This window comes from Vombatus ursinus, unplaced genomic scaffold (assembly GCF_900497805.2).
Source record: "Vombatus ursinus unplaced genomic scaffold, bare-nosed wombat genome assembly UNPS02011572.1, whole genome shotgun sequence".
NCBI classification, from domain to species: Eukaryota; Metazoa; Chordata; class Mammalia; order Diprotodontia; family Vombatidae; genus Vombatus; species Vombatus ursinus.
In genome coordinates, this window is record NW_020951350.1 from 5075248 (window position 1) to 5146230 (window position 70983).

The 70983-nt window shown below is 44.3% G+C and overlaps 3 protein-coding genes across 6 annotated transcripts in view; 2 read left to right on the forward strand and 1 right to left on the reverse strand.

Moving 5' to 3' along the window:
* Positions 1-4860: 4860 nt before the first annotated feature.
* HBEGF (heparin binding EGF like growth factor) lies at positions 4861-23851 on the reverse strand. Of its 2 annotated transcripts, XM_027856500.1 has the most exons (8): positions 23763-23851; positions 23380-23454; positions 20219-20632; positions 19389-19565; positions 15896-16073; positions 9337-9492; positions 7822-7915; positions 4861-6282 (listed from the first exon to the last, which is right to left on the reverse strand). In XM_027856500.1, the coding sequence occupies exons 3-7, from the start codon at positions 20259-20261 to the stop codon at positions 7843-7845; spliced, it is 627 nt and encodes a 208-aa protein (XP_027712301.1). In that variant the 5' UTR covers positions 20262-20632; positions 23380-23454; positions 23763-23851; the 3' UTR covers positions 4861-6282; positions 7822-7842. The 2 variants fall into 2 exon arrangements, with proteins under 2 accessions (XP_027712301.1, XP_027712302.1); XM_027856501.1 differs by lacking the exon at positions 23380-23454 and having other exon boundaries at positions 23763-23825.
* An 11662-nt stretch (positions 23852-35513) lies between these two features.
* On the forward strand, positions 35514-50981 carry SLC4A9 (solute carrier family 4 member 9). Its single transcript, XM_027856568.1, has 22 exons — positions 35514-35719; positions 36082-36242; positions 36753-36890; positions 37575-37630; positions 37914-38071; positions 38500-38587; positions 38767-38921; positions 41220-41342; positions 41579-41753; positions 42177-42310; positions 42653-42933; positions 43376-43434; positions 43704-43892; positions 44064-44177; positions 45161-45322; positions 45699-45877; positions 46126-46198; positions 47052-47120; positions 47525-47698; positions 48546-48662; positions 49168-49272; positions 50912-50981. Exons 1-21 carry the CDS (start codon positions 35514-35516, stop codon positions 49219-49221), a joined length of 2865 nt encoding a protein of 954 aa, XP_027712369.1. The 3' UTR covers positions 49222-49272; positions 50912-50981.
* A 17680-nt stretch (positions 50982-68661) lies between these two features.
* The window catches only part of ANKHD1 (ankyrin repeat and KH domain containing 1), a 119779-nt gene continuing 117457 nt past the window's right edge, over positions 68662-70983 (forward strand). For all 3 annotated transcript variants that reach the window (XM_027856582.1, XM_027856581.1, XM_027856583.1), the window contains exon 1: positions 68662-69024. In XM_027856582.1, coding sequence (XP_027712383.1) covers positions 68662-69024 — 363 coding nt within the window. The remainder of the gene's footprint in view (positions 69025-70983) is intronic.

Sequence of the window (70983 nt, forward strand, 5' to 3'; positions counted from 1 at the left end):
CTCTCATTCCTCCCCCAACCACTGCCTTCCCCCCCTACCCAAGTGGACAGTGGCCCAGGCAAACTGTCACAGGGAGGAAGGAAACCCCTCCATGTTGGCACATGAGACAAAGCCCCAGCTGCCCTGATCTAGTTATAGTTTTGGGAGTCACCCAGCCAGGGATGGGATGAGGGAAAAATGTGAAGTCATTGAAGTTTATTCTTGCATATTTTTTTGCCATACTCTCCCACCCCCGGCAACCCCTCTAACTCTGCCTCCCAGGCACCCAATGACTTCATTCTATATTCTTGTTGACCAGACTATTCTGTGAATGAATGAATGAATGAATGAATGACAAAAGCACTTATCCAACTCTTGCTTTATTCCACATGTTGTGCTAAGTGCTGGGGATACAACTATAAAAGCAAGATGGTCTAACAAAGGAAAAGAACCACAGCGTGCTGGTAAACGTTTAACAATTAGCTCTATAGGGAAAAAAAAGAAATAAAAATATAAGTATAACACACTTTTATATTTAATCTCCATTGTTAACATTTTCTCCATCATTTTCTTAAGTTTAGACAATCAACAAAATAATAAATCAAACCCTAATTTGTAGCATTTGCTGATTTCCATGGTGCAAATGCTCACATTGAAAATTTAACAATGGTTTGAACTGGACAACCCTGGACAACACATCTAGGGAAGTAGTGACCAGGGAGGGATGTTTTACTTATGGAAGTCACAGGAATAGTGAATAGAGTAATAGGAAAGTTGACTGATATCCCCTTTCAGAAGAAATAATAGACAGCATTAGCTAGGGAATGAAAAAGTGAATTTGAAGATTCAAGCGGGTGGTAGTGATTTGACCTTGATCTTTTAAATACAAAAAGTCAGAGGGGATTCATAGCTGAGACAATTAAATAGGCAACCTTGCATATAAGAAGTCCAAGAAAGACTCTCTGAGTCCTAAAATCTCTCTCCCATAGACTTGAAATTATTCATAGAGTCATAGACTTAAGAGTTGGGAAGGGTCATGAGAGGATATCAAGTCCGATCATCATTTTCACGGATGAGGAGACTGAGGCCCAGAGAGGTTAAATGGTTTACTCAAGGTCACAAAAATGGTCAGTGGCAGAATTGGAATTTGATCCAAAGTCTTCTAATTGACCATTCTGACAGGTTCTCTCGTACCATTAGACTGAGAGTTGCTGGAGGGCAGGGCCTGTTGGCTTTTTGCCTTTCTTGGTATCCCCAAAAGCTTAGCACAGTGCCTGCCACATGTTAGACTCTAAATAAATACTAGCTGACTGACTGACTACACTATCTCACCTCCTCATTTTGTGAAGAGAATATGCCTGAGACACTATCAGTAGAGTTTCTTTCCTTGGGGTTAGCAAGTGTCCTATTTTAAAAGGCACAATTACTTCTGGGATGGTTAACATACTCAGTGCTTATCTTTATTCAGAGTGAATTAGTTTAATCAGATCTCTTCAGATCAGGTGGCAATGGGGAATTTTGATGGGGTTGAGAGGGACGGAAGGAAGGAAGAGGTATGGAGCTTTACTGAACAAGACAGGCCTGCTAATGGTGCCACAACCATTTTGGGATCTTTCTCCAGAGCCCATGTTGTCCTCATCGATGAATACTTCACATTGCCCATTGTATCTAGCCAGCCCCAAGCATGCTTTTCTTGCCATAGCATAGACCCATCCCCCAACACATACCCCCACCCACCCCATTTCCCTATTTGGAACTTGTTACGGTTCCGTCATGTCTGACTCTTCATGATCCTAATTTGGGGTTTTCTTGGCAAAGATACTAGAGTGGTTTGCTATTCCCTTCTCCAGCTCATTTGACAAATGAGGAAACTGAAGCAAACAGGATCAAGTGACTTGCCCAGGGTCACACAGATAGTAAGTATGTGAGGCCAAATTTGAACCCCGGTCTTCCTGACTACAAGCCTGATGCCCTATCTACTGAAATACCTAGCTGCTCTCTTTTGTCAGTAACACTTTTTTTCCTTGCACCAAACTTTCTTACGAATGTGCCATGCCCACTACTACCACCCCCATTAGATTGTAAACCTCTTGAGTATGAAGATTGTTACTTTCCATCTTTCAGTATGTGTCCTATGCTGAGCACATTATCTCTTTCACAAATCGAATTGAATCCACTTGAATCAACTGAGATTCAAGGCAGTATAGGAGGAGAAGGAAGGAAAGCTAGAATAAAAGACTTTTTTAGGGAAGAAAATGGTCAAAGGGGATGATTCAAAGACAACTGAAAAGAGACAGCTACCCACAGAAATAACCTATCACTTCTGGCAGGCCTCTCTTTGAGGAGTGAAACCCAGGATGACAACATTTCTTATTTGGGGTCTAGTCTCATGAAGTAACTCAAGGGTCATCGATCCCCCAGGGGCCACATATAATTACCCAGACATTGTGGAGAACTACTGGGGTTATGAGAAGAGAGCAGATACAGTGGAGGAAGCACAATACTAGCAGGAAACAGGGGTGTAAGGAAACTGAGTGGAACAGGAGAAAAAAAGCACAATACGAACAGCAGATGAGCTGGGGAGCCTTCGACCTACATTAGCTACCATCTGGGAAGCCAGCAAAGAGATGACCTATGTCCTGTTTGAAACTCCTCCTCCACTTCAGTCCTATGAATTTAAAAAGGAAAGGCCAGACCTCTCTGGCGTAAACTCGTGATTTCAGAAGGGGCCAGCTTTCTACCACAAGGGGATATGGCCCGCTCAGACCACCCCATGAGCTTTACCATAGAGGGGATGCGGCTCCTCTCACTCTTACTACCAGGGCAGTCTGTGCACCATAGGTATGAGCCAGAATCCAGCAAGTTCTGATGAAATAATCTGACTTGTGTAACTACATAACTCTGCCAGCATAGCGTTTAGGGGGTCACTACATTTTCAAGTATAACCCCAAAACATGTAAACTTTACTTTCAAAAAAACCAGAGATGTGCCTGAGTCTCTATGGCTACACCACAGAACCAAAGGCAGCAATGGAGTAGTTGACAGTGCCAGCCTCGGAGTCGGCAGCCCTGGGTTCCAGTTTTACCTCTGAAACTTCTTAGCTACGTGATCATGGAGAAATCACTTAGGTGCTCAGGACCCCCTAGGCAACTCCGTAAGACAGGAGTTATATGCCTGTCTGCATGGGCGGAAGGAATTTCCTAACTGGGAGTTCTCCACACCAATTAAATCATTGGTCTGAAACAGTAGAAATCACATTTCCAGAGCTTATTCATCTGGTGAAGTCACAGCCCTAAATATACCATCACTGTCATGGGGAAAAGTCCCTTGATGGAATTCACTGAAATAACAATTTAAAATTTAAAAATGAAAATTTAAAATCCTGTAAGTTACTCGAAAGACACCACTTCTTTGACATGGTGATATGCCCCTTTTCACTGAAAGTGATCACTTCCACCTCAAATGTTCTTAGAGCATTTGTTCTAGGTCTTCCTTTTGTCAGTAACACTTTTTCCCTTGTACCATACCTACCCTTCCTCCCTTTCCCTCCCTTCTTCTTCCTCCTCCCCCACACTGGCATCTTCCAAGGTTCAGTGGTTGCCCTCTGCTCTCCTCTCTATACTCATTTCCTCAGAGAATTCATCTCTTCTTTTGGCTTCAACTGCCAAGTTATTTCTATAAGGAAGACAAAATAGATCTTATTATCTGTTAACTAGGCCCCAATCCTTTATTTCTAGCTACATACTGGACATTTCCATTTGAATGTCCTGCCCATCACTTCTAAGTCAACATGTCTAAAACTAAACTCATCGTTTTTTCCAGCAGACTATTTCTCCTCAATTTCTCCATTTCTGCTTAATAGTAACAACATCCTCCCAGTCTCACAGACGTAATCTTAGAATCATTACTCTGTATAGCCAATCAGTAATCATTTCCTATTGATTCATCCTTTATAGTGTCTCTCAGTTCATCCCTTTCATTCCACTCCCACCCTTAACCACCCTAATAACAAGGCCTCCACCCCTCAGGCCTAGATTACTGCAATAACTTCCCAATTGGTCTCCATAAATCTACTCTGTCCCTCCTCAGGTTAATTCATCCTTTGTACCACTACCAGATTAATCTTGCTATAACACTGCTTTTGATTACGTTACTATTTGATTTAGAAAGCACAATGCCTCCCCATTGCTTATCCAGTTAATCTCAGAATCTTCACCAGAGCATACAATGTTCTCCATACTTCAGCCCCAATCAGCCTCATCTTAAGACAAACCCTCTTCTTCAGTCCGATTGCCATTACTGTATCCTACACCTGAAAAGTTCCTTCTTCCCTCCATGCTTTTGCCCAAGCTGCTTCTCCTTCCATCATCAGCTTCCCATCACCACCACCTAGAAGGTCCACCCTAGCTCTTTTTTTTTTTTGGCTAGGCAATGAAGTTAAGTGACTTGCCCAGGGTCACACAGCTAGTAAGTGTGATGTGTCTGAGGCTGGATTTGAACTCAGGCCCTCCTGAATCCGGGGCCGGTACTGTATCCACTGTGCCACCTAGCTGCCCCCACAGCTCTTGTTAATGGAAGTTTCAAGCCTTCCAGACTTCCTCCTTCATCAAGCCGCCCCACAATCTTTGTTTCTCAGTAAACTCAAAGCTGAGATTTGAACCCGGGGCCAGTGTTCTTTCCATTGCTATTGTTCTCTAGTTTTGTCCTGCTTTTTCTTTTTGCCCCGTGTAGCATTTTCCTGGTTAAAAGGTAATTAGTTTCAAGACAGGACCTGTCTTACCACTGTGCATAGCTATGTATTTACTCCTTCCCTGCTACCATAGGACAAGGAGCCTTCTTCAACTCCAGCCCCAAAGCCCACTCAACAAACAAAACACAGTGTTGTTGAATAAAGGTTATTTTTATTTGTGTTGTAGAGTGTAAATATGAACCAGATTTGGAAGTATAGAATGTAACAGTTCAGTAGAGTTGCTAGAAACCATTTGAGTCAACAATGGCAGAAATTTTTTGTTCTTGTTTTTGAATTTTGGTAAGCTTAAACAACATCTGCTTTAAACAACAGACCTATCAACTAACTTTTCCGTTAGTCTTCCACTCCACTTTGTGGCTGCCTAATTCTCTCTTTGCCCCTTCTTTTTGTTAACCCATTCAGCACCTAGTCCGTAGGGCCGCACCTCTGGATATATGGAGTAGCACCAGGTGAATTGTTGGAATAATAGAAATGTATTGACACAGGAAGTGATTTCCCACTCTCTTCGTCCCACGGGGCAAGCACTGAGTTGTGCTAATCAGGCCGGCCCGTGAGCCTGTGCCTTCATGAGATTTCAGAGGGAGAAAACAAGAGCAAGGCTGAAGTCTGTTACATTGCAACATCAGCACATCCAGTATTTGAAACAAATAGCAATATAAAAAGCAGTAGGCAAAACTGCCATCCAACTCATAGAGTGGATTGAGCATTTTTAGAGTCCCGAGATATAGATCCTGACAGTGCAGAATTCTGTCCCCTCTGTGGCATCTTGCCCATGTAATATCATCAGAAATGTTCACAGACAATAATACGTTATTATCACAGACAAGTTATACAGCTGTCTAAGAACAAGCACAGATATAGAAGGTTTTCCTTTCATCCAGATGGTGGGGTATGAAATTGCTGCTGAAGTAACAGTCTAGGCACTTGAAATATTATTGTTAGATTGTTAAAAACTAAATAAATTAACATATATAGAATAAAATAAATACATAATTTAAAAAGCTTTTTTTTTTACAAACAAAAATATCTGTTAAATTATTTTTCTATGTAGGCAAAGTCCCAAAGTTCAGTGTTCTGGGCCTTGTAATCTTTCACAGTTAGCTCATCAGACATACAGCTGGAGAGTCCAAAAAGCAGATTTCTCAGTGATTACTGGAGTACTTGGCTTTTCAGTCTTGTTTTTCCTTCATTCTAAAGCCCACAAATCTCTCCTTCTTCTTCAGTCAAAGACTTTTAGAGCATATGGAATTTTACTGGCATTTTAAATCCAAAAGATTAAATGCATAAACAAACTTCTGTTTGGGGGGAGGTGGAGGGAAGAACATCGTCTCTTTCTTTAGCCTTTTTTCCTTTCCAGATTCCCTTTGACATAATCTACTTGGCACTTGGAGGCTCTGGCATTTTGAGGAAACAGTTGTAGAGGCCCAATTGATACATCAGGTTGGGACTAAGGAGTTTTCATCTTCATGGACAATGGAAAAATGCCTCCAGTTGGCAAAGTTTGCAGCTGTGCTTTTGGGTCTTCTCAAGAGGTAGCACATCCCAGCTGATACCTGCAGCCCAACAAAAAGGATTAAGTTTCTAATGTTTCTTGGGTCCAGTATTATAATCTATTGTTTTTTTGCTGTTGTTTCATTGAGGGGGGGAAGGGATAGCTACACCAAATTTTCTATTATTGAGAGTGATGAGAGTAAGAAATGGGGTTTCAAATGTCAAAATAAAAAAGAAAGCTGAGGTCTATAGGTCATAGTATTCCTATTGCTGCATCTCTACCAAATTTCACCCTGAACTACTCCAAAGCACCTGCTCTTCTATAATGATAGATCAGTTCTATTCTGGGAAGTAATCCCATTTGGTAAAAATAGCCCTGATTAGTGCTCAAAATCACAGCTTTGATACTTACTAGCTACATGACGTTAGGTAAGTCTCTATAAGCCTCAGTTTTCTAATCTACAAAATGGGAATAATGCTTGTCCTATAGGATTATTGTGCAGGTAAAATGAGATAGTATATTTCTAAAAGTCCTTTGGAACTTCAAAGTGCCATTCAAATGTGAACAACTATTAGGAGAGACTGTGGTAGAGTGGAAAGAACCGGAGCCTAGGGTTCAGAGGACCTAGGTTTGAATTCCAACTCTGCCATTTAGTACATAGTAAGTTCTTAATAAATGGCCTACCTCCCAGTCCATATCTACCTGTGTGACCTTGGACAAGTCACTTAACCTGGCTCCATGCCTCTGTTTCTTTAACTGTAAAATGAGGCGGTTGGCCTAGATGGCTTCTAAGGTCCCTTCCTTCCAGTCCTAAGTCTATGACCTATTTTTTTTTAAAGGCAATTGGGGTCAAGTGACTTACCCAGGGTCACACAGCTAATAAGTGTCAAGTGTCTGGTCTGAGACCAGATTTGAACACAGGTCCTCCTGACTTCAGGGCCGGTGCCCTATGCACTGCACCACCTAGCTGCCCCTTATGACCTATTTCTGCACAGCAACTCTGCTACTCTATAGTTTACTTCCAAAAGGAAAGTTCCAGCTAGAGTGGGGAAGGGAAACAAGTAGGGAAGACAGATGTCAGAAAAGAGAAAAGGAACAGGAGTCAAATGAGAGGAATTAGAGAAAGGCCATAATTGAGGTTGGGAGCATTTTCCAGAGGCAAATGGAACATGAAGCAGCCAAAGTTAGAGAAGAAAGATCATTTCTGCCAGCTAGTAGACAGGCAAGACAGACATGCAGAAGACTTGAAACCTTCTAGAGCAGGAATCCCTAACCTGGAGTCTGCAGGAATTCACAGATAGATGTCAAGGGGCGGGGTGGGGGGGGCAGTCTCTGAACTTGGAAGGGAAATCAATTGAATCTTTATTTCTACTAAGCATTTCTTTCAAGTATGAATTTTTTAAACAGAACATGATTCTAAGATTGGGTCCATAATCTTCACCTGACTGCCAAAGAAGTCCAGGACATTAAAAAAGGTTAAGAACCTCTGTCCTAGAGCACCCAGAGATCTGAGAGCCAGCAGTTGTCTTAAAAAACACAAAAACAGCTAGATCATAAGTGGGCCTAATCCTGCTCCTAGGACATATGCCAGGATTATTACCGTAAACACTCAGGATTTCCATCAGTGGGCAGCAGGAACCCCCAGCTTCATTTTCTCTTCACTTTCTACATCATAAACTCCTCTCTTATGGTACCTAAGGAAGGAAAACAAACTTCATGAGCAATTACCCCTGGCACAGCAATCATCAGTCTCTAGGATGAAAAAAAGACGTGGGTCCTTCTTATCTCATTAGATTTCTTCCCAATGTTTTCATTCCCCTGGAGAGAGAGAAACTGAGGCTCAAAAATAGAAATAACTTCACCTAGAAACTGCATCGGATACTTCTTCAAGACAGTAGACTATTAATCAGAATCTGCTATTACTCTCTGCCGCTCAGAAAAGCATAAACATTCACAGGTTATCCAAAGGGCCACCAGTCAAAGACCTGACTTGACTTTTGAGGGAAGCTGGCTTTGACTAAATGCCTTTAACCAATGCCTTGACTATTCAGCAACAGTTCTGACATCAGCAAAATAAGGTCAAAACTTGGGAGGAAAGGGAGATAGGGAGAAGAGTGGATGGAATTTGCAAGGAAATGAAAATGGGTTGATAGGGTACATAAGGACAGAGGAAAATCCCTGGAGGAGATGGGTAGGTTCTAATCCAGAAGGTTTTGCCTTGGGTGCCAATGAGTTCATCTCACCCCAGGAGAAAAGAGGTTCAGATAACTTATAAAAGCAACAGAACAATAAACTAGGAACCCAGACTAGCTTATCAGTAGGGGGTGGGGAGGAGGGCTCAGATCAGCTAGGGTTTCTACCTACCCTCACCCCTTCAACACCACTCCTGGCTACACTTGCAGATGTTCATGGTAGGAGGGAGAGAGAAGACGGAGGAGAAGTACCCCCAAATGACCCACTTCCTACAACCTTCCAATGTCTCTCCGTGCCTTCCCATCCCTAGAGAGACTGTAAAGGATGTTTAACTGAGGGAAGAGAGGACACAAGGGAAATATGACAGTTATCTTCAAGTGTGGGAGAGAACCTAGATTTGTTTTGTTCAGCCCCAAAGGGCAGAGCCACACACAAGCAATGGAAGCTTCAGAGGCAAATTTAAGCTTTCTAAAACTAGAATGAGCTGCCTCTGGAAGCAAAGAGATTCCCCTTACTGGAAGGGCTAGGCGAGGGAGAGAATGAGCACTTATATAGTACCTATAATGTGCCAGATATTGCAGTAGGCACTTTTTACAAATGTTGTCTCTTTTGATCTTCACAACAACCCTAGAAGGCAGGTGCTATTATTAACCCCATTTTACAGATGAGGAAACTGAGGCAAAGAGATTAAGTAATTTGCCCAGGGTCATACAGCCAGATTTGAACTCAAGTCTTCCTAACTCCAGACCCAGGCCCACTATACCACCTAGCTGCAGAGGGCCTGGATGACCACTTACTGTGTTGTGTCCAGGATTCTTCTGGGTTTGTAACTTTCACTAGATGGCCAATGAGGCCATCTAGGGTGAGACCAAAGAGGGCCATCTAGGGTGCCACAAGTAGAATGCCACTGAAGACATCTTACCTGAACATGAGCAGCCCTGCAATGATGAGGAGACAGACTGAAGAGAGCACTACTGATACCACCGCCAAAATTGTTGTATGGTCATATCCATATAAGGGGTTTTCCACGGGGAGACTCAGTCCATGGCACCGTTCTCCGTGGTATCCTGTTTGGCAGCTGGAGGAAGAAGAGGACAAAAATTTGGCCTGGTTAGGTTCTTGGTCCTACTGCTTGAGTTTGGTTCTCTCTCCTTTTTGGTGCCCAGTGGGGGAGAGCTGGGTTCTGGAGACCAAAGTCTGAATGCCCCCAAGCTCTAGGATTCTCATCAACGACTCGGGTAATCACTGATAAATACATGCACTGGGACCATTAATTTTTCACATAGTCCAAGCCATTCAGACTTCTCTGGCTTTTTCTTTGGAAAAGCAACACAGCTTAGATAGGATCATAAAGCCAGAACTAGAAGGGAAGGGAGAGAAGGGAATCAGCATTTATATAGAACCTACTATGTGCCAGGTACTGGGTTAAGTGCCTTACAAATATTATCTCATGGGATCCTCACAACAATCACGCAAGGTTGGTGCTATGCTATTCCCATTTTACAACTGAGGAAACTGAGGCAGATAGCAGTTAAATGGCTTGTCCAGGGTCACCCAGCTAATAAGTGTCTGAGATCTCATTTGAACTCGGGTCTTCTCAACTCCAGGCCCAGTGCTCTATCTTTCTAGCTGCCTTCTTCCAGCTAGAAGAGACCATAGGGACCATATAGTTCAATCCCACCATTTTATAGATGAAAGAGTGTCTTACTCAAGGTCATAAGTGTCAAAGGTGGGATTTGAACCAAGGTATTCTAACTCTAGAGACAGGATTCCTTCCACTGTATCATACAGCCTTCATTTCAAGATTAATATTCAGAGACTTGTGTTTGAATCCCAGTGCAACTGCTATTTACCACTTGTGTGAATACCTCATCTGTAAAATGATGCAGTTAGGCTACACAAAGGGCCCTTCTAGTTCTAAATTTTATGGTCCTATGGACAACACTTCTGTTCCCGAGTTTAGAAGTATTTGGTGCTTCCTGGTCTCCATTTGCAGATTTCGTTGCCTGTCTTCAAGCCCCTGTCCTTATCAAGGATTGCTTCTTCAGAGCCAGGTAAGATTTGTAGAAGAAAAGACTCTGAGATGAGAAGTTTTGTACTCTGTCCCAGAGGCTGTTGGCTTTTCCCTCTAGCACCTGGTTTCCATTTACTGGGCAGTGTGAGGACAGAGATCCCTAGGTTTGTGAGAGATTAAGGTTCAGGAACACAGGGCTGACTGCTCCTTGGGCCCTCACAAGCTCTCTGTCCCCTGGCCAGTGTGTCTGCTGAGGTGGGTGTGTCTAGGCTGATGTGGGGAGCATGTGGATAGCTGACATCCTAAGCCAGATCCACAGAGCCGCCAGTGACAGGAAATGCCGACTATGTCAGAGTCCTGAGGCTGGCCCTAGACTTCTGCCTTCAAGGGGCAATGGAGGGTGGAGGAAGCAGCTCCCAAGAACCCCCAGGCCTGGCTGCAGATGTAGGAATTAGTAACAAAGGTTCTGCATCCCTGTGGCCAGAGGAATTCTGCCTGTGACCCAGCCAGGATTATAAGGATTCCTAGCTGTGTGATTAAGCTGTCCTGGGAGAGATGGGTTCTGGGTTTTTCTGGGGCTCGGTCTGACTTCTGTTAGTGATCCTCTTAACTGCAATTATCATGTAAATATGGAAGAGGGGGTGTTGTGACAGGTATCTGGGAGTGGCTGACCTCCTCCATGACTCTACATGGCTTCTTTCCCTCCAAGATATTGGTAGTGTCCAGTGAGGCCTGAGTTTGTGTTCTGAGGTGGTTTTTTACCTGTTCTATATCATGAATTCTGAAGTGAGAGAGCTCATCTCCCAAGATGATGGAAATCTCAGAGTTGCAAAAGGTTTCAGATGCCTGAATAGGAAATCACTTCAACAAAGCCCCTGACAAGTAGTCATTGGCCTTCTTTGTGAAGACCTCCTGTTCTGAGGAACTCACTACCCCCTGAGACAGTTTATTCCTATACAGATTGCTCTGAGCTTTAGGAAATTCCCTAAGTCTGCCCCCTCTGCAACTTCCGCTCATTACTTCTTGTTTGGTTGGCTTTGGCCCTGAAAAGAAAACTAGTCCACTCCCTCTTTTATGCAACAGCCCTTTAAATACTGAAAGCGATTATCCCATCCCTCCTGTAGGGAGTAATTAACCTTGCCTGATTTATCTGAACCCCACCTGTCTACCCTGCATCAGGCCCCTCCATACCCTCACCCAGAAATAAACTCAACCCTCTCCTCAGCTCATCTATACTTTCAACTTCCAACCCCTCCCCTTCCTCCTCCCCCACCACTCCCCAAGACTATTAATAGGTTTATTACTTTGCCAGAAGCAGTTTTGTTTGAGTTCTCCCAGTTTCCCCTTAGTATAGACTTGAGCCAAAGTGTTTCAGGCCTAGATGAAGACTTGGCCTTCAGCCTAGGGACATAAGGAAACAGAGCACCCTGCCTGGTTTCAAACATCAGATCATCTCCTGTGGCCAAATAGTCCTACAGAACAAAACAAACAGACCAAGATAACATTTTCCTTCCCTAGCCTGATCACACAGAAATGATAGAAACATCACCTAGTTCACCTGGACCAATGAAAATGAGACAAGAGGCACAAAGCTCATGCTAGATCTTCTTCCCCTCCTTTTTGAAAGCAAGTGCTAACCCTAAGTTCAATCAAATCCTAATTCCAATCAAATGAGGTAATATTTGTAAACTACATAGTAGGTACTATATAAATGCACATTTCTGGAACATAGTAGGCACTATATAAATGCATATTCCCTTCCACTCTCTCTCCTTCCCCATCACTTGAATGTCTCAGGTTGGAGGTTGGGCAGGGAGTTGAAACCAGCAGACAGAACTTGGGCTGCTAGATAACCCTAGTAGGCAGAGCCACAAGGACTGTGACAGGGTTTCTTTTCCTGCGCTGGCTGATTTTCTAGATCTAGACAGGGCTCCTACAACACTTGCTGACAACTGCTCTCTGGGAAGAAGGCCATTTCCTACTCATGTGCTGCAGAGATAGGGATTGCTCTCCTCTGCTCAGGGATTTCTCCAGGGTGGCATGAGGAAAAGTCACAAAGGTGACCACTCGTCACAGACATCTCTTCTGAGGCTGTTGTGAGGAAGCTTGGTTTCTGCCTCCCAGAACAGCTAGAGACACAGTCTGGTATCATACAGACAAGGTCCTCTCCCTCTCCTGTGTAAGAACTCTTGGATGCCTAAGGGATCCATCTCCCAATCAGAAAGTACCCAGCTATAGGGTTTTCAGGCTGAGGACTTCCTGGGAAAAGGGACAACAGGGTAGCTGACCATGCACACATCCAGCCTGCGTGTGTTTATGAAGTGGAGGTCAATGAGAGGGTGGGATAAGCATGGCATAAATTTCTGCCCTATTCCCCTTCTGGTGCCCTCTTGCCAACCTCCACAAAGCAGACTGGTGCTGTCTCCCATCATGAGAGAGAGAGACACTGGGCAGTGTTCCAGGGATTTATTCTCCCAGAAAAAAGTATGAGCAATGCAGGTTGCTCTCTGGTCCTTGGCACACGACCCCTTGTGTCCTGTGGGCAGTCTGATCTTGGTCTCTTGTGGCTTTCCACTATTGCCCTGTTCTGAAGGGCTCTCTTCCTGTGGGAGGAAAATGAGCTCTCTGGACTTCCCAGTCCTTCACCTAACCCTCTCAGGTAGCTTACTCAGACGATAGAAATAAAAATCTGCATCAGAGCCATGAGATTCAGTTACATAATCCTTCTCTGCCCCCATCCTGAGTCAAAAGGATAATAATGTAAACACCCTAATATACCCACTCTCCCTCCTTTATAGACACCTCCCCACCCGACTCCTGGCTCCCACATTGGAGGGAGATGAGCATATCTCCAAACATGTGGGTCCATTCTAAGCATCTGGGGGTGGGATCAAGTGTCCTACTCAGAGCCAGCCACTCAAACTCTGCACATTCCTCCTGTGCTGTGTCCCATTTCGGAGCTCATCTTACAGTAGAGGCAAGAGCCACTCAGGGTCTCAGAGATGCATCTTGCACCATCTCTCAGAGCATAAATCCAGGTCCTGTCAGGTACTACCACTACCAGGAAATTGGCAGAAAGAGGCCATCAAAACCAGGTTGAGCCATAGAGGGAGTCAGGTAAAGGCCAAGAGTCAGTCAGATACCTCCTATAGCACCAGTACCTACATGATAATTGTATTAAAGGATCACAAACAAAAGTCAGACTGAGCTCCAGAATAATCCAGAACCCATCTCTCCCAGGACTGTTAGGAATCCTCACCATCCTAGCTGGGATCACAAACTTTCTCAGGCTATGGGGATGAAAAAAGTCTTTGCTACTAATTCCTATGTGTCTAGTCATGTCTGTGGGTTCTTGGGAACTGTTACCTCCACCCTCCATTGCCCCTTGAAGGAAGAAGTCTAGGGCCAGCCTCAGGACTCTGACATACTCGGCATTTCCTGTCACTGGCGGCTCTGTGGATCTGGCTTAGGGTGTCAGCTATCCACATGCTCCCCACATCAACTGAGACATACCCTTCCCAGCAGCCGCACTGGCCAAGGGACAAAGGGCTTCTAAGGGCCCAAGGAGCAGTCAGCCATGTGTTCCTGGATACTGATCTCCCACCAGCCTAGGGCCCTCTGTTCCCAAATCATGTGCTAAGTAAATCAGAACAAGGAGCCAGAGGGAAAAGCCAATAACCCCTTGGGCAGTGTGCAAATTTTCTGTCTTCAGCTATCAAATCTTGCCTCCTCTCTCCTCCAAATCTCAGCTGTCTTGATAGGTAGGAGAGGAGAAAATGAGGGGTAAGACAATGATGTCAGATGAGGGGATTGTGGGAACAAAGACCCCCAGAAAAACCTGGAATTGTCAAATACTTCTGACCTAATGCTGCAGGTTACTTGCAGTGACCAGTCTGGGGTTGTGGGTGGAGTGAGAGTAAGGCAACCGGTCTGAGCCTCCAGCAGCAGAGCTGAGGGCCTGATATCCAGCCGGCCAAAGCATCAGACCAGTTTAGCTTGGGGAGAGGCACAGTCAAATTCCTGGCTGGAGGCCAATTTTTGTGCCCTCAGTGTTACTGCCTCCACCCTGGGAAATAATGCCAAATTTTGTTTTGTTTTGTTTAAAGATTCAAAACCTCACTCTGGTCTCCAGGTTTAAATTAGGTGAGAAAACAAGTATTTCCCTGGCTATTCCTGAGCCCCACAAATACTACACTGCTAGTAAAGACCTAGAAGGCATCTTAAAGGAAGTGTTCACAGCTACAACCAAGGAACTACTAACTGCAAAAGAAAGGCAGAGACCTAGAGTTTGTCTTGCTAGCTGCAAGGCATAGGAAATGTGCTGGCTTTAAAAAGCAAGTAGAATCACAGCAATGAGAGGTGGATGAACACCCTCTGTGGGGTTAGCAGGCAGATCACTCCCTGTAGCATTCTCTTGGCCTTGTTTTAAAGTCTTTCATGAAATGTGGCTTCTTCCAGTTCTTCCCCTGGCTCTCTGTGCTTGCCTCTGGGACACTAGAGACATTATTCTTGGGGGAGTATAAAGCAGTGTGATCCATCTCTGTGCTAGGCCTCCCTCAGCCCCATATTCCATCTCTGAACCCAAACCCCAGATTACCCCTTGAGACCGGCACAAGGAAGAATTCAAATGTTGCATGACTTAAGATGAGGTATCCTTAGAATTAGTTTTCTTTTTCCTATTAATCCCGTACACAGGAAATACTTTCCTACCCCATGTATTCCCAAAGACAAATGTTCCCTTGCCTTCCCAGTGGCTGCACCAAGTTCCTCTCTTTTCCTTTAACTCCCATCCTCAGTCTGAAGGAGAGGGCTCTATCCATCCCTGCAGAGTGTCCAGCCACCTAGGATTGTTGATTTAGATCTGAAAAGGACTTTCATGGTTATCTAGTCCAACTCCATCTTACAGGTGAAGACACTGAGGCCCAAAGAAGTAAAATGATTTGCCCAAAGTCTTACAGATAGTAAATGGCAAAGCCAGATTTTGAATCCTGGTCCTCTGATTTCAAATCTTTCATCTCTGTACCCAAGTACACTTACACCCATACATCTAAGTAGTATAGACATATATGTACTCTCAAAGACATATATATGAGGGCTAGGAAGTGAGGTGGGGCAGCATCTTCACATATTCCTTCTGGAGGAAAAGCGCTAGAACCTTTTCTATTCTGAAAGGAGTAAAGGGAGAAGAGGGGAAAGGGTTGTCCTGGAAAGGACAGCCAGATTTCAAGTGCCAGTTTCTTAAGCTAGACAGCTCATTTCTGGGGAAGAATGAAGCATCCAAAAAAACACAAGAATGTCACAAAAGCCTACGGTTCAGGAAATTGCATCCAAATAGGGGGCCCTTCCGTTGACTAAAAATACTCCCCTCCTCCCCATTTCCGTTCTGTGAGAAATTATGAATTCGAGGAACAGCACAGAGGAGAAACATGGATGACATGTTTCCCAAGAGTCTGGGGTTAACACTCACACGCACGATGGCATTCGAAGTTCTTTCAAATATTTGCATGATCCGTGGATGCAATAGTCCTTGTACTTCCGCAAACAGGGGTCTCTCTTCCGCCCCATTCCTTTGCCTTTTCTTTTCTTCTGCCCATTTTCTTCCTTGCTTGGAGTGACCAGAGCTTGTGGTTTGGAGGAGAATGCAACTAGAAGGACAAAAGAAAGGGACTCCTGTCAGGTGTCTGGTTCTCCAAAAGAAAGAACATTGGAAACATCTGAAAGAAATCCCTTCTCCCACCCAGGTTCCTAGACCCTTGGTTCATGGTTATTCTCTAAGAGTATCAGAAAAATTGATCTTAGTTTTTTGGGGCAAAAACTAAAGAGGAAATAGAGACAAGGAGACAGAAGCAAGGCATTTCACAAACCCTTGCAGGGGAAATCACACTTGAAGCATGCAGGCTTCCATCCGGTGATTCCATCCAACAGATTGGGCAACTCTGCCAACCTTGTTCTCCCCCACCCCCATCCCTAAGGAACTCAGAATTGCAATTGATTCTATTTTGTCCTATATTAGCCTCATTTCCCGAAGTGAATACGATGACCTACTTCCAGGGGAACAGCGTCAGAGAAGGAAGCTGCTTTTTCCTGGGAGGGCACTTGAGGAAGAGAATGAGGAGCTTTTTAAAAATAAATGGCCACTGTCTTCAAATTGCTCAGCCTCAGATGATAATCAGCTCTCCAGTACCATGAGTAGGCCTGTTTCCTCAGTGAGGGTGCACCAGCTTATATTGGTGCTAAAAAGCAAAGAAAGGACTTGGGCATTGTGGTCAAAGTCAGTAGACTAGCTGTCTAGATCAGACAACATAATGTAGGGTGTCCCAAAAGTCTTAGTGTAGTTCTAAGCTTCTAATGGCTTAAAAACACACTAAGTCTTTTGGGATACCCTGTATTTGCTCTTCTCTATCCCTTCCCTTCCAATCCCTTCTGCAGTTCATTAGCAAGGCTCAAAAGGTCATTCTCATTCCTCCTTAAATGCTCCTATTTATAGCTCTCTCAGGCCTAGGAGGAAAAAATATATACAAGGGGTAGAGAGATGGAAAATAGAGGAAATGACCAGAAGAGGCTGGGGGTGTTTTTAAGGTTGGAACAGTAGCAAAAGAAGTAGTGAGGAAAATCAGCCCTGCTCCATGCTTCCAGCTAGGGCTGGCAAGACATTCCCCTTCGATTAGGGCAGGAGTCTGACCTACATCCTTCATCCACTCCCAGGGTCTGGAAAGAGTGATCTGCTGCATGTGTCTCCCACCACACACATCTGCCACACACATGTTAAGTGGAAGAGTCAGTTCCACTAACTCTGGTCATAGAGGGGCTTAGGGTGGGGAAGGCAAAAGTCAAAGAGTTCCCAGAAAGGAGGAGTCCCAGCACAAAAACCAAAATTGAGAGCTGAGAAATGGAGATGGGTAGTGGTAGCAGCAGAGAGAAGAAACTACAGCTAATACCAAGCCCCAGGTCCTACATTTCCTCTGTCCCCTATTCTCTGCTTCCCTCTAGAGCAAGAATTCTTAACCTTTTGTGTGTGTGTGTGGCATAGACGCCTTGGGCAGTCTGATGAAGCCTATGAACTCCTCAGAAGGTTTTTAAGTGCATAAAATAAATACATAAGATTAAAAAGGAAACCAATTATTTTGAAGTTCAGCTATCAAAACATATGTTTTTAAAGTAGGTTCCCAGATTCCACATTAAGAACTCCTGATCTAGAGCCCAGTGAGAGACGGAGGGGCAATTCCTGCAAACGGAATAAAAATGGCCATTGGTGTGTAGAGAGACAGGCCAAAGAAAATCAAGCATAGAGGGAGAAAGTGACAAGGTGACAGAGTCCCTGCCCCAGGGGAGAGAGAAACGGTGACTCAAGCCTACGGAGGTATGAGGAGCAGCCTGTGTGGGTGGAGAGTGAGTCACAGCCCCAGCCCTACCCTAGTGGGGGCTACACCAGGAGAGCTCCACCTCCCCCTGTGTGAGGGGAGAGAGAAACTCTAGAGGAAGGGTGGGAGCACAGGCCAGGATACTGCAGCCTGACTCGGTTTATCCAAGAGATAGAGAAAACAAATTAAAGCAAGGCTCCCTGAGGCAGCATCACAAGGTAGAGGGAAGGAAGCCATAGACTGCTGATCTGCCAGGCCTTCTGGTTGCTGCTATACTCCAGGTTACTATTTTCCTAACCAAACAGATTACGAAGTGATTATGACAAGCCACACCCTGCCCCCTCCCCTTTCCCTAGGAATCCAGCACCGCTCCACCTACAAGAATTACAGTTGTGAAAGAGGGGGGCGGCAGTAATATAATGTCCTGGCTTCTGGACTCTGCACCAGGCACTAGCTATTAAAGATCAGCATCTAGGGCAGGGGTTCTGAACACTTTTTGTGTAAAAATACGTAAAATAGGATATATCAGATTTCAAAGGAGACCAATTATATAGAAATATGGTTGTCAAAGCATTTTTAAAAACAAGTTCACAGACCACAGGTTAAGAATTCCTGCCTCATCTAAGGGGAACAGGGCCATACTAGACCTAACCCTTGTCCCAGAAGGAAGGGTCCCAGACCACGGATACTCTGGGAAAGTGGAGTTGGGATGTCTGGACACCAACCCTGGCCTGCAGAGTTAATTTTAATTTGACCCTTCGGGCCTTGTGGTCAGGACGGACATATGGTATATCTCACGGAGCCCCAAGGTGTCCAGAGACCACAAAAGCTGCAAGAAATAGTCCTAGACACACAATTGATATTTTTAAGCTGCCTTCACCCTTGCCTCCTGGGAGCATTCAATTCAACAAACATTTATCAATGGCCTGCTATGTGCAAGGGACCATGTTAGACACTGGAATTACAAAAATGAAAAATGACTATTCTGGCCCTTGGGGAGCTTACAGAAAACACTGACGCTCACCTTCTATTTTTCTCTAGGGTCCTGACTTCCCCATGGGGGTGGGTGTCAAATGTTCTGCCTAGAACTCTCCATCATGCCCACGAGTTAGAAAAGTAACTTGAGGAGAACCTAACCAAAGGACTAACCCAACCACAAAGTCTCATCAGAAAGGAAAAAATCACTGACCTGTCCAGTCTCCAAGTAAACTGACTAATTCAGCTGTCCTCAGCTGCAAAAGGAGGTTGTAACTGGACTGACTCAAATATAAGAAGAAGAAAGAGACAGGTCCAGGAAGTGCCCTCTCACTCCTATGGATGGTACAGGACAGCTATTAGAAATTTCCCATGAAGCAGGACATTCAGGGCCTCTGCTCACCACCTATTAAGCACTCATCATTCTGCTATGCTAAGGCTGATAAATGTCTCTAGTCTCCTATTCTCTCCCCAGCCATTGAATAGGGAACCATTTAAGGATCTAGGCTCTCCTTAGACTGTCTGGACTTCAACCCAGATCAGATTCGCTCAGAAATTCCCATTGAGATGCATTTAACTTTGTGTTGGCTGCCTTGGTCAGACGCTTGGGGTTGACACACTTACCTCTAACAAGGTCACGTTCAGTGTCCTGTAGGTCAAGGACTTCTGTTTTGCTAACATGTGAATGAAGCAGCTGGTTCAAATATCCAGTAGATGAGTCAGGGTTCTCTGTCCCCCTGTTCTCTGATAGCTGGCTCTGAGCTCGCTCTAGGCTCTCTCCACTCACCACTGCAGAGAACACTGCAAGCCAGGGAAGGAAAGGCAGGGGAAAGAGAGAGCAGTCACTCATCTACCCCAGTGGAATCCAACCCATCTCGGACAAGTACAGCCTCCTTACACATGTACCCAATTCCTACCAGAAGGTGTGCCAAGAGATCATGGAAAAGGATATGACGGGACCATGTGTCCCAGGGAGAGAATGAATGAAAGGACAAGGCTTGTAGTCACAGGGATCACTTTAGACTCAGATTCTCTATCCCCCAGGACTGCTCTATCTCACCCTGTTTCCTGTGCATCCTTGGCCCCACCATCATCTCTTCAGTAGAAAGAGCACTGGCTCTCGAATCCCAGGATCTAGGCTCTAATCTTGCCTTTGACACTTACCTGTGTAACTTTGGACAAATCATTTAACCTCTCTGGGCCTTACATTTCTCATAAGCAAAAATGAGGGGTTGAGCTAGATGACTTCTGGGGTCCTTTCCATCTCTAAATCTCTGATCCTCATCACCCTTCCATGTCCTCGCCCCTATTCGTGTCCTCTGGCCACTCCCATACCTTCTCCTTTTGCCTCCTCTACTCCCCACCCCCTATTCTGTCCCCTTATCCTAGATCTGCATCCTGGATAAACTGGACAATCCAAGCAGCACCCCCCACCCCCACCCCAGCCCCCTCACCTGCAGCCAGAAGCAGCTTAAGGATAAACAATGACAGCTTCATGTTCCCGAGAACAGAGAAGACCAGGGGCCAATAATCCACTGATTATAGCACCGCGAGGGTGCGGGGATCCGGCGGAAGAGGAGAAGAGTAAGGGGTGCTCGCTCACTGGGCCAGGGTCTGAGCTACTGCTGTTGGCAGAGGCAGTGGCAGCTCTGCCTGCGTCCTCCTTCACGCCAATCGCTCCTCTGTCTGTCAGTGTGTCTGTCTGTCAGAGGATTTTGTCCCTCTCAGTCCCAGAGCCTGCCTGCCTTTATCAGGAGCAGCAGCAGAAGCAACAGTAACAGCAGCAGCAGTGGCAACAGCAGCAGCAGCAGCAGTGGCAGCAGCAGCAACGTCAAGCAGGCTTGGTTCCTTCCAGCAGTCTGAGCCGCCTGGAGTCAGAGCCTGAACTAAGTCTCCGCCGCCCCGCCCCTCCCGTCCCCGCCTGCCCCGCCCCCTGCCCGGAGTAACTCTATACAAGGGAGGAGGGAGCCTGGCGGCCCGGGAGTGTGCAAGACTGCGAATCAATCTGGCGCCGACCCCCACCCCTCAGGAGAAATGCTGGGGAAATCGTTTTGGGGTACTGGCCAAAAAATAGGTCGCCTGAGTGGCCAGGGACGCTGACCAGCAGGCGGCAGAATCTAGTCCCCTTCCTTCACCATCTCCCTTTTCCATCTCTAGACTTAGAATCATAGACAGAGACTTAGAATGTTAAAGCTTGGAAAGGGACCTTAGAGACCGTCTGATCCACTAGCCGGTCTCTTTTTACGGATAAGGACACGGTCATCAGTCAATCAACAAGCATTTATAAAGCGTTTACCATGTCGAGACATTGTGCTGAGCACTAGAAACAGGTCCATCATTGGGAAGTGACTTGTTCAAGGTCATATAGACCATGCTGGTTAGTGCTGAATCTCCCCAATTCTCCCCTCCCAGCATCTCCTCCCCTCTTATTCCCCCACACGTCTCAGTTTTCTAGCCTAAATCTTGCCAAGGAAAGTCTCCCTCCCCTCAACAAGGCTAGCCGCTGACAGAGTTCTAAAAGCACAGTAGTCCCCCAACACACGTTTTGTTTTTTTTTTCCATGCCCCACCCTCCCGTTTTTCCTCGCCGCTCTAGCTTCCCAGATTATTGCATTCTGGATCTTTTCTCCAGCGCTGCCAATCCCTAGGAAATGCCCCCCCACACACACACAGCTGGCCTTGCTTTGATGTTTAACAAATATTGTTTAATTTTACAAGCATTTATTAAGTCTCTACTATTTGTGAATCATGGGCAGTTAGGGGGCAAGTGGATAGTGTGCTCAGCCTGGAGTCAGAAAGACTCATCTTCCCGAGTTCAAATCGGGCCTCAGATACTTACTACCTGTGTGACCCTGGGCAAGTCGCTTAACCCTGTTTGCCTCAGTTTTCTCACCTGTAAAATGAACTGAAGAAGAAAATGGCAAACCACTCCAGTATCTCTGCCAAGAAAACTCCAAATGGGGTCACTGCCACCAATTTGTGAACCACAATACCAGATGATGAGGATACAAAATTAAAATGAAGAGTTCACATAATGTGGGGGAGAGGGAAGGAGGAGGATGAGAGGTGGAAATGACATGGACACAAATAAATGCAAAATATCTATCAAATAAATACGAAGTGAGGAAGGGGGCATTGGCAGCTGGGAGAATCAGGAAAGGCCCCATGTAGCCTATAGTCCTTGAGGGAAGTATTGAAGAAAGTTTGGAATTACAAAAGTTGGAGGTGAGGATGGAGGGCATTCCAGGCACGAAGGACAGCTTATGCTAAGTGGCAGAGATAGGAGATAGAATGACATGTGTTTTTGCATTGCACAGACCACTTTTGCTGTGTCACCAAGGGGAATAATGTGAAATTGATATGGAAAGATAGGTTGGAATCAGTTTGTGAAGGTGTTAAATGCCAAACTGGGTTTGTATAGTAGACCCTTAATAAATGCTTGTTGATCAACTGATTTATCCTAATAGGAGTGACTTGCTATCTCTTTGGTAGCTGTAAGGAAGATGGATTCTAGATGCAGCTAGACCAGCTTCTGCAAAGGTTCAGGTGAGAAGCTCATCCATCCCATACCAAGAAGTTCCTGTGTCACCCCACCCAGATAACAAAACTGAACTTTTACAGGGGCAAACTGTGCCTCAAATTTGGAGAATTTCAGGTGACATATGGTCAAAGAGATGTTTTGGGGCCAGTCTTTCAGAGCCTTTGCCCTTGTGTATTCCCAGGTGAGTTGCTTAACCACTTTGCCTCAGTTTTCTCATTTGTGATATAGGTATGATAACATCTATCTTGCAGGGTTATTGTGAGCATCAAAGAGTGTATATTTAGAGATGGAAGATATGTTGGAGGTTCTAGTTCAATCTTTTTGTTTTACAGGTAAGGAAACTGAGGCAAACAGAGGTTAAGTGACTTGCCCAGGGTCACACAGGTAGTGAGTATCAGAGCCAGGATTTGAACTCAGGTTCTCTGATTTCAAAATCTAGGATGCTTTCCCCTGCATGAAATTCAAAGGAGATAAAAATAAGTCAGCTAGGTGGTGCAGCAGATACCGGGTTTGTAGTCAGAAAGACCTGCATTCCAATCTGGTCTTAGATACTTACTAGCTATGTGACCCTGGGCAAGTTACTTAACTTCTGCCTCAGTTTCTCATCTATAAAATAGGGATAACAATAGCACCTACCTCTTTAAATTGTTGTGAGGGTCAAATAAGATAATAATTGTAAAGTGCTTGGCACAGCATCCGGCACATAGCACAATATAAATGTAAGCTATTAGTAGTAATATATGCAAAGTGCTTTTTAAAGCCTACACAAATGTAAGATCTTGTTTTTGTCCTAAGTCACACAGCCAGTTACTGGTGGAACTGCAAGTAGAATACAGGACCCCTCCCAGGGATGTGCTAGTTTAGACTAGCTCCAGAAAGCTAATTGTTAAATTTTCAGTGTGAGCATTTACACTTCTGAAATCAGCAAATGCTACAAATCAGGGCTTGATTTGTTGTTTTGTTGATTGTCTAGACTTAAGAAGTGATAAAGAAAATGTTAATAATACAGACAAAACTTAAAAGCATGTTACAACACAATTTTTTTTTCCTGGAGAGCTGTTTGTTAAACACTTACCAACACATCCCTGACCCCAGATGCCTAGTTCAGTTTTCTCTTCTCTATTCTAGTCTTCCTTCCAACAAATGCTTGCTGAATTGGTAAAAAAATAAATAAATAAAATTAAAAGGCTTTTCTTTTTTTTTTAAACCTTTCTGACTCCTGACCCTTCCCCAACCCACAGGCCCTGGGGCTTAAATTTTTCAGTTATCAGAAATGTTACAAAGTGTTTTTCTTTGGTTGTCTGCCCTATTCCCCTGGGCTCAGGCTGGAATCCCCAGTTCTGAGTTAGTGTTCCCTTTTCCCTCTCTTCCCCATTCTTCCAGGCTCTCCCTTGCTGTGTGAGCTGGGGCTCTGGGTTCCTTGTGTGCTACCACCATGAGTCTGGAGAGGAATCTTACCTGTCATTTCTTTGACTCAACTCCAGCTCTGGAACAGCAGCTTCCTGGCGGTTAATCTCTCCAGCCTTTTGATGTTGCCAGACCAGGGCTAGGCCCTTTCCTTCCTTTCACCCTGGCACCACCTCCGATTGAGTTCCACATCCCAAAGTCACAGAGCCACCTGGAGGTCAGGATCCTCCCCTACAAGGGAGGATGAGAGGAAGCAATTCTGACCAATTGCCAAGTCACCCTCACCTAGATTCCGGTTCACACCCCAGGCACCTTGCCTCAGCTTGCCACTCCCTTCACAGGCTCAGGTCCCTTCCGCCTTCTCAGCCATACATCAGAGCTGGCAAGATTCGGCAACTCCAGACTTTCATCATACCTACCCTGCCCTACCCCAGGGCAACCTGTTCCTGTGTGTCTTTTCCTCCCTTTGCCCTCCCCTCCACCCCCAGCCGACCCTCAGGACAGCGTCCCTGTCTATGGCTGCACTAGGCCCTGTTGACTCTTAGGACCACCAGAAATATCAAAACTCAGGCCTGGAAGCCATAACTTTCTATTAGTCTCTTTGACAGATTAGGATATTTAGGTCTGAATGATTGACTTGCCCTAGGTTACACAATGAGTCAGACCAGGTAGATCGAAGACAGAAACTCTAGGGACCTGATTCCCAGCCCTGGGTTTGGTTCCCAAGGTCTCTTGGGAAAGGTCACTACCTCCCCATCTCTGAGCATCTTTGACTCACTAGGTGCCTGGCCGGTTCTAGTAACTAACCTCTTCGAATTTACTCACGCTATCTCTCATTGCCTGGAGTGCACTTCCTCCTTAGCACCACTTGTTAAAATCCTTTTTTTCCTTCAGTGCTCTGGTGTTACCTCCTTCATGAAGTCTTCTCTCATTCTACACCCCCCCCACTCCCATCCCTTCAGGTTAAAATGATCTTTCCTCAGAATTTCCTGGAATATCTTGTCTGAATCTCTCCTCTGAAATGAACTGAAATAGCTAAGACTCCTGTTCTGGGCAGAGGTGGAGTTCACATATAAGTGGGAGGGAGGAAGAACTGAAACTAGGGCTGTGTATATCTGGGGGTTTCTATTTCGTAGCTCAAGGACATCAAGAGAATTGAGTTGGTAAACTAACCAACAGGCCATCTTCATCCACTTGGTCCCTATATTAGTTGTGAGGCCCTTTTATGAGTGGTCATGAATTTCATTGGGGAAGTATTCTAGAACTCTGTGGATTGATGCAATCAGGTCAATTCCATCCCCAACAAGAGCAACTTCAGAATCTTCCCATCCATAGGAAATCCCTCTTCCCTTTGGCTATGCACAGGATGAAGGCAAACACTGGTGACCATGCATTTCCCTGTCTGATGGCTTATGACTCCTTTGACATTTATAGCCAGAAGATCCATAAATAAAATTTTTGCTGTGGCTGCAGCCAACCAGGAATTTTGTGCAACCTTAACATAGGCACAGGAGCCTTTAAGGCTGCATTTTGCCCTAACAACAATTAATAAGCCCAGTGAGATTTTGTAGCCTCTAAGCACTTGAGGAAATTATGGGACTGTGAGGTTATGATCCCAAGATCCTGTCTTATCTCCTATAGGAAATCTCATGTGGAGGCCCGCCCTCTCAAGAAGGATTGACCTGAGCAAAATCTACAAAATCACATTTAAATAGCAGCATGCCCATCATGAAAGCTGAATTGTTGAGAGAAAAAATCTATGCCCACCTCTCTCCTTTCTTCATCACAGAACTAGAAACTCTATTGACTGTTGACTGTCTGTTGACTATGGCAGGGAGCTTAGAGATCATCAGATAATTCAACAAGTATTTATTGAGTGCTAGTAAGGTACAACAAACTGTGATTGGCACTGGAGACATAAATCTCAGTTCTATTCTCCTCTCTGACACACATAGTTGTGTTACCATGCATAAACCACTAAACAGCTCTCAGCCTCAGTTTTCTTACCTATAAAATGGGGATAATAATTTCCTCACAGATTCTTGTGAGGCTCAGATGAAACTATGGTAACACCCTTTGCAAACTTTAAAGTGCTCACTAAATGTACAGTATCACTGCTGTTATTTTGTTCTTATCTTAGTTTGATGGAATTCAGCTTGAAATAGCCAAGTTGCTGTCTTGCTGTTCTTTTATATTTAATGTGAAGTCTGGGAGTGGGAAGTCATTTCTTATGTGGGGGGGGCAGGGTAAGATCAGGAAAAGTTTCATAGGGAAAGTGGTATTTTAAAGTGTTTAAACTGAATGACTAGGGCCTTAAAGAAAGGACAGAGGATATTCTAAATGTAGGACAAGAACACAGAGGTGTGTTTGGAAAAAAGAGAGTAAGTAATAGGTCCAGTTTACTTGGAATCCAGAGCCCACAGGGCAAAAAGCAGAAATGGGTGAGATAGATGAGATACTATGATCAAGGGAGCTGTAACTGAGCATGTATGGAGGAAGATGAGCAGAAAGGTGGTATTCAGGATTATTAAAAGAGGTGATGAAGATTCCCCAGTGCCTCAGACTGGAGATATGAAGATAATGGGCTAAGGACCTGCTTCTAGAAACACTTGATAAAACTGCCAGGCTAAGACATTACAAAGTGGTTGGTCAAGTCACAGGAAGATTGGGCCCAGCTGACAACTGAATATTGAGGTGGATGAGAGTCTTTGCTGAAATCAGGGTGAGAGACACTGTTGAACACTGTCCTTAACCCCTATTCTCCCACCCCAGGGGAGAACACATTCTGAGTAGACCCAAGAGGAAATACCATAGATATGCTGGAGGGTGTGGGGGTGTGTGTGGGGTGTGTGTGTGTGTGTGTGTGTGTGTGAGAGAGAGAGAGAGAGAGAGAGAGAGAGAGAGAGAGAGAGAGAGAGAGGGGGGGGTGGAAAGGGGAAAACTATGAGAAGGATTGTGATGGGCATGGGTATGAAGGCCTAAATAAACAGAGAGAGAAATCCATTTCACCCATTATGGTGTAGTTAACAAAACTTCGACTCTAGGCGGCTTCTTTCCCAAGTCCTATCCTTTGCACTCTTCTCTAGATTCTTGGTCAATTCAGTTCAATCTGTCAGTCAAACAGTAAACATTTATTAGTTGCCTGCTCTGTGCCAGTATTGGGGATATAAAAAGAAGTAAAAGACAGTCCCTGCCTTCAAGCAGCTCATGATCTAATAGGATCAAAGCAAACAAATATGTACAAACAAGTCATCTACAGGATAACTAGGAAATCATTCAAAGAGGGAAGGCACTAGAATTAAGAGGGATTGGGAAAGGTTTCCTATAGAAAGTGAGATTTTTCAATTCAATAAGCGTTTATTAAGTGCGTTCTATGTGCAAGGCACTGTGGTAGGTAGGGAGATAAAAACAAAAATAAAACAGTCCCTAATCTCAAGGAGTTTATATTCTAACTGGGTGGGTGGGTGGATGGAATATAGATATAGGTATAGAGATAAGTCAACAGTCAATCCCAGCGAATCACTCTCAAAGTAACTTGTGTGGTATAGTGAGAGGACAACGGACTGAAGTCATGTCATTAAGAGACCTAAGTTCAACTTTTTCATTTGTTTGTTGAATTGAATGGGAAAAATGTCTTCAGCTTTATCTGTAATTGGAGATAATTGTGCATAGTGTATATGAAGCACTGACCTGGGTTCAAATCCTCCTCCTAAGGTTTGCTATTTGTGTGTTGGGTTTCTCGGGTTACCACTCTCTCCTGGTTCTCCTCTAACCTAACTGCTCTTCCTCTGTCTCCTTCGTTGGATCCTCCTCCAGATCCGTGTCTCTCAGGGTTCTGTTCTGGGTGCTCTTCCCTTCTCCCTCTATTTCTTCACTTGGTGATCTCATCAGCTCCCATGGATTTAATCACCACCTCTCTGCTGATGATTCTCATATCTACCTATCTTGCCCCAGTCTCATTTCTGACTTCAATCTTGCATCTACAAATGCCTTTCAGACATCTCAAAATGGATGTCCAATAGACATCTTAAGCTCAATATATCCAAAACAGAACTCATTATCCTCTGACACTGTCATCACTCTAGTGCAGACCTTCATCACCTCACACCTGGACTATTGCAATAGCCTGCTGGTGGGTCTGCCTGCCTCAGGTCTCTCCACACTCCAATATATTCCCCCATTCAACCACCAAAGTGCTTTTCCTAAAGTGTAGCTTAGATCATGTCATTCCTCTACTCAACAAACTTCAGTGGCTCCCTATTGCCTCCAAGATCAAATAGAAAATTATCTGTCTGGCATTCAAAACCCTTCATAGCCTAACCCCCTCCTACTTTCCAGTATTCTTACACCTTACTTCCCAACACCCAAACTCTTTGAACCAGTGACACTGGCTTCCTGGCTGTTCCACAATCAAGACACTCCATCCCTCAGCTCTGGGCATTTTTTTCTGGGTGTCCCCCATACCTAAAACACTCTCCCTCCTCTGCTCTGATTGCTGACACCGCCCCCCCACCCCCACAGCTTCCTTTAAGTCTCATCTAAAATCCCACCTTCTACAAGAAGCCTTCTCTTAATTCTGGTGCCCTCTTTCAGTTAATTATTTCCTATTTATCTTGTACATAGGTTGCTTTGTATATATTTGTTCACATGTTGTTCCCCCCCCAATCAGATTGTAAGCTCCTTGAGGGCAGGGACTGTGTTTTGCCTCTTTTTGTGTCTCCAGTGCTTAACCCAGTACCTGGCATATAGTAGGTGCTTAACAAATGTTTATTGATTGATTGATGGTCCAAGAGCAAGTTTTTTAATATCCTTGGGCCTCAGTTTCCTCATTTGTATAAATGAAGCAATTAGACTGGATGTCCTCTGATGTTCCTTCCAGTCCTAAATCTATGATCTTACACATATGAAAATTAGATGTTTTAATATTTCTTTCTCTTTTTAAATACCTATTAAGAGGGAAGGATATCCTCTCTGACCTTTGGTAGTTGTACTGGCACTGACCCTTCCCCTCTCTGCCCCACCTCTTTCTTCCTGGAAAAACTGACTAGAGCCTGCCTCTTGGAGAGCAATGAGATCTTTAGGTACTGGAAGGGGCTCTGACACAGCAGGGCAAGGTCCTACTGCCCTTCACTGAATGTATCAGGAACAACTCGGTGGCCATCGGAAGGGGAGATGCAAATTGCTAATTGTTTGGGCCCAAAGTCTGTCTAGCTGGGAGATAGGATCATGTGAGGCTGAGGCTAGAGGCAGGGGTGCTTAGGGATCTTTAGGAGCTCTAAATTGCTGCTGAGAGAGGGAGCCTAAAAGGGGGCTTATTAGCCCTGGTAGATCTTCTCTTTTCTGCATAACCTTCCTCAACAGAGTTACTTTTTTATGTCACTGTATATTTTATTTTTTAAAATGTTTTTATTTTATTTTTTCCTTGATTACATGTGAAATGTTTTAACGTTCTTTTTTTATAATTTTTGAGCTCCAGATTCCCTCCTTGATAAAGCAAGCACTTTGATATAAATTATACATTTGCAGTCATGTAAAACATATGTCCATATCACTCAAGTTGCAAAAAAGAACATAGACAAGAAAAAAAGAAAAAGAAAGACAGAAAAATTATCCTTTGATCTGCGTTCAAACTCCATCAGTTCTTTCTCTGGAGGTGAATAGCATTTTTCATAAGTTCCTTCAGAACTGACCTGGATCATTTATTATATTGCTGAGAGAATAAGCCATTCACAGTTGATCATCATACAATATCGTAGTTACTGTGTACAATGTTCTCCTGGCTCTCATTGCACTTTGCATCAGTCAACAGAGTTATTGTTAAAGATTTTATTGTAACCATGAGCTGGGGTTTGGGGCTGACTCTTGCCCTGGCTCCTTCCAGATAGGAAGCCATAGCCTTATGGAGGATAGAGAGGTGTGCTATCACCAGCTCTCCATCATAAACAGAAAATGGCATATCAACAAAACAAAAAATGGTATATTAACAAAGGATGGACAAGAGTTGGAGCAAACACATTAGGGAAAAGCAGTGACAGCTGGAGAGAGGTAATTCACTTACTCCTGACCTTTATCCCCAACCCCTGACCAATTCATAGGCACCAGGCTTCCAAGATCTCAAGCCCCCTCCAGGCTTGAAGCTCCTGCATCCTCAGCTGTGAAATGACAATCACAGTCCTCCAGGGCCTCTTCCTTCTACTTCCCCACCCTGTGAGCCCTGTAACCAAATCTCTTCACAGAGAGAAAATCCCACTTATGACATTTACCGCCCATTGGACCTTGGGCAAATCATTTAATTTCTCTTGCACCCTAATTTCATCTGTAAAATGAAGGGGATTGGGCTAGATGGTCCTAGATCTACAATCTATGAAATCCTATTGTCACCACCCAGGAAGGGAAACTGGATTTAGAGTCAGAAGATTATGGTAATCCAGATTCTGACCATCATAACCATAATAAAAGCTCTTTTATTTTATTTCATTTTTGACCCCTATGGTCCCTCAGTTCCCTTCTGGTTTAAAGAATCACAGGGCAGCTAGGTGGTACAGTGGATAGAGTACCAGGCCTATAGTCAGATAGACTCATCTTCCTGAGTTTGAATCTAATCTCAGACACTTACCAGCTGTGTGACCTTGGGCAAGTCACTTAACTCTGTTTGCCTCAGTTTCCTCATCTGTATAATAAGAAGGAAAGGGCAAAGGACTCCAGTATCTTTACCAAGAAAACCCCAAATGGAGCCATGAAGAGTTGGACATGTACTAAAATGATTGAACAGACATGTGATATTATGCAAAATATAGTTCCATATTAGTTATGTTATAAAAAAAGGTAAGAAAACTAAAGAAAATGAAAAAAGTATGCTTCAATCTACACTCAGTTCAGCAGATCTCTCTCTGGAGGAAGATAGCATTTTTCATCATGGGTCCTTTGGAATTGTCTTGGGTGGTTGTATTGATTAGAGTAAAAGCTTACTTTTTATAGTTTTAAGGGTTACCAAGTGCTTAACATACATTATCTCATTTGATCTTTAGAGCAAACCTGTGAGGTAGATTATCATCACCCCCACTTTACAGAGGAGAAAACCGAAGTTCAGAAAAGTCAAGTGATTTACCCTAAGTCACAAAGCTAGTAAATGTCTGAGGCAGGATTTGAATCCAAGTCTCCTGACTCAAAATTCAACTCTGTAGCTATTACACCGGGCTTCTGGTTGACAGGAAGAGGTGGAGGCTGAGGGAGGGAGGACAAGGTACTTCACCACTAGGTGGCTCAGTTTCTTTTATCTGTAAAATAAGGTGCTGGATCACTAACATACCTTTTAGACATAACATTATATAATGCAATTCTTTGTCCTTGGGAGCAAGAACTGGTTTTTGCTTTTCTCTGTTTTTTCTCTGCTTTTTCTCTGTTGGGAATATTTTCCCAATATTCAGCACAGTACCTGGAACACAGAAAGCACTTAAATGCTAGTTGATTGATTGACTCTACTTACTCATGGATTGGGCTGCTGTTCCATACCTTACAACATTATCTCCCAGCTCCTGTGCCCTAAGAGAGGTAGTGGAGGAGGCCTGAGCAGATGGGTCCAAGTAAAACAACTTTCCACTGTCTATGGCCTGGCTGTGAATACAGGCCTTTGACTTTCTCAACTCAGGCCATACAGGGGAGGATGGAGGCATGTCCTAAGCGATAGTTGGGGGGAAATCGGAAGGAGAAAGAGACAGAGAATAAAGAAAGGAGCCTACGGCATGCAGAAGGGAGTGGGGGAGGAGTTGGGGAGGGTATTTAGGGCTGTACTGAGAGCCCACAGCAGCAAGACCAGTAAGAAGAGAACATATTTAGGCAGCTGATTTTCTCCATCTGAATTGAGATTCCTGTCTATCTGGTTGCCTCTGACTGAGTTAACTTTTTGTCTCATTTCCTTTTGACTCACATTTTTTTAACTGACACTTCTTATTTCAGCTCTTTTGGGAGCTTTAGAGGTTGATGTCTTGGAAAGGTAACTATGTACTAGGTTGTACTGTACCAGCGTACAAGGTCAGGGGAAAATACAGAGGGAGGTTTTCCTGCCCCACCTTCCTCAGGCTCTGCCCCAAACATGTCTCCTTCTCCCCAGCGTTATTTGGCCTCCCCCTCTTGTCTTCCTAAGAAAAGGGTGTGAAGAGATTGAGGGGAGGAAGTATCAGAGACTAGTTTAGCCCTGGTCCCTGGGAGGTAAAAGCTCATTCTTTCCCCCACCCCCACCCCATACCTCAGACCTGCAGGCAAGTCTGAGCTTTGCTAAACCTCTTAGTGTCCCTGAGATGTTTGGGCACATTCTTAAGGACACTGGTCAGAGCCCTTGTGGGCTCTCTGCCTTCGGTTCCTATCTGTCTTCAGACTGAAACCAGTGAATTGGCCACTCTGCATGCCCTCATCTCTCCCTTCCCCTACTATCTGGTAATCTGGTGACTCACTCTGACCCTAGTCCCCAGGGGGTCTCTTCCATACTTGGGAGTTGAAGTTCTGGGCAACCAGTGGGTGGAGGCAAAGGGGGTCCAATCCAATAGATTGGTTCTTTTGAAAAGAAAATGGCTTTCTAGGTAGAGGTTTTGGATGCAAATCCAGATTTTTACTGCCTATGTGTCCTTGGGAAAATAACAGCCTTTCTGGAGCTAACTTTCCTTTTATCTGTAAAATGAGAGGGTTGGATGAGATGATTTCTTAAGGTCCCATTCAGCTTGCATTTCCATAGTCCTGTGATCCTGGCTCCAATTACTTTATCATAGATTGTGAACTGGTCTCTTGGTCTTGGAAAGATAATCTCAGATTGACGGATACGGAGAGCATTGGGAGAAAAGGCGTCTGTACACTACAGTTGTTTATCCACAACGTCCAGATCCTTCTTCCTTTCCTTATTCTCTCTTTTGCTCCAACTTGCAGTCCTCAAAAACTAAACAGCCTGATTCTCCTGTCTCTACCCCCACTCTGCCATCCAGCAGATTTCTCTGTCACCTCAGTGGTATGGGGCTTCTTGCCTAGGGAAAGAGAGGGAGTAGGGAGTGGTGCAGGGGAAATGTTGTCTGCTCAGGCAGTGAAACTAGAGCAGGGGTGGTTGGAGGGAGGAATTGCCCTCCAGTGGCCATCGAGAGAAGCACAGATGGTGTGCCTCCAGTTTCCATAGGCAATTACATGGGATTTCAAAAAAGCATTTACTTAATCACCAAATCACAGATTTAAAGCAGGAGATGACCTGAGAGACCTTCTTGTCTGAGCCTCTCATTCTACAGAGAAAACAAGCTCAGAGGGTTAAGTAACTTCCTGGAAGTCACACAGGCAATAAGAGACAGGCAGAGGTCTTGAGACTCCAAAGCTTTTGACCTTATGCTGTCATCCTGCTCTCCTTGACACCAGCCAAAGTCCTGGGGACTCACAAGTCAGCTCAAGGGAGATACTTGACCGTTTGGTCAAGTAGCACAATGTAAACTTATTGAAGGTAGGGACTCTTTTGACTTTGACCCTGTAGCCTCAGTACCAAGACATTGCAGGTATTGAAGAACAAATGTTTGCTGAATAGAATGACTTCTGGCTATTATGGTTGAACTTAGTATTCATAAGGATACGAACCTGGGGTTCCTTGATATGATATCATATGCTGGGCCCTGCTATTGGAATGCTGGGTGATCTTGGGCAGGGGGCTCACCTTCTCTGGGAGAGTATCAGTGAATGTGGATGATGGACAGAAACCAGTTGACCACCCCAAGCTACTGTTCCTGTGGCCCCTTGGGACCTTGGGTGGGTCACTCACCACCTCAATAATCTTGGTCCTCTGACCTCACTTCTTCACAGTGAACAAATATTGCCCCAGAACCAGGATGTGTCCCCCTCATTTTATGCAGGAAAAAATAGAGATTCATAGAAGTGAGGTGACTTGCCCAAGGTCATTCAGGTAGAAGCAGAGTTGAGATGCAAACGCAGATCCTCTCCCTACAAATACTTCCACTCTGCTCCTATTCATTCCTTCACTCATTTTCCTCCTCCCCTCCCCCTATACACACATTCCAATCTCTCCAACCTCTAGCAATCCTCAGGTTAGGGTTCTCCCTTGTGTCTGATTCATTTCAGTCATGTAGCTCCTCCTTTTGCTCCTGTGACCCTACACACACACACACACACACACACACACACACACACACACACACACACCCCCTCACTTCAGGCAAGGTTGGAGAGAGAATGACTCATACTTAAGCTCCATTCACCACACTCTGGATATCCTTTCCTCCCAATTCCTATGGCACTCTGATTCAACTTAGGGGTAGTAGAGACAATCTTCTTTTTTTTAAATAAAAAATAGTATAGGGAACCTCCTATAAGGAGGAGACTCTTTCTACCAATGCAAATAGGTGGCTACTGTATAGTTATAATTTTATAAAGCTATCTGGGACACCAAAAAGTTTGGTGACTTGCTCATGATCACACAGTCAGTGTGTTAGAGTCAGGATATCCTGATTCCAAGGCCAACTCTCTATCCATTGTGCTGTTGGGGATATAATCTTGGGGAGAATTTTATGATGAAATCTGGTTACCAGGGACTAGTACAAGGGCAGAAAACAATTCTGAAAGACTTAAGAACTCTGATCAATGTAATGCCCAATCATGATTCTAGAGGACTAATGATGAAAGATGTTACCCACCTCCTGACAGAGAGGACACAGACATTTTTTGGATGTAATTGATATGGGAATTTGTTTTGCTTTACTATTCGTATCTAGTACAAGGACTTTGTTTTTCTTTTCCCTAATGGGGAAGGGACAGAATAGAAAAAGAAAAAAAAGAGTAAGAGTCATTGAGACATCTGTGTGTGTGTGTGTGTGTGTGTGTGTGTGTGTGTGTGTGTGCAAAGAAAAGAGGAGAAAAGCAGGATAGCTTTGGAAGCTATAAATTGAATTTATGTGCTTAAAAAGAAACGCAAACTGTACATAATAAGAGAGGATTCATGTGTTATTCTCATTTTCTGTTCTATCATGTATATGCAAATTATTATATTTGGTGTTTGTTAAGTTCAGAATAAAAATAAATTTTAAAAATTTAAGTGATTGCTCCCATCTCCCTCAAGTCATTCCATCCTTCCTAATTCCTACTCCAGAAACCCTGGCTTTATCATTTGTGAACCCCTATTTTGGCTCTCTCCCTAAATGTGACTATTTCTCACCCCCACTGAGTTGATGACACTGAAAACAGTCTTGGATATTTATTGTTTGCATTTGACACAAAATAAGGGGAAGAAAAGGAGGGGGGGGGGTACAATGTGTCCAGAGGGGAGGGGAGGTATGATATGAAAGCATGTTGGCTTTCCCAACCCAACTACCTCCTACTGTTTATACACAACAAGCTATCCAAAAGCCCATGTCCCTCAGACCTCCCCTGTCTCCTCCTGGGAGAAAGGGGAAGAGCTGGGGCTCTGAAGAGTCCCTCGGACTTAGACAAGTGGGCTCCCTGAGGCAAGGATGCCAGTTATATTCATACACAAACACATAAGCTGGGGTGGGGAAGGAATGGTTAGTGTTGTTGATAATGGAATAGTCTGAGCTGGGTTGATCCAGAGTCAACACGGACTGCTGTGTTTTTATTTGTGTATGTGTTTATTGGGGGTAGGACGGGTTGGAGGTGGTGCAAAGGGGTGGTGCCTCATTCAGCTGGGATCTTGGAAGGGCCCCCTTTATAAGGTAAGCTGCTTGGCTCCCTAAGTCACTCTAGGCTTAGGGACTCTGGACTAAACAGACACAAGACTAAGTAATTTCACTGTCTCTCTTACCTGTTGGATAGATGACGCCACCAGAACAGGAGCTTGAATACCTTGGGGATCCTGAGACTTCCCCACTGAGACACCCAGGCAGCAGCCATAGCCCTCCCCATCTGGGGCCCTCAGAACAAGGGAGGAAGCAAAGAGGGGTAGGGAGTCCCTACCTCTTTATTCAACTGAATGAGCTCCTGGGAAGCCCTCAAAACCAGGAATGGAGGGAAACAGGCAGGTGAGTGGTTTAAGGACCCTTGTCACCCTTACCCCTACTACTTCCCCTGGGCTTCCTATTCCTTTAATCATTTAGCCTGCTTTCTCTTTCCTCAGCTGCTTAGCTTGGGAAGAGGAGGAGACAGAGCTCTAATAGCCAAAGAAAGGGTGCTACCTTTTTTGCCACTGTCACTTCCCACATTCTCTACTCTCTCCCCTCTTATCCTCCCCAGATCTTTATTAGGGGAATTGGATGTGTCCTTTTTTTTTCTCCCTATTTTCTACCCAGGGCAGTGAGGGGCCAGGATGGGAGGGGGAGAGGAGGAGGGGTTGGGTATTTAGGCTCCACGGAGCGTGATGCTATTCCCTTCTGCACACCCCCAGATGGATGTTGTTTGAAGAGAAGCTAGACCTACAGGCCAGACGTTGGAGCAGCCCACATGTGCCCACCCTGTCCCTGTCAAGCGTCTGGGAACTTCGGGCCCTGCTGACCACAGGCCTGGTGCTTTTAGACTGTCCTGTACAAAGTCTCTCTGAGCTAACAGGTATCCAGGGAAGATGAGAAGTGGATGGACCCTAAGCAGGGATGTATCTATAAGTCTTCATTCCTATAGCTTCCTACTCCAGAGAGGGTCCCCCAATGTTTCCAGATTTGGGGCATTTTTATGAGACCCCCAAATACTGGGAGTGACTCTCTCATACAGCATGGAGCTTCCCACTCCCCACCCCCTAGCAAAGCTAGGGCTAGATCATGCAATCTTCCCCAGATTCATTCCAGTCCCCTAGAATGGATTCAGCATTCCCTAAAACTCAGGCTGTGGGAAGGGGCTGGGTATTCCCAGGATTTCAGAGAAAGGAGGCATAGAGAGATGACCAACATTATTGTCCCTCCTTCTCAAATTCTCCTAGAATTAGAATATGATTACATGGTAATCCAGCTAGAATAAAAACAGACTAGTTAATGAGGAAGAGGAGTGGAAGTAATTAGGGGAGACAGCAGTCCCTGGAACGAGAAGCAGAAACAGAAAGTAGAGTTTTGTGTCTCTTTCCCCCAGAACAGGTGACCAGGGTGGAATCATTGAACCCAGAAGTGAGAGAGAGGCTGAAACTGGTCCTGCTCCAGAGACCTCAGCATCACATGCAGCCCATGTGTTGGTCAGCTGCCAGGAGACTTGGTACAAGTCTCTGCAGGGGTAAGAAACCTCTCCCCCAAATCCTCAGAGGGTACAGCTCCTTCAAGTGAATTCCTAGAAAAATATTCCTGAGAACAAGGAAGACTTCTGTGTTTTGAGGGTGGGAAGTTTGTGTAATGGGTTTCTCTTGACTTTTTCCCCTACAAATTCAGGGGGTCCTAGAATCATTCAATTGGAAGAGACCTTAAAAGTAATTTAGTTTAACCTCTCACCCAATAAAGAAATACTCCCTATAGCAAGCATTTGTAGACTTCTTGTCAGTCTGGTAAAGCCTATATACTCCTGAGAAAAAATGTTTTTAAAAGCACAAAATAAAATTCATCGCATTACAAAGGAAACTAATTATACCAAAATGCAATTATCAAATTAAAAAAAAAAGAAGTATTTCTCGGACAGAGGAGGCTAAGAACCCTTGCTCTATGGCACCTATGACAAGTGTTCATTTATTTGCTCCCTGCTTTTACCTATCTGGTGAGAGGAAGTCCACTACTTTATGTGACAGTTCATTCCATTGCTGGACACTTCTCATCTCTCAAAAGTTGTTTCTTATATTGAACTGAAGCCTACTGCCCCCACATTTGCAGTTAGAGAATCACAGAACCTTAAAGTTGGAAGGGATCACATGGGTCATTTAGCTCAACTTCCCACCCCATAAAGGAACATCCTTTATAACATCCCTTACAGGTGGGCATCCTACTGAGATGCCTTCTTCTGCTAAGGAGCCAGCCCTGAAGGAACAGGTTTGTATAACTTTCCACCTTTAGGCAGGACTGGAGGGGATGGTTATAGGGATCCACATTCACCTCTCTCCCCATATGCACAGCAGGGCTGGGCACAGGTGAGTTCGAGGAGACAATTCTTTCTGTAAGCAAGAAAGGGGAGGTCTCATAGCCCCCACCACCAAAACCATGGGATTCTCACTAGCAATGATTTGTCTCATTCTTCCTTTCCCAACTCATTGCCTCCCATGAGTCTCCCCTTCCAAGCAGCCCCTCACCCTTTGTGCCCCACCCAATTCACCAGCTACAGAGCCCTCTGTGGCAGAAGTTGCCTCCTGAGACTGAGGCTGCGGCTGTGCTGGTTGGAGAGCTGGACTTCCTGACCCAGCGATTGGGAGTCTTTGTGCATCTTTCGAAGCCAGTGGTACTGGGGACTTTGACAGAAGTGCCCCTACCCATCAGGTATAGGCTGGGCATTAGGGCCAGAGACTCAGAAGTATAGCTGGGAAGTAAATCTTTGGTGGAGGCATAAGGAGTGAGTTAGATGGGTGGCAATCAGGAGTTGGGCTAGTTTGGCTACTTCCTAGCTGTGACTGTGGATAAGTCACTTGATCTCTCTGGGCCTCAGTTTCTTCAACTGTCAAATGGGGAATCATAATATTTGTAATACTGTCCTTATGGGGTTGTTGTGAGAAAGTGTTTTGTAAATCTTAAAGGGCTATAGCAATGTCAGTTGTTGGCATTGTTGCCCAACTCAGATCCCAGGTGATTAAACTCAGAATTTATCAGGTTGGTATATGTGCTTGGGAAGAGGGGTCAGAGTTGTGTAGTCGGGAAAACTATGCTGTGTTTGCTCCACCCTCCTCCCCCCAACCCCACATCTGCCTTAGGTTTGTCTGCATCATCCTCGGTCCCCCAGCCCTGGGTAAAGGCTATCATGAGATGGGCAGAGCTGCAGCTGTTCTCTTGAGTGATCAGGTAAACAAAAATCAGAACCCAAACTATGTTTTTTTTTCCCCATGGAAAAAGAATAATAGATATATTTAAACAACATCAACAATAAGCCTTTATTTGTTCCCTGTCTCTTTTTGACCTCTGCCTATGCATCAAAGAAGTTTTGTTGCTTTCGGCCTAACTCCTCCTTTCTACCTCCATAGCTGTTTCGTTGTTCAGTCTGCCAGGCTAGCAGTCCCCAAGACCTTGTCTCTGCAGTGGATGTCTTCCTAGAAGAGGTGATGGTACTGCCCCCTGGTGGAGGAGACCTCACAGAACGGATCCCTCCATCAAAGTGCCTGTCTATTCTGCACAAGAGGTACATGGAAGGGAAGGGAGGAAGAGGCAGGAGGCCTTCATTTTGCATAGATCTATCTCTCACAGATTCCTGTGGCAGATTGATGGAGAAAAGAGTTGGCTCAATAGATAAGTGACTGGTCAAAGGATTTTGACAAACAAATCTCTAAAAAAGGAAGCACCAATTGTCAATCACAACTTGAAAAATTGTTCAAACTATCAGAGATGCAAATCAAAACAACTCTGAGGAACCACCTTAAATAGGCAAAGATAGTAAAAACCAAAAATAAACATTTCAACTACCACACTGCTGGTGGAGCTGCCCACCTGGAACAATCTTTTATACACAGCAACTCAGCATGATACAGTAAGAGTTTCAAAACTGCTCACATATTTTGGCCCATTAATGATAGGACTATGGCCTATGAAGGTTAGGGGTAGAGGGAAAAGATAACTATTTTTACAAAAATATGCATAGCAGCTTTATTTGTAATCTTGAAAAACTGGGATGAACCCAAGCATGCAACAACTGGAGAACTGGTAAATAGAATGTGGCATATATGAATATAATAAAATTATACTACAAGAATTGGCAAATATGAATACATAAAAAGGTGAGAAGACGCTTGGAGTAGTCCAGAGGGAAGGCATAAGCAGAAGAGATTCTTGTTTTGTTTTTTTTTTGCTAGGCAATGGGGTTAAGTGACTTGCCTTGGGTCACACAGCTAGTAAGTATCAAATATCTGAGGCCAGATTTGAACTCAGGTCTTCCTGACTTCAGGGCTGGTGCTCTATCCACTGCACCACCTAGCTGCCCTAACAGATGAGATTTTTTCCTACTGAGGGCTATACCCTGACTATAACTATATAAGTATGTAGGAAAAAAATCTTTATAACTATGTAAAAAACAATAATAATAATTGCAACAAAATTTGAAAGAACATACAAAAAAGCAAAAGAGATCAAGAAGGGGACATTGAAGCAAATAGGACATTTTATTGTCTTGTTACAGTTAGTATATGTATTTTAAAGTAAAAATAACTTAGTGTTCACAGTTTTATGGAACATAGTTTTTTTTTAAATTTAAATAATTTTTTGGTTAGAGGGTATGAAGGTTAGACTTTGTTTAAAAAAAGGAACACCCACTTCAATCTGTGAGAAAAACTGTATGCAGTAGCCATGGATAGCCACCAGGGGGCAGAGCAATTCAATTCAACAAACATTTACGAAGCAATTACTGTATGCCTAGCACACTGCAAGGTATTGAGTATACAAAGACTGAAACAAAATGAAACAAAACAAAACGAGAAAAGAGAGACAGTCTATGCCTTCACATTCTACTTACGTGTGTATGTTCAACATGTACATATATAAGTAAAGAAAAAGTATATTCAAAAATCTGTTGTTATTCAGTCATATACGACTCACTGTGACCCCATTTGGCGTTTTCTTGGCAAAGATATTTAAGTGGTTTGCCATTTCCTTCTCCAGCTCATTTTACAGATGAGGAAACTGAGCCAAACTGAGCTAAGTGATTTGCCCAGGGTCATATAGTTAGTATGTGTTTGAGGTCAAATTTGAATTCAGGTCCTCCTGACTCCAGGCCCAGTGCTGTATTCGATGCACCACCTAGCTGTCTCTACATACAAAAACACAAAGAGAAAAAGAGTGTAACATTTGGGAGCAGCAGGAAAAGCCTCACAGAGGTATCTGAATTGGGTCTTAAAGGAAGCTGGAAATTATAAGGTGCAGAAGTGAGGAAGAAATACATTCTCTGGACCAAGGGCATGGAAATGGGAGACTGAATTGCTTGTATGAGGAACAGCTAGTAGGGCAGGTGAGCTGGAAACCAGAAGGGTAGCCCAGGTGGTAGAAGGCCTTAAAGGCCTGACTGAAGTTTTTTGTATTTTATCCTGGAGGCAACAGGAATCACTGCAGATTTTTGAGAATGTGTCTATATGTGTGTGACGTGGTCAAAGCAATGTTTCAGAAATATTAATCTAGCAGCTGTGTGTAGGATGGATAGAGAGGGGTGGGACTGGAAGCAGGAAGACTAATTAGGAGGATGTTGCAATAGTCCAGGTGAGAGGTGATGAATTAGGGTGGAGGATGTGTGAATGGAGAGAGGAAAATGGATGTGAGAGGGATTGTGAAGGCATGATCAACAAGACTTGGCAACATCCTGGGCATAGCAGGAGAGGGGGTGGGGGGAGCCAGCTGCTGAGAGTCTCGGAAGGGGGGGGGGGGGGGGGGGGGGGGGGGGGGGACGGGGCAGCAATCAGTATGACTCAACAAACCCCATAGTGTTTTCCCTTGTTAGGCTTCCTTTACAGCTCCAGGAGTCCAAGGACTCTTGCAATGGAAATGTTAACTCCAAGAGGGATAGGCATGGCTATGAGCATGCGCCCCAGGCTGTTAGCAAGGAGCTCCAGAGGACAGGGAGGTGAGTGTGGGCCAGAAGGGAGAGAGGAAGTGGAAGTGAGGGGGAAGGGAAAAAGGGGTACATGACACCAGGAAAGTAGTAGTTGGGGAAGGGTGTAGAGACTGGAACTCTTGAGAGGGTACAGTGGGAAGGACTTGCCAGATGTGACCCAGAGGGAACCCTGCAGAACCTGACTGGAGTGGGGAGAGGGTACTGGTACCTGATCTGATGCCTGGGATGGGTGTGGGGGTGGGTAGGCTGTTTGGGGGGCTGGTGCAGGATATAAGAAGGAAGGCCCCCTGGTACCTGAGTGACTTCTTGGATGCCCTGGATGTCCAGAGCTTTTCTGCTATACTCTACATCTATCTGGCCACGATCACCAATGCTATCACCTTTGGAGGGCTACTGGGTGATGCCACTGATAATATCCAGGTGGGTAGAGAGTGGTAGCCCACTGACCATGTAGTTTTCCTAAGGAAATTGGAGTCAGGGAGCATAGACCCAGAACCCCTAGTTCAGTGGCCCACTTGTACCCTTAACTTTCCTTGTCTTAGTTTTACTCAGCTTGCTGAGGATGCAGGTAGCCCAGCCAGGCCTTAAACCTAGGTCCTTGCTCATTTGAATAAAATGAGCTATGGGGGTTCTGAGGAGGGAGAGATGACTTCTGGAGCAACTGATCCTAGAACAGAAAACTGGGGTATTATCTGAGTCAGGGTAGAGGACAGACATTAAGAAGTCTGTGCCCTTTTGTCTGCCCTCATCCCCTTCTCATGAAGGCTACTGAGGGCTGCTTTGGTCTGAGGGGGATTGTTCTGGCCCTGAAGTGAAGTATACCCACTTTCCCCTATTGACCAGGGTGTGCTGGAGAGTTTTCTGGGTACTGCTGTGGCGGGGTCGATATTCTGCTTCTTTGCAGGACAGCCTCTTACCATTCTCAGTAGCACAGGGCCTGTCCTTGTCTTTGAGAGGATACTCTTTGCTTTTAGTAGGTAAGAGAACATCACCCCCCAACCCCAACTATCCTACCCTCTCTTATAATCCAGGGCAAGACTGTGCCCAATGGGAATTCCCAAGTCTGAATTAGAAGTAGCTTCCTGTCCTCTTGCTCCCACTTAACCCCCAGCTACCACCTGGGGAACAGCCACTGCACTAGCCATGCCTTTTACAGAGCCCTGTGGGAGGAAGGAGGATGGGAGAGCTTTGGGAAGCAGTCACCTCTGTCCTTCAGGGAATTATAGGACACCTACCTGGAGAGGCCAGGCCCAGAGTAGGTACTACAGATAAACTCAGTCAGAGCCTTTGAATCTTCTCCCATTTCTTCCGCTGAATAGGAATCATGGCCTAGACTACCTACCCTTCCGTCTGTGGGTGGGGATCTGGGTGGCATTCTTCTGCCTGGTGCTGGTGGCCACGGAGGCCAGTGTCCTGGTCCGTTATTTCACTCGCTTCACGGAAGAAGGTTTCTGTGCCCTCATCAGTCTCATCTTCATCTATGACGCCATTGGCAAGATGCTGAGCCTTACAGAGGCCTACCCTATCTACCGACCTGGCCTCTCTGAAGATACTGGCTTTGATCCTTATGGCTGCCTCTGTTACTTCCCAGACACAAAAGGTGGGCAGAAGGGAGGTGGGCTGGTGGGGAAACTATTCGATGACCCTCAGACATGGTATCAGAAGTGTTATTGCCCCATCAATGGGTGAAAGGCACAATACACAGGGAGAACTTAGTCTCAGATAGGTGACTGAGTGCCAAGACTTTTCTAAGTTTAGAGAGTTACAAACACACCAGGCCAGTTCTATGGAATCAGAGAATTTCAGAGTTAGAAGGGCCCTCGGTGATCACTGAGTTCAACTCACACCTAAAAAGAAATTCCCACTGTAGCACCTGTTAAGTGCTCATCCACCCTCTCTTGAAGAAGGATGTTTGGGAGAAATCTGCTACTTGCCAGGGCAGCCCCTTCCCTTTTGGGAAAGTTCCAATTAAGAGCTGACATATTACATGAAGCTGAAATTTGTCTCCTTATGACTTCCAGCTATTTTGTCTTTTCCCCCAGGGAACATGTCTTTGTGGAAGGGGCAGAGCCCAGAGAACAAGGATGCTGCTCTGAGGATGGTGAGGCAAACTTAAGGATGAGACAGCTCTTGGGTGGGAATGGGAGCAACTAGAGGATTCTTGGGGCAGGTCTCAGGGAAATCAGTGCTCCCTGGCTTTCTCCCTATTGCCCTCACATGATACTCATGTACTTAGCAGTTCTTGCAGGCCACAGGGCCTTCTATTCCCATCTCCAACCCCCACCCCAAGGGGCTCCCCAGAGAAATGTATCCAAGGAGCTGGACTTTCCTTTTAGCTTTCCTGTCCCCCATTTTTCCTCTTCAAATTAGGTCCTAGGCCTTGCAAATGTGTCTCTGCTATCCCCACCTGAGTGTGCCCTTCAAGGAGGTCAACCAAGAGGTCTTGGCTGTCACTTTGTCCCAGATATTGCCTTTTTCTCCCTCTTACTTTTCTTTGCCACTTTCCTCTGTGCCACCATCCTCAAGAACTTCAAATCCAGCCATTTCTTCCCCTCCAAGGTAAGTATCTCCTTCTACACTACCCACTCCCCCATCCCAATTATCCTAGAAGATGTCAGTTACATAGGACATTGGGATGGGGGAAGGAAAAAATGGTGTTTTAGTTTGTTTCTCTGATATGGGGGCAGGGACTTGGAAGGGCCAGATCAGGATTGAATCCTGTGTGATCAGGTACGGAAGGTGATCAGTGACTTCTCCACGGTCCTGGCCATCCTGCTAGGTTGTGGACTGGATGCTTCCCTTGGCCTCAGCACACCCAAGCTCATAGTGCCCAGCGAATTTAAGGTGAGAAAAGGGTCCTAGAGGGAGTGGGAGGCAGGGGTGTGTGCCCAGTGGGCACATAGTGCATGTGAGGAGGAAGAAAGAAGGGATCCTAATAACCTCAGTTCTGGACCTGGAACTGCTAACTTAAATAAGAAGACCCTAAGCCTTTGCTCTATTATCTACTCCCATTTTTCTGCTTCTAGGAGGACCCTGGTGGATTCTGAGATGCCAAGGCCCTAGCCCTGACTTCCCCTACTAAATTCCAACCTTCACTGTGGGACTCCTTTCTCTGTAGCCCACAACTGAGGATCATCATACCCTTAGCTGACTTTTGTAGTTTAGAAGGAACGGGACAGACCATTCCTTCACAACACAGGGGCCCTTCAGGGGTATGGGCTGTGGCTTAGCTCAGACAGATTTTGCCTCTGTGCCTCAGAGTCTTCCTCCATCTCATGGGTCCCAGTATCCTACAGGGCCTCTAGGGGAAGAGGTAAAGGGCTCGTGTTCAAGAAGCTTTGGGGGTTCAGGAACTCAGAAGTAGTAGTCTCTATCCTCACCAAGGCTCCACTCCCCAAGCACTCCTCTGGCTCCTGTAATCAGAGCTGACGCTACCACACCCAGTCCTGCCCCAGACTCAGGCTTCTAGGCAGGTCTGAACTTGGGTTGACACACCCTGGGTCCCAAGATGGCATGTATAGGTCATTTTTCACCAGTCCCTTGTCATCTGCAAATAGTAGTAGAGGGACAATCTCCAGGGTCCCCTAACTCAGGCCCTCCAGCTATGTGCTACTCTTTATTAGTAATCTGACCTGTATACCAGCTCTTCCAGGTCCTCAATATAGTAGAAGAGAGGGAAAGGGAAGGAGTTTTCTCATTGAGAAGCAATGGGGGTCAAGCAGGGGCAGCGTTTATGGATTTGGAGGAGTCTTGGTTTGAGTTCATGGGGTGAGATACCTTTGTGGACACTCTCCACTCCATCCTTTCTCTACCTCTATCACATATAGCCCACTCATCCTGGTCGGAGGTGGTTAGTGCCATTGTTTGGAGCCAATCCCTGGTGGTTGTGTCTGGCTACAGCTCTGCCAGCCCTTCTGATGTCTATTCTTGTCTTCATGGACCAGCAGATTACTGCTGTAATCCTCAACCGAAAGGAGTACCAGCTTCAGGTGAGATTGCCTCCTTACTCCTGTTTACCTAGTTCTCCCCAGAATATAGTCCCTTCGAGCCCTGGGGCTGTCAGTCTCCAACCCCCAGGAATACTGGAGTAGGAATAATCTAGAAATACTTTCTTTATTTCCCCAATTGTTAGTTGTCCCTTTATATTTATTTTGTACGTATCATCTATTTGATTATGTATATATACGCTATATGCTCTCCAGTGAAATTTAAGCATCTTGAGGATCGGGGAAATTTTTCATTTTTGTCTTTCTACCCCAGTGCTTGTCAAATAGTAGGTGCTTAATAAATGCTTCTTAAATTGAGTTAAATGGGGGTGGGGATATTGAGCTTGACTAAGGTCTATGCGGTTCTTCCCTACTGCAGAAGGGTGCTGGATTCCACTTAGACCTGTTCTGGGTGGCCATGTTGATGCTGATGACCTCAGCTTTTGGGCTGCCCTGGTATGTCTCCACCACTGTCATCTCACTAGCCCACATGGATAGTCTTCGTCGGGAGAGTGAAACCTGTGTTCCTGGGGAGCTGCCTCACTTCCTGGGCATCAGGTGGGGACAGTGTTTGAGATGTGCTTAGACTGAGGCAAAGGAGTTCCTTTGGCTTCTTTAAATCAGAGATAATGGTTTCTGAAAATCCCTTTCTCTTTCTTTTCTTCTTCTCTTCTTTCTCAAGATCAAAACTTGAATGAGGATCTAGAGGAAAGGGCATGGTCAGGAGCTTTGGTGTGAGTGAAGGGGGTGCTGGAATGATGGATATTTTTAGCCCCACTAACCCCAGCTCCTCACTCTTGACACAGGGAGCAGCGGCTCACAGGCCTAGTTGTCTTCATCCTCACTGGTCTCTCCATCTTTCTGGCCCCTGGACTCAAGGTAATAGTCTTTGGGACAGAGATATTGTTTGTGGGGCTCTGGTCATCTTAGTGGGAACAGGTCCTTCCTACTCCTATTCCTCTGGGTCACAGTCTTGGGTTGGGGTCTGAGGGTCTAGCTTAAAGGAGATCTCCATTCCTATCCCAGCCTTCCTGGGACATCTCAGAGAACAGTATAACTACAGCCCAGGACAGCTTTGAAACAAAATCTCTTGATTCTCAATAAGCAAGTGTTTATTGAACATGTGTAAGGCACCCATCTAGGAATAGGAGAGACAAAAAGAAACATAAGATAAAGTCCATGCCTTCTGGAAGCTTCTTCTATCTAGGGAACTAAGACATAAACATATGAAAATGTAAACAACATGAGGTATTTCAATAGTAATATCAAAGCTACCCATCATAGGGGAGCTTATCTTAAGTGCTAATTGAGTGGTAAGTGCTACAGGATTAAAAAATTAATAAAATCCTAAAGTTAGAGAGACTGAAAAGTCATCTTGTCCAAGCTCTTCTTTTTACAGATGAAGAAATTGAATCTTAGAGAGGTTAAATGACTTACCCAAAAGTACATAATGAGTTAGTGACAGAACCAGGACCAGGACCCAGGTGTCTTGACTTCCAGTTGAGAACTTTTCCCACAAAGCACCCTGTCTTCCCTCAAGTTAAAGGAGATATCGCTATGCACTGATAGGTCCCCAGAACTATCCATCCCAGGTCCCCATCAGATCCCACAGAGTGGGAGGGAGGAAGAGAGCCTGAAGACAAAACCCTCTGAGAGGAATTTGACCAGCCTGCTTTCCTGTCCCCTATCACTGGAGCTCCCTGAAACCAGCTCCTTTCTTTGGGTTTTCCAGTTTATCCCCATGCCTGTGCTCTATGGCATCTTCTTTTATATGGGAATGGCAGCACTGAGCAGCACCCAGGTAAGCAGAGTCACCCACAGGGCCCTTCATCTTAACCCTGATCTCCAAACCTTTTTTTCAGTTCTCAGCCCCACCCCACCCCCAGGCTCTTTTTTGTCCTGGTTTTCCAGTTCTTGGTCTGGGTGGTCCTCTGTTCCTGTTCCCCACGTCCCTCAAACTCCTATTCTGCTTTTCCTGATCCCCATTGATCTCTTCCCTGGGTTCAGGCCATCTGGAATCAAATTCTATAGATCAAAGGATGATGGAGATAGTTCTGTTTTGCTTTTGCAGACAGAGAAGAAGAGGATAGAAGCTTCTCATGTACAGTCATCATACTTGAAAGTGTTCCTGGATGGTCAGGGCTTTAAGGGGTAAAAGTTATTCTTCAGACCTCCATCCCCTAATCTTCCTTTCTTCTCACACAGTTCTCAGAACGTGTGAAACTGCTGCTGATGCCAGCAAAACACCAGCCAGACCTGTTGCTTCTAAGACATGTGCCTCTCAGTCGAATCCACCTCTTCACAACAGTACAGCTGATCTGCTTGGGTCTACTCTGGGCAGTCAAGTCTACAGCAGCTGCTATTGTGTTCCCCCTCATGGTGACAGTGGGCTTGGGGGGTGTTAAGGTGTTAAGGGGTGTTAAGGGTGTTAAAGTGGGCTTTATCATACCAGGGTTTGGAAGAGGACAATTTCCATAGCCTTTGTGGTATAAGTGGGGTGTTTATGGCTCCCTAAGAGGGGAAAACTACTTTCTTCTACCAACATACCATGAAATAGAAACTATCTTCCATAGCAGCTCCCAGGTCATAGGTCTGGCTATTGAAATTAAGTTAATTAATTTGACTCTAGGAAGGTTCCCAAGGTAACCCTTAGGGAAATCAAAGAGAGAAAAGAGAAAAGTTTGGTTCCAGTCATACAGTGAAGCAGTATATGCAGACTGACATCTAATAGCCCTCCTTCCACCCCTTCATCAACAAGCATTTATCAAGCAGCTACTAAGTTCAAGGTACTGGGTAGGGATCCATACATAAAAGAAACAGCCTCTGCCTTCCAGGAGTTGATGTTCTACTGAGGGGATACAAAATGTCCCCAGATAAGTAAATACTGATGTACGTAAAATAAATACACAGAAATTTGGAAGAGAGACAGTAATTACAAGGGGAATAAGGAAAGGCCTCCTGAAGGAGGTGGTACTTGAGCTAAAGCCTTAAGGGGAGCTATAGTTCTGAGAACTGGAGGTAAGGAGAAGCAAGCATTTCAGGTATCTGAGACACAGCTTGGGCAGAGGTAGGGAAGTAGAAGATGGAATGCCAGGCATGGGGTACAGCAAGTGGGCCAGCCTGACTGAAGCAGAGTGCAAGAGGGAGAGAGCATTGTACTGGAAAGACAGGCTGGAGCAAGGTCATGGAGGGTGGCTCCCTGACAGCCACTTTGCTCCTGGTACAGCTGCTGGGCCTGGTGGGGATCCGGAAAGCCCTGGAGTGGGTCTTCTCACCACAGGAGTTAAGCTGGCTAGATGACCCAGTTCGAGAGGAAAATGAGAAGAAAGTGCAGGAAGAGAAGGTATTGGAACTAGAGTTCAATCCCAGGAGGAACAACAGTGAGCACGGGAGCCTGTAGCCAAGGGGCCTTAGATGGAAAACAACCAGGGCAGACAGTGGACATCTATCCCTGAAAAGAGGAGCTTCTATTCAGCCCCAAATAACATAGTAATTCCATTCTCCACTCAGCTAGAAGGAAAATGACATAGAAGTTAGAGGATGACCCTTGGGGTCAGGAAGATGAAATTCAGGTCACTAAAATTTCTTATTGCCCCAGGCAACTCCCTATAAAGTCCCAGAAGGGTTGCTGATATGCATTATAGGTCCAGATCCCCCTCAAAAAAATGTTTGTGCTAAGTAAAACAGAGAGGAAATACACAGGCTGGGTGTGGGGCTTTTCCCATATGGGGGTAGGTGGGCAGTAAACTCTGAGATCTATCTGAGTGATGGGGTTGCCCAGCTAGATTGGCCTCTCCAGCACTTACTGGAGAACTCTGGGGTTTTTTTTTTCACTCTTTTCCCTAAAGTCTGAGTTGATATACCAGCTGAGGGCTCCAGAAATTAACATCTCTGTGAATTAGCTGGAGGGGGAGACAGAGGAAGAGGAGGAGATTCTCACAGCTAAATCTGAGGTAAGAGTATGAGAAGGTTTGGTGATTGTAGTCCATCTGTGATTCTTATGACATACTCCCCAGGAAGAAATGCCTTGGGGTTAAGGGGGATGACATCTGTTGACACTGATTTCAATAGGAACAAACCTTCACCTCATGTAAGCTGAGATCTGGCCAGGAGAGGGAGCCCTAGCTAATAAAATTCCTGCACTAAAGTAAATAGTTTTATTTACTTAAGGCAGAGATTCTCAAAGTGTGGTCTGCCAGGTCAAAACTATTTTCATAATAATATCAGGATGTTTTCATTCCTAATATGGCAATATCAATGAATATAACTCACATAAACAAAAGTTCGGGGGGGGGGGGGAGGCTTTAATTTTTTGAGTGTAAAAGGGTCCTGAGATGAAAAGCTTGAGAGTCACTGACGTAAGGAGCCAACCCCTTTCCCCTCCCTCCCCTTTCAGCATCCCCACCTCACTCCTGCCCCTGAAGCAAGAGAAAAGAGTAAAGAAGGGGAAAGGGAAAGGGAAAGATTGTAGAGGAAAAAAAGATAAGAGGCTTGAGAGGAAAGATGCAGGGAGAAGAGGAAAGGAGGTTGGGATGAAAAAGGAGAACTGGGTAAAGGTGAAGAAATACCTGCTCTGTCTTCTTGCCCATAGTTGCTTTCTCTGGGCATAGGACATTTAGAATTTATGTACTGGGGAGAGGGGTAAAGAACAGGAGTTAAGAAGTCTCTTACATTTCCCCCTTCATTGCTACCACCTTCAAAATTATTTGATCATAAAAAGGTGGAAATGCTACACTTCCTTTCTCACGTGATTCCCCAAAATTTGTAGTTGATGTGTCTGTGTCTGGTCAGACTTCTTGTTCCCACAATATCTGGGGCTAAAAGAGAGCCTCTCTCCATGGAGTATTCTTTCAGGAGCTCCACAGTGTGGAGATAACACTTTGCACAGATTCTGATTGTGTGGGCATGCTATAAGATACTGACACAAGGTTGCAATACCAGGAGGTACAGCACAACCTGGTGTATGAAGTGGACTTTACTTAGATATATACCTCTCCATCTTGGAGCAATGGCAATCTTGAGGACACTGGCTTTTTGGCAGAGGAACCTAACGAACTAGGCTGCAGCTGTTACCATATTCATCAAGTACTGGATGAGATATTGGGGTTCAGGATGACATTTCCCCCATCTATTCCATTCCCTTTGGGCTATACCCATGCTTCCAGGATATTGCAACCCCCACATCTCACCCCTTCACAAGACTTAAAAACCATAAAAGCATGTCTACCTAAACCAGAGTATACACTGCATGATGTCACCATGCTGCAGAGTTCATGTAGCCTTCTAGGAAGTGTCTCCAAGAATTTCCCTCTGGGAGTTGGATTCATTTCCAGGCACTGTAGGATTATGGAATCTATTCAAAGGGACACACATTGAAAACAATGAGGAGGAAGTATGACTTCCTAAGTTTAGAATGAGTTGTCCTAGGCAAAGAAGCTAGGTCTACCCTTCCTCCTTTCTCAAGGTCTCACTTTTAGGAGCCTGTTTTGATCTGCTCTACTCTTTTGTTTGAACTGTCCTTGGCATATCCCATCTCCAGCCCCTTTTAGTATTCCACCACCTTCCATCCCCCCATCCCACTCTCTTTAACAGGCACATTTCTCAGATGCCGAGACAATGCCTGCTTCTGTCTCATCTGTTTGGCTGGGCATTATGTATGGCGGCTTGGGCTGAGTTCCTTCATTCAAGGCTCAGGAAGTAAGTGCTGGAGGGGGGAAGGACCCGGAACCAGTGGTACTTCAGGAGACTAGGGACTCCAGGGAGCTGAAGCCTCAGTCATTCTCCTGATCTTCACCTAAGCTGGATGAGATAAGAAAGTTGACTGTTTTGTCTGCAGAAATGTTAAACAGGCAAAATTGCTGTCTAGGGACTATCATTAAAATGAATTAAACCCTCAAAGTATTTCTCATTTAATTTCTTTTCTCTTTTATAAACTTATAATTTGATCAGATTCTGGGATTACAATGTAGGATATTCCTCCTGAAGACAGGAGACTATTCTTCTTGCTAAAGTCAGGTTTCCTCTTCAGTCCCTGGATCCCCTTGTTCTTTGCATGACACAAAATCAGAGTAGAATGGCTAGATGCTTGGCATCACTCCTTACTCCCAGAGAAGCTAATGTGATAGTGAGAATGGTGGTCAAAGAGGAACATAGTGAGACAACCAGCAGGTACAGAATACTATTAAGATGCCAGGTTACTAGGCATCAGTGTATAGGGGCAAAGATCACTGCCATTCCTCTCCTTACTCTCTCCCACTAGAATGAGTAAAAAAGGCACTATTCCCTAGGTCAAAATTCAAATGCTTCAATACTCTCTAGGCTGTGGGTTCTTAACCTAGGGTCTGTGAAAAATAAGTTTTGATAACTACATTTCAATATAATTGATTTTTTCTAATGTTATATATCATTTATGCATTTAAAAATTATTCTGAGAAGGGGTCCATTGGTTTCGCCAGACTGCCACAGAGGTCCACGACACAAAAAGGGGTTCGTAGCAAACCTGTTTATTGGGGTATCTCCATCTCTTGCTGTTGGATTGGCTAGTTAAACCCACATAAGTTTAAACATTTCTTACTCCAGATGTTGCCACTGATTTCATGGAAACCTTAGGCCAGTTGATCTGATTCTCTGGGTTTTCCATCAGGGCTAATAACCTGGCTTCCTGGTATCCCAGGCTAGTGTCAGGATTAATTGCTGCTTGTACCCAGTTTTAAAATCTCCAAGTGAAAAGGCTTTGGGTTGTGCTTAATCTTTATTAGAGCAATTTTAGGAAAGGTCCCTCTCCACATCAGGATCAATCTACTTTCTGGAAATTTTCTAGGAAGATTTACACCAAGATAGAGATGATATGAAACACATGATGAAAAGAAATCCATGACTCTTGGTCTCACCTTCAGGTCCCCTGTACCACGTCTTCTGCTTCTCAACGTGCTCACTCTTGTACCACCTGGAAAATGTATGTGTACATACGCATGGACCTATGTAAATGTTTACTGCCATAGATAGAACACCTTTGCTATGAGAACTCAAAAAGAGAGGAGCCAAGGCAAGTTACAGTCCTTTTTCCACCCCATCAAACCCAGAAGATGGCTATGGGTATAAGGAAACTATGACACTGGGTCATTCTCTTTTAGCCACCCTCCAAGAGCCCTAGTCCCTCTACGACAAAAGAATCTGGAATCCCCACAGAATGCCTACCCAGAAAAACCTTGGAGGGAGCAGTTTGGGTCACATACTGTCCTTTTATTGAATAGTGCCCAGGTCATTTAATCAGCAACAGGAAAATGGTGAAGAACTCCAGGAACTAATGAGATGAGTTGAAGTTTTTGACTGTAGTTTGGGAAAGGATTCCAACCTCACGAAACTAGCAGGTGATCCTAATGAAAATCTGTGCTGAAGATCTAACCTTTAGAAAACATGCAACTTAAAGGCCGTATCTCAATATGTGTGTGTGTGTGTGTGTCCATATGTGTGTGTGCATTTGTGCAAGTGTATATATGCAAGTGCACTTGTCCATGCCTGTCCTCTGCATGAATGTGGGCAGGCTGGAGTGATTATAGAGGAATGAGCTTGGTAGGAAGGTGGATACCATATTGCCTGATCCTCTGCCCTTTTCCATCAATAAACAATTATTTATTGAGCATCTGTTCTTGCCACTGTTAGGGGTTTCCCTCTCCATCATAAATCTGGGTTTGAATATCAGAGTAAGGGGTATCATCCTCTAATGCCAGTCCCCTAGATTTCAATATTGATGCAGAAGAATGCAGCCCAGTAACACTGGCTAATAGATTCTGAAATATACTTGGCTTTCTCCCAAAATCTTCTTCCCCAGTCACTGACTCTCTTCCTAAGGCAGCAAAAGTCAGGGGGAAGGATAGGACTCAGCTTGAGGGAAAGGGGAAAGGTAAGTAATAGTCAACATGTTAATTCACATTTTTACTTCCCCAAAGTCTGGCTTTATTCATGTCGTAGACTTGGTCTAATTTAACGAGCAGGACAATGAATCCAGAATTTTTTTTTAATTAAAAAATGTTAAGGGTCTGGGTCACTTCAGTAGGGGGCTGGGCAAGAGGCTGATAATGGACATTTGGGGGAATGGACCTTCTGACTCATTCCTGTCCTTAGCTCTTCATACTAGTTTTCACAGACAGCCCTGGCTCTGCCTCAAGTTCTTAACTTCGGTTGTTACTTCAGGGGCCTAAAAGTTGGAGAAAGGTGCAAAAATCCCCTTTGACACCAGCTCAGGATTCTGCTGTCCCTCTCTCCCTTTCTTAGTGGTCACAGGTGGAAGAGAGCACAGGCCTTTCCTTTCATGAAGCCACACAGAACCATGAATTCTAAGCATTAGCGAAAACTACCCATGTGACCAATGCCATACATTGCAGCGCTGCTCTTGGGTTCTTTCTGCTCTTTAACTTCACTGATCAGAGATACACTTTAGGGTTAGAAAGGGCGACCTGGAGATTGAAGAGAGTGAGCACGGCACAGTCACCTAAAAGTTACCATTACCTTCAACTAGGAACATAGATTTAAAACTTTAAGGGCCTTTAGAGCCTTGGAACCCAACCCTTCAATTTTACAGATGAGGAAACTGAGGCCCAGAGAGCTTAAGTGACTTGCCCAGTGTCTGAGGAATGATTTGAACCCAGGACTTAAACTTCCAGTGCCCTGTGCACTATGCTTCACCACATATGCTGGATATTTCCATTAAATGAGCAAAGATAATTAAATGTTCTTTCTAGAAGAAAGAAATAAAAGTTCAAATTAACATCTATCACTCCAAATTTTCTGAGTTGAATATATTTACCCAATTTTGACTTTAAAAACAATTCAAGTCAAAGATAGATAGAGAATGTTTTCTAATTTGGGGCCTCTAAGGTTTTTTTGTGTTTGTTTTTTTAAAGGAAGGCAGCATGATGTAGGGAGCATTCTATTTAGAGTCAGGCAAAACCCGGATTTCCAATTCTAGCCTCTGACACTTAGTAGCTGGATAACCTTGGGCAAGTTACTTAATTCTTTTAGCTTGTTTCTTCAGCTGTTAAATGGGGATATTAATACCTGTTGTACCTACCTCACAGGGTTGTTGTAAGGATCAAATGAGATCATGTATATGAAGCACTTTGTAAATCTTGAAGCTATATATAAAGGTCAGCTATTACTATTATTCCATAAATGGGACAAATGTGCCAGAAGTAGTTATGAACTTTTAAGTAATAAGGTCGGTGGTGTGCATGCAGTGAAAAAACCAAATCAAAACAAAACAAAAACAACAACAAAAAAAACCTCTTATTCTGGATTTATTCTGCCCAACACCTTCCCCCCAGAAACTCTTGGTTCCACCAACAGTTTTCCAACATTCCCCAGAGGCTATTCACTGGGTATCAACTAAGGCCCCCAGAACTTAAGCTGACAGAATACATTCCTCCCTCCCCTGGAGCCTCTACTGTGGCTTAATCTCAGTTAAGTAACTTGCATTTCATAAGCACAGTCATTAGAGAAGATCTGCCAGCAACCGTTGCCCTACTCTCTACAGGACTATCTTCAGCAGTAGAAACTCCTTCTCTTTCCACCTACTCCCTGCAGGAATAAGATGCCTTTATCAACTCTGGCCAGGTTCCTCCCATATATCAGACACACACACTATGGATAGAATGATGGAAACTGACAAACTTTCTAATGGTTGTTGGACAGATCTTTCCCCCACCTCCCATCCTCAACCAGAAGACTGAACCCTAGCTGGTTTTACTATCTTGCTACTGTTTAGCAGGAAACCTGAGAATGGGGCCTGTGTTTGAGAAACTCACAGGTTAGAAGAGCGCCTGGGCGAGTCCTGACAATAATTCCTCTTACTCATGGTCCCAGGATCCAGGAGGTGTACAGCTCCTGGTGCTTGCTCCATGCCTGAATCTCATCTGGGTTTTCTCAAGACGCTCTGCAGCCACAATATGTATTACATTGCTTCCTTAAGGAACAAACAGTACCTGGTGGGTGGCACTGTTACCTGCCCTACTGGTGAACACTGAACTGCATCTCCTAATTTATGCACTTGACCTCATAAGCTAGGGGTGCGGTGAATTGAGTTCAAAGACTAAATAAGAATGTCTCAGTTCTTGGCTTAACCAGCAAGGTGACTAGGTTCCCACTTACAAACAGATTGCTCCCCAAATAGGAGTTCTGGATAGATGCCCTTGAGACTTTGGTTTTTTTGAAATGCTTTTGATTCTTGATGGTAAAGTCAGAGGTTGAGGAGAGGGTGTGGGAGACCATGTTATAAATTTCCCTGCACATATTATACCAAATGTACAGCCTCACTAAATATAAAATTTTACATGGCACTGGAAGATAAATTGATCCCAAATCAACCAATATTTAGCAGATACACACACACCTCAGAGGGTGTGTAGATTGGTTTGGAAAGTTCTGAAGTTTTCAAGACCCTGTTCCTATAAGCCAAGAGGGACAGCCCAAAAAGCCCTCCTTGCTAGTATACTGTAAAATCTTGGTACACTTTTCTTACCAAATTTTTTTTATTTAATTCAATTATTTATTTGTGATAAACTTTATTTACATATTCTAACCTTAACAAACACCAAATAAAATGGGTATTTCCATATGCACAGTAGAACAGAAAAAGAAAATTCCATATGAAAATGCAGATCTTTATTATGTATAGCTTGCTTTACTTTTTAAATAAGCAATAAATTAAACCTATAGCTTTCAAAGCTGTCTTGTTTTTTCTGTGCTTCCTGTTTACTCTTAATTTTTTAAAAAAAATCATTTTAAAAGATTGACATGTTTCAATTGTCACTGTCCCTCTATAACATCAGGATGTCCTTTTCTAGAATAGCGATACAACACATTAATGGCACCTGTTTTTGGCCTGTGCCTTAGAGAAGGCTTCTTAACTGAAGTGGGATGTGACTGGAGAAGGGCTCATTGTTTCTAAGGAAATTCTAAGATCTAGTGTATGAAAGCCAGCTTGGGAAAGTATTGTAAAGGGGTTGAGTGTAGATTAAATGAATGGCTAAAATGTGTAAGATCTCACCTGAATGAAACCAATACAACACTGAAAAGCCATATCTCTCCTACTCAGTTGCCAGGCTGGCAAACACAATCAGGTGCTATTTCAAAATACACTGAGAAGGAACAGGAACTTCTTCTGCTTCAACTTTGTACCAAAAACCCCAGCATTTAGTAGACTGAGGTGCTGTTAGTTTGCATAATTTCTGTACTATCTAGAATGGACTTCAGACTTCTCTATGCGTGAGATGAGGAGACATATGGGCCTTAACACTGGATTCTCAGTCTTTTCATTGGATTATAGGTCTCTGGAGATCTATATCTTGCCTTGTGTCCAGTCAGACCTCTCTTATGTTATGTAGGCTGATGTCTATCTAATTTGTACCTTGAGCACTTATCTGAATTATCCTCCTATCAATCAGTAATTAACAAATTTATTAAGTGTTATGTGCCAGGTACTCTGCTTGGTACAGGAGATACAAAGACAAAAGTGAAACAGTCTTCGACTTCAAGTAACTTAGTTTCTGACAGGGAGACAAAATGTACATATATAAGTACACACAAAATACAAAGTAATTTTGGGAGAGAGGATACTAGCAGCTGGGGGGATTAGGAACTTCATGCAGAAATTGGCAGTTGAGCTAAGTCTTGAAGGAAACCAGGGATTCCAAGATGAAGAAGAATGCATAGCTAATTCAAAAGAAAAGAGATGGCAGGAGATGGAGTGTCAGGTAAAAGAAACAGTAAATACGCCACACTAGGGGGAGATTGCAGAGTATATGGAAGGGAATAATGCATAATAGGATTGGAAAGGTAATTTGGGGTCAGTTTGTAAAGAGCTTTAAAAGCCAAATAGAAGAGTTTATATTTGGTTTCAGACATAATAGGAAGCCAGCCGATTTTGATGAGCAGGAGAGTGTTATGTGCTAGTAAGACCTGTGCTTCAGATAAATGACTGGGGAGGTACTTAAAGGAGACTAATTAGGAAGCTAGTGCTGTAACCAAGGCAGAGGTGATCAACTGAACCAGAGTGGTGGCCACAAGAAGAGAAAAGGGGTTGGATGAAAGGGATATTGTGGAGATAGAACTGATAAGATTTGGCAAATGAATGGATATTTATTTCTGTATTCACAAATGAATATGGAATGGATATTCATATATTTATCCACATGAATGGATATTCATGTAAGGTTAGGGAGAGTGAAGAGACAAAGATATCAAACTAGGTTTTGAACCTGGGTGACTGTAAAGATGGTAGAACCCTAAACAGAAATAGGAAATTTTGGGAAAGGAGTAGGTACAAAGGGTAAGATAATCAATTCTGTTTTGGACATTTTGAGCTTGAGGTATCTATTGGACATCCAGTTGGAAATGACCAAAAGGCTGCTGATGGTGTAGGGCTAGAATTTAGAACAACTATGGCTTCATAATACAGGTATCTAGGAGTCATATGCATAGACATATGATAATTAAATGCAAGGCAGCTGATAAAGTAACCAAATGAGAGAATAGAGAAAGAAAAGGGCCCAGAACAGAGCCTTCTTTAAGATTTACCCACAATACTCATGGGGGCATGATATGGACACCCAGTAAATGAGACTAAGAAGAAACAGTCAGATAGGTAGAAGAACCAAGAGAGAGAAGTTTCTTGAAAACCCAGAGAGCAGTGACTATCACTATACAAGGAGAGAGAATAGTCATCAGTGTCAATGTGACAAAGATGTCAAGAATGGTAAAGACTGAGAAATAAATGGTCATCAGATTTGGCAATTAAGAGGTAACCTTCTGCTTCCCAACTTGAATGATAAGATCAGAAGCCAGACTGCAAATGGTGGAGGAATGAGGAGAAGAAGTGGAGGTTATAAGTGCAGATAGTTTTTTCCCCCCTAGGGATTAGTTTGTGAAAGGAAGGAGAAATATAGGATGACAGCTTGAGGGGATGGTAGAGTCCAGCGATAGCCTTTTAAGGATAGATGCATAGGGCATACTTGTAAGCTGCAGAAAAACTAAAGATGTTGGTGACTAGTGAGAGAGAATGAATGTGGGAGCAATGTACTGGAGAAGATAGGAGGGAATAGGATCAAGGGTACACGTTAGTGGGGCCAACTTAAGAGAAGAAAAGTGGCAATGAAGACAAGAGAAATGGAGAAGAGAATGAAGAATAATGTCAAAGGGTCCTGAAATGATGGAAAGGGCAAAAGAGGTAGTTCATGGGAAAAGGTTCTATTCTTTCAGTAAAGTATTAGGCAATATCCTTAGCTGGGGGGGGGCAGGGAGGGAAGTGTTGAAGGCTTGAGGAGAGAAAACAGGGTTTGGAACAGCCTTTGTGATATAGAATCAATTAAAAAATAAAAGAATTGCCTTGCTGCAGTGAGGTCCCAGTTGAGACTAAATAACATAAATTTGTGATGGACCCACTTGGGTATTTCTAGACTTACTCTAAGCTTACACAACATCCCTTCCTTTACTTAGCTGACACTACAGTGAAAAAAGTGTGGGGGGGTGTTTTACAAAAGTGCCAATGTTTATGTTTTCAGTTTTCCCAAAGGGCTCAAAACACATGAAGGCAAGGACTGATTAGGAGAAAAAAGTGACTGAATCATCATTTCTGATCATGACTCAATAACATTATAACTTGAATCCCAGTGACTATCAAACATTTCCCTTTTTCAAAGAAACATTTGTTGACAAGAGTAACTTGTCTGATACTTAGAGATTCATGGTTTCATTACTGTGTGTATCCCTCTCCTGATGCTTATCACAATTCTTCTAACACTTCAAGAGTTGCTATGGTCAAAAAAATTATTCGTTAGGAGTCAACCTAGGATAAGCCTCATTGAAATACACACAAGAACCCTATAAGTGGTAGTACACCTCCAAGCACCAGTCCTGCTTTCAGCCCAGATCTCACAGCCATCACCTGGGGAGAGAACTCGTGGAGAAGGGGCCAGTTCCACCAACTGCCAATTAACTGCCACATACACAGGGCATATATTCCAGGCTAGCTGAAGAAGCAGGTCACTGTGAGGGGGAGATAGGAGGAAGTAGGTGCTAAGCAAGTCAAGCTACAACCATCACCACCTCTCCTCATGCCCCAATACAGGGAGCCCTGGACCCTGAACCCAAGAACCTGGGAAACAGCAATGGTTCTAGCAATGTCTGAAACTACTGTACTGGGAAGTAATTCTTCTGGAGACTCATCGTGGCAACTACTCCTTCAGGTTAGCCACATCTTTTGAAGGTCTAAAAAATAAAGTTCTTGTCAACAAGTCCTTGGCATTATCACATGGTTTATCATCAGAAGCTGATAGGATTTATCAGTAGAAATGACATTAAAAGAGGCATTAATATCTGTTTTGCCTCTGCACCCTAAGAACCATGAGACATTTCCATCTCACTTAACAGCTGAAACTTTCCATAGGTGTTGTCTATCCCATTAAAATATGAGCTTCTTGAGAGCAGGGACTGTCTTACCTTCTTTCCTATTTGAATCCCTAGGGCTTTGCACATAGTTAAGGCTTGGTAAATGCTTCATTCATTCTAAACTTAGCTAGACTGGTACTGAACAAGATATAAAGTATGCTGCTGGCCTGTCTTTGAAAATTTTCCAGCTTGGTAGAACCTGACAGAGAAGTTATATAAACAGACTTTATTTAAAATATATATATAAGGAAAAATGTAGCTATCATTTTGAACTAAAAAGTCCTACAACTTTTAATTTTCTTCTTAAAAACAAACAAACAAACAAACAACAAAGCTTTTTTATAGTCACAATGATATTTTTTTCTCTTTGGTGCCTTTCATGTGAGGGTTTCTGGATGACTCATCAAGCCTCATCCTCCTGGTAAAGTTCTTCTCACTGAAACTTAAAAGATCAACCAAACTCATCATCTTCTTAATTTTTGATCATTGTTAACACTATCCTATTCTCCATATTGCTTAGTATCACAGTTTGGAGTTATTTTTGGCCCCTCTCTCCTTTGTTCTCCACATTTAATAAGTCATCAACTTATGATGATTCTTTGGTTTCCTCCAAGTCCTGCCATTTCCATTTCTATGGTCTTTTATTGTTTCACATCTGGATTACTGCAAGTTTTCCAGCTTTGTTCTCAGACTCTTAGTCTTTCCTTGTTCCAGGAAAACTATGCACTGCTCATAGATCTTTTCTGAATTCTTCTTAAACCCCATTTTCAACATCTCACTCTACTTTTTAAAAAAAATGATACGTAGCTCCCTATTGTCCATTCTAGCATTTCTAAAGTTCTTAACTAAGTATTTAAGGCCATTCCCTAATTGTTCAATGATATCTGTCCAACCTTATTTCTGGTCTAGCCAAGGTAGTCTGCTTGCCATGTCCTGTACACAACTTGAATATTTCCACTTCTTCCTTTTGTTCAAGTCATCCTCCTTCACTAGAATATGACCCTCTTTCTTTTCCCATTTGTATACTTGCTTACAAACACCTATTTCAAACCTTTTATAACTAACTCCATGCACCATTTTGAGCACTATGTACTTCATATTTCCATATATGTATATATATATATAATGTATAGTGTTATCTCTTCTTTGTTCCTAAGCTGCTTTATAATTGTTCTCTCATTGGTTATTGAGGATTTTGTCTCCCCAGTCTAGTCTGTTAACTCCTCAGATAGAAGGACTATGCCTTCTTTTACATACCTTCATCTTCCTGGGATGACTACTGAATACCCCTCATTAAACTCCCCTCCGCCTTTTCTGATTCTCTCTCTTCCTTTGGCATCTGTGACACTCTACTCTCTTGGTTCTCTTAACTTTCTCATTGATTTTATCTGTCTCCTTTGTTGACTCCTTTCTCTCCTGCCCCTTAAAATAGGTGTTTCCTAAGGCATTGTTCTCAGATGTTTATTTTCTCTTCTCTCTTTATACTTTTCTTGGTGATTTCATCCATGGTCCCAATTTCAATTATCACCTTTCTGTAAACAATTCCCAAATCTCCACCTTCAACCTAACCTCTCTCTAGGCCTCCAGACGACCTCTATCAGACACCTCTTTCTATATGTCCCACTAACCTCTTAACAAGTCTAATACTGAACTTATCACTGCCAACACACTAGCAACTCCTGATCTCCCCATTTCTATTGATGGTACCACCGTGTTGTTAACATCATATAAAATGCTAGGCTGGATGAACCAAAAGCCAGAATTAAGGCTGCTGGGGAAAATATCAACAAACTCATATGCAGACAATACTACTCTGATGGCAGAAAATGAAGAATTAAGAAGCCTCTTGATGAGGGTGAAAGAGGAGAGTATAAAAGCTGGCTTGAAGCTTAACATCAAAAAACTAAGATCTTGGCAACTGGACCCAATCTTTTTGGCAAAGAGATGGAGAAGAAATGGAAGCAGTGTCAGATTTTGTATTCTTGGGTTCAAAAATCTCTACAGATGGCAACTGCAGTCATGAAATTAAAAGACGCTTGCTCTTTGGAAAGAAGGCTATGGCAAATCTGGACAGCATACTAAAAAGCAGAGACATCACCTTGCTGACAAAGGTCTGTATAGTTTAAGCTATGGTTTTTCCAGTAGCAATGTATGGCTGTGAGAGTTGGACTATAAGAGAGGGAGCTAGGTGGTGCAGTGGATAGAGCAGCGGCCCTGAAGTCAGTAGTACCCGAGTTCAAATCCGGCCTCAGGTCAAACACTTGACACTCACTAGCTGTGTGACCCTGGGCAAGTCACTTAACCCCAATTGCCTACAAATGTAAAAGGAAAAAAAAAAAAAGAGAGAGTTGGACTATAAGGAAAGCAGAGTGCCACAGAATCGATGCTTTTGAACTATGGCGAAAACTTTTGAGAATCCCTTGGACAGCAAGGAGATTAAATTAGTCAATACTCAAAGAAATTAATTCAGACTATTCACTGGAAGGTCAAATAGGGAAGTTGAAGCTTAAATACTTTGGCTACATAACGAAAGACAGGACTCATTGGAAAAGATCCTGATATTGGGAAAAATTGAAGGCAAAAGGAGAAGGGCAGAGGATGAGATGGATATAGGTCATAGAAACAAAGAACATGAAAATGGGACAGACTTTAAGAGACAGTGGAGGATAGAAGGGCTAGGTGTGCTATGGTCCATGGGGTCATAAAGAGTTGGACACAACTGAACAACAACAAAGGCAACATCATCTCCCTGAGTTCAAGTCTGACCCCAGACGCTTACTACCTGTGTGACTCTGGGCACTTAACCTCTGTTTGCCTCAGTTTTTTCAACTGTAAAATAGGGATAATAACAGCACCTACCTCCCAGGTTGTTGTAATGATCAAAAGAGATAATGTTTATAAAAGTACTTAGCACAGTGTCTGGTACATAGCAGGTGCTATATAAATGCTTATTCCCTTCCCTAACCTTTCCCTCACCTAGACTTAAAAGCCTGAAATCACTTTCACTCCTAGTTCATTCTCGCCCCATACAATCCAGTCAAGTCCAATTGACTGAAATGGTCCCTAAGTCCTTCCCTTTATTTATGTTCCTAATGCCATCTCCCTAAATTCAGACCCTCATCTCTTAGGGCATAGCACTGTCAAAACAATGTCAGATTTAGAATTAGGGATCATGGATTTGAATCCCAGATTTGCTATTTATTACCTATTTGACACAGAAACAGCAATTAACTTCTCTGAGCCTTAATTTCCATCAGTAAAATGTGGTGGGGTGGGGTATGTGTACTACATGACGGCTACAGTCCTTAGTAACTCAAAATACATAATCCTATAATTTTACCTTCCATTGAAATAGTTTCCTAACTAGTCCCCCCCATCTTCAATATTTTCTTCCTTTAATCTTACAAATTATTATCAGATTACTCTTCCTATCCCCACAGTTATGATCATATTAATCCCCTATTCAAAAGCCTTCAATGGTTCCCCACTGAATACAAAGTAAAGTTGAAACTACTCAACTTGGCATTTAAGATCCTCCATAATTTGGCTCCAACCAACCTTATCTCATATTTCTCCCCTCTATTTATCTACTTCACAGGTTTCTTTCAGGGGAAACCACTTTGTAAATCTTAAAAGTGCCACAAAAGTGAGAATTACTATTCTATACTTTAGGTTCAAATGGCATCTCTTCCACAATCCTCTCCACCTGAAAGTGATCTTTTTCTCCTAAGAACTTTCATAGCACTTTATTAGTACACCTAGGATCACAGAATTTAGATCTGGAAAAGATTTTAGAGAATATTTATGCAACACCATCATTTTAGAGGAGGAAATGAAGGCCCAGAGAGATTAAGCGATTTGGCCAAAGTCATATAGGTAACAAACAGTAATCAGAATTTGAACCCAGGTCTTCTCAATTCAAAACCAGTAAACTTTACTTTTATCCCATACTGCCTCACACATTTACTGCTTTCTGCTTTGTGCACACATTGCATATCCCCAACTATGCTTAGGGTAGGCACCACGTCTTATTCACCTTCAGATGTCCCTCAGAGTCCAGCACAGGCCTCTCACATACCAGCTGCTCAATAAATACTTGTTAATGGATTAAAATTATATAGAATTAAAGCTTGTTTTAAGGGTGTAATTTGCTTGAGCTGTGTCACAATTGCATGTAGATTTAAGAAACATATTTAAGGTATAAGAGCTACTTTCCGTGCTGAACAATCTCTAAAAAGCAACCCGAGTAAATTCCTAAGATTCCAGATTACTAGATAGTTTCTGAAAACTTTGGCCCTCTCTCTGGAAAAGTGCAAAAGGTATGAGCACAAATGACTGACTGTCCTCTGTGTAAGTCTCACTCTGGATTCCCTTTCCTCATTACCCACCACCTTCCACCAGACCCGTCAAAGAATAAATCAAATGAACAATGTGGTGGCAGATTTAGATTCTGTACCGTATTGCCACTCATTTTTTTTTTTTTACTTGCAAAAAAGACAGGCAGGACACCAAATTCAGTAGCCTCTTGAAGTGGCATCAAGTTTTTTGTCAAGACAAAAAAAAAAGGGTTATTCTTTACCATGCTCAAGACTTTGTCAGGATTCACTAGTATTGCATATTGCTGGATGAAAGTAGAGAAATTAAAACATATGTAGCAGGGTGACACAGGCAATGCTGTTTGGTGGGATTCAGGTCTTGCTCTTGGCAAAATATATGGCTCTCTGTCCCTCCGTGGATGACTTCCTATTCTTTTTCTAAATAACTGATTAAACTATTCCTTAATTATAAATTGAGTTTGTTGAGAAGTTGAGCAGAGAAGGTAAAGGGTATTTTAACTCTTTTAAAATCCATACTGGAGCATCTCATCCTCTGGTACACTAAGACTGTAATGAAATGCTACTGTTACCTGGATTATCTGGCTCAGTTATGTGACTCTGGAGCCACATTTGCACTTATTAATCAACCCATCCAATGACTGAGCAACGAGCCTTTACTAAACACTATGTGCCAGGCACCATTCTAGGTATTTTAGATACAAAGTAAACAAAAAACGAAGTCCCTGTCCTCAAACAGCTTATAGTCTAACAGATGAAACAATCTGTACCTATATCAGTCTTATCAAATAAACAAATATGCTTATTGTATACCCTTAAGTATATCAAGCATAAGACTTATATGTTGAAATTAGATGTCCTGAAAAGCTTTGGATTGCATGTCAATAAAATGTGGATTGATAACTTCACTTTCATGAGTATGTAACACTGCTGTGGCTTATCAAGCTAATATTCATTACTGGTGAGAAAGCTGTTTACCATGTTAGCATTTTTAAATGAAATTCTGGGGTTACAGAATTTCCCTTTCTGTGTCTTTCCTCTGCTCTTCTTGGCTTTACATAGCACTGTTTTGCCTTTCTCTATTGTACTTATTATATATATGTGTCTTAACTATCTACTAAACCCTGAGCTCTATAGAGGCAAAGCCCGTGTCTTACTTAAGACTTTGTACCTCCTTCTCCAGGGCCAGAACAGAGCTATACACGTTTGTCGAAATGAAATGATGGTCAAACTAGAGTCAAAGTTCTACAGATCAGCTCATGGATACTCAAATAATTATTGTGATCCTTATTTTATGTAATTGTTGTCTTCATGCTCATTTTAACCAAAACACATTCTCTAAAAGGGTTTTGTGTTCTTCCAAATTTATTCAGTACTTTCTAATCAAAGTTTTATCTTTTTCATTAGTTTATTAATATATTTTATAGTATAGTCACATCAGTATGAGTCTAATTCTTTTACAGATGTGGAAACTGAGGTCATATTCCTATGATTTTTATAACTTTATCTTGAATGTGCAACACTCATCAATTGTAATTGGGTGAGGTGATCACAAAATAAGGAGAGAACTACTACCATGGTGCTTAAAGACCATCTAGTTCAATCCTTCACTTTACAGATAAGGAAACTGAGGTCCAGAAAGGTTAAATGACTTGCTGAAGGTCACATAGCTAGGAAGTAGCAGAGCTGGGATTTAAACTCCAGTCCTCTTGACTTCCAATCCAGCACCTCTTCAGAACTACACTCCCTCCCTCTACCACAAGTTTCCTCATCTGTAAAACTGTTTTGTGTAGTGGATAGAACATTGGACTTGGAGTAAGAAAGTCCTGGCTTCAGATTTCAACATAAAACACGATAACAGCACCTAACTCAAAAGACATGTTTTGAGAATCAAATGTGATGAGGTGTGTAAAGGACTATGAACCTTAAAGCACCATGTGAGAGCTATTATTATATACTGAAAATATTAAATAATGTTTAATATTCATTTTACATATCAGCAAGTACAAGAGTGGGTTTGAAGTTTTCAACTGCCACTCCATCTGTAAAACCATCGAGGCAAGTGTCCTGTTGATCACTGGGTAGTTACACTTTTGTGACCTTACTGACATCAAGGAGATAATTTATTTTTTTCCTCAGGTCTCTGAGATTCAGAGCGCTTATTTGAATAAATGAAAAAATACAAGGTTTTTAGATAGTTCAAAAGTATGTTTTGAGTTAACTTGTATGGCAAAAAGACCCCTCTCCTCCCTATAATGTTTTGCCTGGCAGCACCTATTTTTGTTGCAGGATGCTGAATCTGAATCATCTAGCTTTGAAGTGGGTTGGGTAGTGTTGTGCTTCTTTTGTTATTAGTTTGGGTCATAAACTAGACCCATATGACTTCAAGATTCTAAGTGAGGATCTGAAATAATTAAGTTTCATAGGTTGCTAGATGAAGTCATAGTAAACTATCTTTAACTTAATATTCTTGCCTAGTATTTACAGAAGAATTCCTTTCCATTAAGTATAAACTCCTTTGAGTAGCTGAAAATACCAAGCTTATCTAATATGCTTTAGGGTCATTTGAATGTTTCACATAAAGGGAAATAAATTATCATGTCATGGATACACTGCCAATCATCAGAAGTTTCCTAATATTTTTGCAGAAACTGGATTTTACCAGATTCCATTTGCAAAGGTATTTTTCAGTCGCTAATTCAAAACAGATGAAACAATAAATACTGCACAATCAAGCTGTACAGAAATTAAGTTTTACTAAGGATGCAAGACAGTAAGCAGTGTCAAATCTTTAATCTTTAGCCAACTCATTATCATGTTGACATTTTCTGGGTCAAAGGCCACGTGGCAACTGAAGCTTCTCCCAGGTTGCTCTCCTGCTCTGGCTAACAGAGGGCAGAGGCCTGGCAGGTGGAATGGAAAAAGCACTGGACCTGGTAATCTTAAGGCCTGGATTTTGTCCCTAGCTCGGCCACTACCTAACCGTGTGACCTCGAACCAGCAGATCTATTTATCGAGGCACAGTTCCCGTAGCTGTCCAATGAAGTCCCTTCCAAATTTCATCCCAGTCGTGCCAAGAGCACATACAACTTTCTCCGGAGGAGCCTTAAAGCAGTCTCCACTCAGGCTGCTTTCTGTGACAACGGACACGCCTGTGGCCGAACTGGGCCCTGTGCCCTGGGCCGGGCGAGGTCCTCGGGCCCTCGCGTCCCGTGCTTGGCTGCGCCGCTGACGCTGCGCTCACTGGCCGGGGGCTCCCCGCAGACCCCTCGGGCCCGGCCTATTTCGACACCCTGCGCGTGGGGGGGGGGGGGGGGAGGGGAGGGGGCCCCCGAGGCCGCGGCGGCCACTCGGGGCGGGGGGGAGGGGCATGCACCGACCCTCCGGTTCGCAGCTGCCCGCGCCCAGACCTGGGCGTAGTCACCGAGGCTGGGGCTGGAAGGCCTCCCGCGGAAACTCTTCGGAGCGGTTACCCGAGTGTGCTCCGCGCGCCCCAAGACAAGAGCCTCACCACAGGGCGGGGGCGGGGCCAGACCCCAAGAAGCCCGAGGCTTCCACAGCTCCCGAACGTTTCTCCCTCCCCTTGGCAACTCTCCGCCTTCTATATCGTGGAGGAGAAGCCGGAGCAAGCCGCGGAGAACGCGGGAGGGTGGGGTTCGAAGGGAAGCGCAGCCTCACCTGCCCAAGAGGTGGAGCTCGCTTTTACTGACTGACGGTCAGTTCCTCCAATCACAGCTCGACAGGAGGGGCGGAGCCTTTCGTTGACTGACAGCACTCCCTCCAATCACAGGGTGTACTTTCTCTGATCGGCCATAGTTTCCGCGCCTATCTGAGAGCGGCGCCTAGGAACTGCGTTGCCCTCTTCTTCCCCCTCCCTCTCTGGTTCTTTGGGCCGGTGCCACGGAAGCCCAACCAACTGGAGAGTGAATGCTACTTCAAACCTCACCTATCCCTGGGCGTCATTCTCCCCAGCACTAAAATCGGGATTGGGGATTCCCCAGTCCCTTCCCGTCACCTCAGATGGGGGGCGGGACGACTGCCACACTAACCGGCCAATTGTGCCACGCGACGTCCCGTGACCAAATGACCGACACTTTATCGCGCCAATGAAATCCCTCATTGTGAGGGGTTAACAGGACTGACGACACGGCCGGCTAATCCACATTAAGGTTGTGAAGAGATGGGCAAGGGAGTTAACCAATAAGAACAGAGAAAGACCGGAAGTTAGCGCGCGCGGAGTAGAGGGTGGACGCTCGTAACCGCCTCGGCCTGCGCTGCTCAACGCAGCTTGGTGGCCTCGAGCCAGCGAGCAGCGCGTGACGAAGGGACTGAACGACGGGCGGCCGCGGCCAATAAACGGCGGCCGCCGGAGCTCTGCAGCCAGTGGCGAGTGGGGGGGTGGGAGGCAGCAGGTTAGGTTGTGGGAAGTTAGTGGCGCTGCTGGGACTGGGGGAAGGAGAAGCTTCTTCCTCCTGCAGTTCCTCTCGCTCCGGGGACCGGCGGCGGCGGCGGCGGCAGCAGCGGCCGCGGGCTACTCGGCTGCTGCTCCGGCTCCGCGTGCGAACTATGCTGACAGACGGCGGCGGCGGGAGCGGCGGCGGCGGCTCCTTCGAGGAGGACCTGGACTCTGTGACTCCGCGCTCGGCCCCGGCCGGGGCCTCGGAGCCACCTCCACCGGGAGGGGTCGGGCTGGGGCTCCGCACCGTGCGACTCTTCGGGGAGGCCGGGCCCGCGCCGGGTGGCGGTGGTAGCGGTGGTGGCGGCGGTGTCGGTGGCAGTAGTGGAGGTGGAGGTGGCGGTGGCAGCGCGGGCGGAGGGGACGCGGCGCTGGATTTCAAGCTGGCAGCCGCCGTGCTCCGGACCGGGGGTGGCGGTGGCGGCGGCGGCGGCGGCGGCGGTTCCGGCAGTGATGAAGATGAGGTCTCGGAGGTACGTCTCCTCTCTCCGCCTCCCGGACCCCCTCCATCATCCCCTGGGGTGCTGCTCCTCCTCGGTCGAATAGGGGAGTCAGTTCGCTTTGCCTCTCTTTCTCTCGGCTGAGCTGTCTCCTGACAGCCAGTGGGGCCCATGGCGGCGGCCCGGGGCCTACTGCGCATTCGGCCCCATCTTACAGCCTGGGGACCGGGAGGACGGGCTCCCCAGGCTAACCCACGCCCTCTGAACACCGGGAAAGAGGAGACAGTCTGAGGCCCTTCGTCTTCCGGCCCCTCAGGGGAGTGAGGGGTTCCTGATGGCCCCTCCCCCACCCACCTCCGGGCTTGAAGGGGGAGCGGGCGTCGGTCAGAGTGTCCCTGTCCTTGGGACTGAGTAGAATCGGGGACTGCCGCTGAGCACCTGCACCACTTTTTATTTTTCGGAGGGGAGAAGGAGTAAGGCCCCTTTCCCCGCCTCTCCAAACTTGAGTTGGATGCTTGCCATATGAGTTCTCTTGCCTTTGGATTTAAGAGGCTTTTAGATAATGTATCGTCTTGGTATGTGTGGGAAGTGGGCATTCTAAAGAACACCCGAAAGTGCCCTGAAAAATATTTCCTGTCCTGTTGAGAGTCCACAATGAAGATTGAAAGGAAAAGTTGTGCTGGTGCATTGTTCTCTCTTTTGGGATGATAGCGCCCGTGGTCTTTAGAAAGCCTGAGGAACATCTGGCACCCTAGGGCACCGTTTTAGCATAAAGAGAATTAGGGTTTTTCAGATCCTTGTGCTGGGAGTATTTCCTGCCCAAAGAGTGAGACCCAGATACGGTTTCCCTTTGGACCCTAGGGAAAACGGGATACCCAAGAGTCCCTCGCTTCTCATGATTCTGTAGCACATGAGTTTGCCCGTGGTACCATTCTTAATTTGTAATATCTTGCAATCAGCTATTCCATCCCTTTCTTTTATTGGTATACATATACGTACATGTATCCATGTATAACTTTTTATGCATGTCCCTGTGCTTTTGTATGAGAAGATCCTGTAAGGAGAAACAGTGCTTATAGGCTACAGAGAACTTTTTCCCCTCTATACTGTGCTAATTAAGGGGTCTTCCAGAATAGGATAAAAAGAGACATTTTAGGATAATAGATAAGGGAACTGGCCTTGGAGCCAGGCCGACCTGAGTTCGAATTAAGCCTCTGACACATACTTGCTGAGTGACTGTCCGAAAGACATATAACTCCTCAGTGCTCTGCGCAACTCTAAAACTATAAGTTACAGAGGAGGTGCTTGTGCACATTAGTAGAGGGAGTTGATTCATCCTGGAGTTCCTTACATTAGTGAAATCACAGGTGCAGTCCTATCCAGAACTGCACCAGGATTTTACTATCCCAGGTATTTTGCTTTCTGTGTCTTTTAGAGGTGGGTTGGGGTGGAGGTCGGGAGTGAGATTTTGGCTCCAGGATTTAGGAAATGAGTCTTAATTGTGTATCTCCTTTGATATCGGTGTCTTGCACTTAGTAGGTACTTAACAAATGTTTAATGAACGTGTGAAATCAAGGTGGGGCAGATAATATTTAAGAAGGCATGGTTTTGCAGAAGTTAGGTTGTGGGGAGTGTCAGGAGCACGTACTGCCTTGGGCTTATAGATAATCCACCTTGCTAAGAATTTATACTCTTTTAATTGGAAGTGCTTGGATGCATATTTAGTACTCCAAAGTCTTTAGGGGAGTGAGAGGGAGGAGAGAGATAGACAGAGAGAACTAGCTATAACATACCTTTGTTTACTGAACTGATTCTTTGATTTTTCCTGAAAACTTGAGAGTAGTCTCTTGCTTGTCATGGGAAAAAAAAAGTTCCAAAAAAAGTTCCTTTAACTTTCATATTGTAGATAAGAATAGAAGAGATAAAAACACCTCAGTGTGTTTTTCCTAGCCATTCCTGGCCATATTTTGGAGTTTCAGTGGGAGAGATCTT

Coding starts and splice junctions, on each gene's coding strand:
- HBEGF (XM_027856500.1), bottom strand. CDS start 20,261: ATGAAGCTGTCATTGTTTATCCTTAAGCTGCTTCTGGCTGCAG. Junction 16,074..19,388: donor TGAACGTGACCTTGTTAGAG/GTAAGTGTGTCA, acceptor TTGTCCTTCTAG/TTGCATTCTCCTCCAAACCA. Junction 7,916..9,336: donor GCAGGGCTGCTCATGTTCAG/GTAAGATGTCTT, acceptor TTCCTTCCTTAG/GTACCATAAGAGAGGAGTTT.
- SLC4A9 (XM_027856568.1), top strand. CDS start 35,514: ATGACGCCACCAGAACAGGAGCTTGAATACCTTGGGGATCCTGAGACT. Junction 43,435..43,703: donor AGGATGCTGCTCTGAGGATG/GTGAGGCAAACT, acceptor TCTTCAAATTAG/GTCCTAGGCCTTGCAAATGT. Junction 44,178..45,160: donor TAGTGCCCAGCGAATTTAAG/GTGAGAAAAGGG, acceptor TATCACATATAG/CCCACTCATCCTGGTCGGAG.